At 39.8% G+C, this 72,089-nt stretch overlaps 1 protein-coding gene across 1 annotated transcript; it reads left to right on the forward strand.

Moving 5' to 3' along the window:
- The first annotated feature begins 8,938 nt into the window (after positions 1-8,938).
- Positions 8,939-56,173, forward strand: LOC132820150 (actin-binding protein WASF3-like). Its single transcript, XM_060832098.1, has 9 exons — positions 8,939-8,960; positions 11,939-12,094; positions 19,392-19,526; positions 27,584-27,737; positions 33,561-33,678; positions 48,650-48,825; positions 50,328-50,591; positions 54,439-54,821; positions 55,993-56,173. Exons 2-9 carry the CDS (start codon positions 11,962-11,964, stop codon positions 56,148-56,150), a joined length of 1,521 nt encoding a protein of 506 aa, XP_060688081.1. The 5' UTR covers positions 8,939-8,960; positions 11,939-11,961; the 3' UTR covers positions 56,151-56,173.
- The last annotated feature ends 15,916 nt before the right edge of the window (positions 56,174-72,089 follow it).

The raw sequence follows: 72,089 nt of genomic DNA on the forward strand, positions 1-72,089 counted from the left end.
AATATTCCAACAGTGGCCTAACCAATTCCTGTATAGCCGCAACATGACGTCCCAACTCCTGTACTCAGTACTCTGACCAGTAAAGGAAAGCATACCAAATGCCTTCTTCATTATCCTATCTACCTGTGATTCCACTTTCAAGGTGCTATGAACTTGCACTCCAAGGTCTCTTTGTTCAGCAACACTCCCTAGGACCTTACCATTAAGTGTATGAGTCCTGCTATGATTTGCTTTCCCAAAATGCAGCACCTCACATTTATCTGAATTAAACTCCATCTGCCACTTCTCGGCCCATTGGCCCATATGGTCAAGATCCTGTTGTAACCTAAGGTAACCTTCTTCGCTGTTCACTACACCTCCAATTTTGGTGTCATCTGCAAACTTACTTACTGTACCTCTTATTCTTACATCCAAATCATTTGTATAAATGACAAGAAGTAGAGGACCCAGCGTCGATCGTTGTGGCAATCCATTGGTCACAGGCCTCCAGTCTGAAAAACAACCCTCGACCACCACCCTCTGTCTAACAATTGGAAAATATATTGGCAAAAGTGATGTGATTTACAATGATGTAGCATCCATGCCACCCATGTACCCTTGGTATGTTTTCTTCTCCTTCCCCCTCCCATTACGTCTAGTTACACTGCCTGGGTTCTGCAGCTGGGTAATTAGCCCTGTTGATTTGGAAGATTTGGCTGATGATATTGTGTTGCTTTATGACTGAAATGGTCCAGGCCTGTTGAGGATCTCTCCTCAAGATGCAGGGTTACCCTTCTCAGCTGGTGCTGCTGCATGCTTTGGAAACATAGGCAGGGACATGTTGGAGGAGCAGGGCACCTCCGGATTGCCCTAGAAGAGGCTTCTGGCACCATCTTGTCTTCCAGAGTTCAAGTTTTCTTTTCCCCTTTGCCTTGCCATTGATGCTGAACACCGGTGGCCAAGAACAGGGGTAGTCTCAATGGGGTGAATGGCCTGCTCCTGTTTCTCTGTTTCTATGCCTACCTTGCCAGCATGATTACCTTTTGCCCACATTGAGAATGATATCCTCCACACTCATACTTTTCTTGGAAACTTGGTTGTGGGAGAGAGAGAATGATGGAGTGTGATGGAAGTGGGTGCACGAGCAGTTCGCTATCATGCATGAGCAGGAGAGGTGATGAGCTGTCCCCAGTGAGTGAATAGGAAGCACAGAGGGCACAAGGGGCTAGTGGTTGTAGAGGTGATGAGGTGGGTGTGAGCGCTTGCATAGATATGATGTATGTATTGCTAAGGATTGTAGTCCATCACATTGGTAAAATGAGTGTGCAGTGGCAGGGAGAAGATGGTATAACTCTTTCTCTCGTGGAGCACAGGAGATTACTGAGTTCTGTTAGCACTGCTGAGTGATCCTTTTAACAGCAGAGACTGCATTGACCCCTAAGGCTGATCCTGGGCTGGATGTACCTGGTGATGTGGCCTCCTGTTGCAGTCAGTCAGGATGACCTCCTCTTCACTCACCGTCCTTCAGCACCTTAAAATCTTTCTCTACAAAGTGAGGAGCTCATTTATATTTTTTCTGTGCGATGTGTGCTCCACAGTGAGCACTTTAGAAGAGAGCACCGCAGTGTGAGAAAAGATTACTGGCCAGCAATATCTGATGTTGTGTCTAGCTGGGCTTTAAACATAGTAAAGGAACCTTAAAAGCTGGGAGGTCCTAGCAGTGGCGAGCACTTCCATCTCACTGACTACATGGTTTGCCAAGTAAATGTACCCAGCATCTTTCTTGCATAAATAATGAAATGGATGATTATGCAAAATAATTCACTTGCTTGCCGCCATTCTTTAGTTTTAAAAGGGAAAAATCTGCCTTTTCTATCTTCTGTTATTATCTATGTGATGTCTCCACTGTGAATGGTGCTCAACACACTCTTCCAGCTATTAACTCTTCCAAACCCATATATAACATTACCTTCCATTTTGATATTTGTTTTGCTAATTAATCTGTATCTGGTTTTCGTATCTTTGTTTAATTCAAACAAAGCTGTCCTTTATTCTGCTATCTCCTATATTCTTAGACTTAGTCTGGTCCTTTGCTTTGCTTCTTTACTCCAGCGATTACCCACTACCTTTTGGTCTGTGACTGTTCCTGGCCTTCCACTTTGTTCTGTGTTACCTTCCCCAGCTTTTCAACTTAATAAAACCCATCATGTTTTGACTTCTCTTCAGTTCTGAAGAAGAATCACATTGGACTCAAAATGTTACCGCCTCTCTGCAAAGATGCTGCCAGACTTGCTGAATTTCTGCTGCTCTTTGTTTTTATTTCTGAAGAAGACTCGCATTAGACTCAACACTAAACCTGCTTTTTTCTTCACAGATGCTGCCAAACATTGAGTTTTACCAACACTTTGTGGTTCTTTCTGAAATCCAGCAACTGATTTCCAGCATTTGTAATATTTTATTTTTATGTCTGGTATTGAATGTATTAAGATTTTCTGGGGTCATGGCTTCACCTTTCAGTATTGTAGCACCATTCTAATGAATTGGGATGGGCCCATTCGCCGCCGCTGATTAGCCACTGCCCTTTCATCGCCGAGGACTGTTCGCCACCGCCCATTGGTCGCTGAGGATGAATCGCCACCGCAAGTGTTTGTAACTCATTTTTATGAATAAACCAATAAAATCATATTTATTTCACCTTTTCTTTATCAATATGTAGTTGTATAAATAAAGGGGACTGAGAAGTATGAAAGAACAGGCTGGACGGAAAACAATCAGTACATATATGTATTTCCGACCCCAGTGGAGAAACGCTGGTGGCGAACCGGTAGTGGCTAATTGGCGGCGAATGTGCCGTGGTGAATCGTCACTAACCCTCTATGAATGCATGTCTTCTATTCTTCATTCCTATGTACAGTCATAGAGTCATAGTCATAGAGGTGTACAGCACAGAAACATTCCCTTCGGTCCAACTGTCCACGCCGATCAGATATCCCAACCCAATCTCGTCCCACCTGCCAGTACCTGGCCCACATCCCTCTAAACCCTTCCTATTCATCTACCCATCCAGATTCCTTTTAAATGTTGCAATTGTACCAGCCTCCACCACTTCCTCTGGCAGCTCATTCCATACATATACTACCATCTGCATGAAAACGTTGTCTCTTAGGTCTCTTTTATATCTTTCCTCCTCACCCTAAACCTATGACCTCTAGTTCTGGATTCCCCCACACCAGGAAAAAGACTTTGTCTGTTTACCTTGTCCACGCCCCTCATGATTTTACAAACCTCTATGAGGTCACTCCTCAGCCTCTGACACTCCAGGGGAAAACAGCCCCAGCCTGTTCAGCCTCTTCCTATAGCTCAAATCCTCCAACTCTTTGTAAATCTTTTCTGAACCCTTTCAAGTTTCACAAAATCATTCCTTTACACTTCAATTAAATTTTCTATGTCATTGATCTTCTTATTGATGTAGTTTATTAAATTGTTTTGTAATTGCTGGTTTGGTATCATCTGCAAACCTGATCACCGTGCATGGAGTTTCTGAATCCACGTTATGCGTATATTGCTGGTCCCACCAATGAACTGTGAAATGTGCCATTCAGTAATTACCCACTCTTCGTCTGTCAAACATTTTAACAAGGCTTCATTTCCAGTCATGTAGCAAGTTTATTATGCATTTAATCCCCATCATTTTGACCTTTCTAGTCTTGGTCATTTGGAAGCAATAATCATAGCATTCAGTTGATAAGTAAAGATTGCTTTCACGACTCAAGACACCACAAATTAGATTACTGCTAGATAATTATGAACAGACATCCATTACTTTGTAGCTCTTTTGCAAAAGTGAGTATTAATGCTACTGCATCAGTGACCGAGTTTGGAGACTGGGTGCAACTGATGACAAGATTTAAAATGAACATCTTGTTTTACAAAAAAGTCTTCATAATTAGCAGACAGTAAACAGAGCTTATTTAAACAGCACAAGATAGCTGACAATTGCCTTAACTAAAGGGAGTCTATTTTAATAGTCTATGATCTGCAACAAACTGAACCGTCATTTGAAATGGTATCAAAGTCTCCCAGTAAAAGAACAAAGGTATTTCTTGAGCATAATAGAATGAGTATAGGGCAGTTACTTTATACCAATTGTGTGCATGAAATCACATAATATAATAGCAATTGATGGGAGCAGAGTGGGAGTGTAAGGTTTCATGGTCAAATGTATTTTTGGTGGGACTGATGGGTCCTGACATTTGTGGGTTGGCGAAAAGAAAATGGGTGCATCTTTGCATGGTAGTAGAGATTGCAATGGCAGAATCTCAGTATCTTATTGAAAGAAAAATTAACATTTTTGTTTTTAAATTCAGAAATAGTTTTACTTAAATTCCAGAAGGTTCAAAAAGTTTAAATTTTTTTGTTTTATTTCAATGCAGAAATTGTTTTATTTTAACTCCAGAAAGTTCAAAAACATTTACATTTTTGTTTTCTTTTAAATTCAGAAATGGTTTTATTCAAACTTGTGAAGGTTCAATGACAATTACTTTAATTCTATTTCTCAGTTGGCAGTTGAGCAGATTCAGTGAGTGGGAAAGCCAGCTTTAGAAAGTTGCGATGGGGACCAACGGCAATTAGAAATGGGTGGGAGGAAGGGGTCAGCAGATTGGGGAGGTTGAAGCCTTGGTTATGAGGCACAGGGGGAAGGGGTTTCAGATTATCAGTTGGGAGGGAGGGAAGGAAGGAACGATTGCTTTGAAGGAGACCTTGACTTTCAGATCTGGGTTGAGTGAAGATGCCAGACCACAGGTCAGACAGTTGATTGTGGCAGAAGGTTCACTTGAGCATCCGGGGAAAACATTTCTTCTGCTCATGGCCCTAATGCGTGCTGGGAAGATTTATCTGTTTGATGTAGCTGTTGCCACTTTAAGTTATCTGTTTTTTTTTGAGCCCTAGAAACACAACCAATCAATGTTCAATTTAAATGGCTCATAAAGTCTGAGGAACTTAGACTTGTTACTATATCACACACCCACTTCTCTGAAATGGGTTACCGGGATGCTCCCAAACCTGCTTCAGTTAAGATCGATATAATGAATGTATAAATATGCTTATAGTGGGTTGGAATTTCATGTGTTTTTACAAATTAATACCCCCCTGACTCCTCCAATAACCAGTAACAACTGTCTCCTGTGAGGATGTGCTAGAATTGCTCCTGTGTTGTCACTTCAGTTTCTAAAGGTTGCACCTGACTAAAGAATGAGAAGTAAGGTCCACTGACTGCTTGTCCATTAGCTGTTAAGAGGCTGAACGTGGGATTTCTGCCCTTCTAGATCAGGTAGACATGCTTCAGAGACCTGCTAGCCATTCAAAGGCTGGAAGCTCCCCAGCACTTGGGGACAGTGCCATTGGATTAGGATTTGGATTGGTGTTTCAGGGTCTTGCCAAATGGGCAGGCCCTGGTGAGGGAGTTGGGGGTGTATTAGTGTTTGAGAGACCATTAGAAGAGGGGAGTATGTGACTGTGACACCTTGGTGGGGTTGCGCTCTGGGAAATTGGAACCTTTGGTATAAGCCTTTTCTGCTGAGAGGTAAATTCTGACAATGGTTCAACCGGCCCACTTGGCATTGCTTGTATAAGGGCCATGGGAAAGTGTAAAATCCAGTCTACAACATATTCTTTCACTTAAGGAGCAGGTCTTTACAGCCAATGTTGATGATAGAATTAATGTTAATAATAAAATAATATATTGATAGATGTTTTGGTTCCTTTACCCTTTTCCTCTTCCAAATATAAGGCAATTAGTTGTAAGTGAATATGCATTTGGGTCAATAATAAAACTGTGTGTGCTATCAGGATGCGTTGGTTTAAATAAGAAAATTAGAAGTACAAATGGGATGCCTTTAATTATTGATGAATTCTTGTAACTGTTTCTACAAAGTGTCATGTCTCATTAGCTGTATCATTAGTGTATCTTCCCTATGGAACTTTACTCAGCTTCCTGTATGTGTCGTATGAAACTGAAGGTACACCGTGTACTGACACTGTCCATTGACAAAGGGAGAAGATTAAACACTGTCTGTGATAAACAGCTGAGTCTGATTATGTCATCACCTCACGTCATGTCCAAGCAAAGCAAGCCTGCTTGACGTGATTAAGAGAAGGAACCTCTGATGATTTTCTCCTCCTTACTCTGGTGACAGTAAGGTGAGTTGTGATGACTTCACCATTGCCACAGCTTTGATCAGGTAACTCTGCATAGACTGGTTGACAACCCTATTGATTTCCTGATTTGAATACTGCAGCTGCTCACTAAACAAAGTATTTCAAACACTGAGGATTGTAAATCCATTTACCATTTGACTTAGCAATTTTAATGATAGGACTCTAATAAGACTCAACTATAGCAGAATTCCTACATTTTTATGTAGAAGCAACTCAAGACCTTTAAAACCTAATTGTTAATTTCTTATGATGTTTATGATGCATTGAAATGATAGAGCTGGTATTTTGTGTTTGCTGAAGGGAGTTGGTGACTGGCGCAGATGTATAGTAGCAGCTGTTCACCGCCCAAATTGTGCATGCTCCATTGGAGATGCAGAGCTTTGCAGCTCTCATGGATGCGGAATTGTGCACAACCACTGAAGTATGTGAAATCTGTGTACAGCCTGTACACATGGAGAATTGTTGCCTTCCCCCTACAGATCATTGGAGTATCTTCAATGTACATGGCACTCTGAGGAAAGATAAACATTTTAAAATTAAATTGTGATTGCAGAAGAGTTGAATCACCAACTCATTTAAACAGAAGGAGCTGTAATTAGATTTGAGGGATGAACATTCAAAAAGACTATATTTTTAAACAAAATAAATTATTATTAGTTTTAGTGGCTGCCATTTTGTCAGGCTGGAAATGTGGGCTACAGTTTTATATGGTAAGTAGATGTATGCAAACTTTCAAGTCCATGCAACTCATTTTAATGTTTCTTTGTGAAAACAGGGAGTATTCTCAGCATATTTACAAAAGAAATAACATAGTGCCCAACCTGTGATACCATACATGCTGTGTACTGACATCAGGAAGATGGTATTGCATATGCCAATGGGATGTCCAATCTGTGTGCAAAATGAAGTTGACTATGTTGGAAATGTTGTCAAATAACACGCTCCTTGTTGTGGTACAGCACATATCCTTTTCTTGGCACTTGCGCAGAATTACAGAGGTCAGGCTACAGATGGGTGGGGATATGCAGAGTCTTTTGCTTATCTACATTCAAAATGGATACATGTGCACATAAATAGTTAGCAGAATCTCTCCTGAGGTACTTGAAATTAAATCCAACTGGAAACACCAGAACTCTGTACACATACACATTTCAAAGCAACCGCTTGAATTGATCTTGTAGCATAATCAACTAAATCTATCTGCGTCTTGAAGCACACATCAATATCTGACTTAACAAAGACTCTTCATGTAAGCATCTGTACAAGTAAGTAAGGCTGCTGCCCACTGGTTAAAGCACATTGTTGAACAGAATGGATGACATTTTCCTATATTGCCGATACCTGATTTGAGAGGACTTGATGTTGGGGATGTGGAAATGTGACAGGAAAAACAGATTCTACTTTCCAACACTGGCATCCCACAATTTTTGGGTGTGAGAGATTACCTCTCTAGTATTAAGTTAGATGTGCTTGTGCGTAGGTATATAGGGAAGTGATTTATTGCAAGACAATATAGGCTGATGAAGCAGCTGCTATGGAGTCAACTTTCAAGCCTTATGTGATTTCACAAAAATGGTTTTGATGAAGAAAGTTTTTTGACTGTCCGCCAGCAATTTTTGTTCTGCCATCGACCTTTTATTTTTAACATCCAACTGTTCAGGACAGCCAAAGGCTTGAGGATAGAGGAAATACTATTAATTACTTCTTATTGTGGCAGCTTAAGGCAGTCAAAAGCAATGTGACACATCTTGCAAAGTTATTCCAGCAGATAAAAATACCATAATTTCCAACAAATGTGGTTCAAAGATTGTTTAGTTTCTTAACTAACTGCTCCACTTTCTTTGTTACTCTACTATAAAGGTTCATTGGCTTAAAATAAATGCTTGCTCTGTCAGCTGATAGAGTTGCATAACGTAAGAAAGCCATAAAAGAAAGAATAAATAATACTTTATATGTTTAAAACCATTGACAATAGAGGATTTGAGGAAGCAACTATCACTAGCTCTGTGCTTCTGGTAATATTGAGTCTCTGCAGAGTAGTGATTAATGGGATATATATAATCTCCAAATACTGTTCTCACTTTTCAGTGTACCAGTGTGTCACTGGGCATGTTGGAGGTGTAACAGAAAGAAAGTGATTGTTTCCTATGCCTCTGACCTCATCTTGCAGCCAAAGAAGATTTTGAGTGTTTAGATGAGGACTCCAGAACACAGAAGGTAGACTTAAAGGTCTCTTCATCCTACCTCGTTTATAATTCCTTTTATTGCTAGGTGTAGTGAGGATCATGAATACTTTTGGAGATTTTGTCAGATTTATATTTATAGCAAAATTTAAACAGTTTTTTTTCTAAGAGCACCCAACTCTTTGTCAGGGTGAGTTTTTCATTTCTACATGACCCATTATTCTTGCCTGTCTGTGGAAGATTGTTATCTTGTTTGGAAAACTGTAGGATTTGATAATGAAGTGTTTATGATACTGGACTCACCTAAGCGAACATAATCCCTTTTGACAATTGGAAACTTTAAATTCAGTTTAGAAAACCTACGGAAAAAAACTAACCATGACAGATTGTCATTAAATTGCCATTAAATCAATCATATTAAATGATATTTTTATTTGTTCATTTAGCAGAATGATGGTATTGCAAACAAGGCCAGAATTTACTGTCCCGGTTTTGAGAAGCTAACCAACCATTTTGGAGAGCAGTTAAAGAGGCAGACACACTGTAGTGGGTCTGGAGTTACATTATAGACCAGATCAGGTAAGGGCAGCAGATTTTCTTCCATCCATTGTCATGAAAGCCTATCTCGTTCACTAAAGTTGTATGAGGATGCTTGTGGTATATTCTTATTACTTAAGAACTTCAATTCAGAAATGGAGAAAAAAATGAATTTCACTTCTCAATTCTACAAAGGTGACATTTTATTAAAGATCCGAAAGTCATTTTGAATAGTGAACAGAAGAAAACAATTTTTAAAAAATGACTTAAAGTGCGTTAAATGATTCCATTGAATTTCTGAGGAGTTTTTTTACTGAATGTTTATAAAATTGAGTTTATGATACAGAAATTCAAGGTCAGAAGGCCTGGAATGCTGCAGCAAGTAATTCACCCCCTGACTCCTCTAAGCCTGCCCACCATCTACACAATACATGTTAGGTGTGTGATGGAATATTCCCCAATTGTCTGGATGAGTACAACTCCAGCAACACTCAAGAAAGTTAATACAATCCAATTCAAAGCCTACCTGATTGGCACCAGATCCACAAACATCCACTCACTTCAGCATCAACATTCAGTAGCAGCAGTGGGTACCATCTACAAGGTGCATTGCAGGAAATTCACCAAGTCTCCTTAGACAACATCTTCCAAACCCATGACCACTTGTCTTGAGAAGGGCAAGAGCAGCATATATATATACAATAGAACACCATCACCTGTGAGTTCCTCTCCTAGCCACACACCATCTGAATTAGAAATATAGGCAGTGGATTAAGAGAGAATTAAAGGAGAAATATTTTCACCCGTGGTGGGTATTTTCATCCGGTGGTGGGTATCTGGAACTCACTACTGGAAAGGGTGCAAGAGGTGTTGGCTATCACATTTAATAAGTATTTCGATGAACACTTGAAGCACATACAAGTGCTGGAAATGGGGTTTGAGTGGTGCTTGATGACTGGCACAGACATGATGGGCTAAAAGGCCTCTCTGTGCTGTAGTATTGTATGATTCTTTGATGCTTCATTGAAGTTGAGCACCTGTAGGACTTAAATGTATTTAGAAATAGCAAGGACTGCCTCACGATTTTGAAGAAGTAACAAAGAGGACTGATGAGGACAAAGCATTGGATATGATTTATATGGATGTCAGTAAGGCATTCAAAAGGTTCCACATGAGAGACTGGTTAGCAAAGTTAGAGTTGAGAGTGTGGTGCTGGAAAAGCACAGCAGGTCAGGCAGCATCTGGGGAGCAGGAGGATCGATGTTTCGGGCATAAGCCCTTCCTGATGGAGGGCTTTTGTCTGAAATGTTGATTACCTGCTCCTCTGATGCTGCCTGACCTGCTGTGCTTTTCTAGCAGCAGACTCTCAAGTCTAATCTCAAGCGTCTGCAATCGTCACTTTCGCCTGGTTAGAAAGGTAGATCACACGGAATAGAGGGAGAACTAGCTATTTGGATACAAAACTGGCTCAAAGGTAGAAGACAAAGGGTCATGGCAGAGAGTTGCTTTTCAGACTAGAGGCCTGTGACCTGAGGTGTGCCATAAAGTTTGGTTTTGGGCCCAATGCTTTTTGTCATATAAGTGATTTGGATGTGAACATGGGAGGTATGGTTAATAAGTTTGTAGATGACACCAAAATTGGAGGTGTTATGGACAGTGAAGAGGGTTACCTCAACATAGAGCAGGCTCTTAATCAGATGGGCCAATGGGCTGAGGGATGTCAGATGGAGTTTAATTTAGAAAAATGTGCGATGTTGCATTTTGGAAAAACAAATCAGGGCAAGACTTATACACGTAAAAGTGACGTCCTGGGTAGTGTTGGTTCATAGTTCCTTGAAAGTGGAATTGCAGGTAGACAGGATAGTGAAGAAGGCCTATAATAGGCTTGTCTTTATTGGTCAGTTGGGAGGTCATATTTCAGCTGTACAGGACATTATTTAAACCACTATTGGAATATTGCATGTAATTCTGATCTCCGTCCTATAGGAAGGATGTTGTGAAACTTATAAGGGTTCAGAAAAGACTTGTAAGAATGTTACCATGGTTGGAAGATTTGAGCTACAGGGAAAGGCTGATTAGACTGGGGCTGTTTTCGCTGGAGCACCAGAGGCTGAGGGGTGACCTTATAGAGGTTTATAAAACCATGAGGGGCTTGGATAGGGTAAATAGGCAAGGTCTTTTCCTTGGGATGGGGAGTCCAAAACTACTGGAGGGCATAGATTTAATGTGAGAGGGGAAAGATATAAAAGAGACCTAAGGGGTAACTTTTTCACACACAGTGTGGTGCATGTATGGAATGAGCTTCCAGAGAAAGTGGTGGAGGATAGTACAATTACAACATTTAAAAGATGGGTATATGAATAGGAAGGGTTTAGAGGGATATGGGTCAAATGCTGGCAAGTGGGACTAGTTTTATTTCAAATATCTGGTCAGCATGGACGAGTTGGACTGAAGAGTCTGTTTCCATGCTGTATATCACTGTGACTCTACAACTCCATAATTGTAAAGGAAATAGATGGGAAAATAGTTAAAGCTTTTTAAAAAAATGTTAATCTTATTATGTTTATATTAAGATCTTTCTGGATTGTCATAAATTGGTTTTGCTTTTTCCTTTTGTGTAATAAACATGTGTTCTTTTGTTAAAAGAATATTGGCAGTCATGAGTGAACCTGCTCAGTAACTGACCACCAGAGTAACCAAATTGCAAAAACAAATCTCAGTCTACCAAGCCAAGTTTTGCTCTGGAATCTGACTTATTCAGTATTACCATCAGCTTGAATAATAATAGGTTATCATATATTCTATTCCAAATTTATTCATAAATTACATGTAAAACTCTCTGCTGATATGGTGGGATTTGAATTTACTCTTGAGATCATCAGTTTTGGTTTAAGGACTTATAGTTCTGTAATATAATCACCAATCATTCGTTACTGTAAAAGATATTGGACATATTATTTCCAATAATTTGACATAATGTCGATCTGCCTGACTTGCTTACGTTGTATATTCTGTTTTAGAAGTTTGATGTTCTGAGCCAAAGATGCCGCTCATCAAGAGGATCATTGAACCTCGGCATCTGTGTCATGGGGCTTTACCAGAAGGTGTCACCAGTGAGTTGGAATGTGTGACAAACAGCACATTAGCTGCCATTATAAAGCAACTTGGCAGTCTCAGTACGTAACTATGATTTCATATTTACTCTATTTTCTGTTACTTTTCTTGCAAGTTTTATCATTTTTTTTGTAAAAAAAATGCATTTTTGGTTGAAGCGTGTGTTAGACTGGGTTTGCTCTCTCAATGTGATGGAAAGTGGCCATTACTTGATATCTTAAAGGACTTAGTTTACATGGGTTTGGTTAGCCTCTACCAACTTCCACCAGTAAGTGTGGGCTCAGAACACATAGTGTAGGCATTGGAAAACACCGCCGCATAAATGTTCTGGGTTGACCTTCCCTCCACCATAAGGTCAGAAGTGAGGATGATCACCAATGATTACACAATGATCAGCACTATTCATGACTCCTCAGATACTGAAGTAGTCCATGTTCAAATGCAACAAGATTTGGATAATATCTAAGCTAGAGCTGATAAGTGGCAAGTGACATTCGCACCACAAATGCCAGGCTCTGATCATCACAATAAGAGACAATCTAACCATTGCTTCTTAATATTCAATGGTGTTACCATTATTGAATTCCCCCCATTATCAACATCCTGATGGGGGGGAGGTAATCATTGACCAGAAATTCAACTGGACTTGCCACATAAACACAGTACCTACAAGAGCAAGTCAGAGCAAGCTAGGAAAACTGGCGAGTAACTCACAGCACACCTTGCCTTCATCTACAAGGTATAAGTTAGCAGTGTGATGGAATACTCTGAGTGCAGCTCCAACAACACTCAAAAAACTTGACACCATCCAGGAAAAGGCAGCTTAGTTGACTGGCATTACATCCACAAGTGTCCACTCCCTTCTCTACCGAAATTCAGTAGCAGCAGTTTGGGGTGGGGGTACATCTGGAAGTCCACCTTTAGAGTTGCCAGCCAATTGGAAGCCATCATTCTTCATAGTGGCAGTGCCAGTAGGACCACCACAAGCTGGTTCTGTAGGTGGACCCTGGAGGTACATCCGGGATGTGGTCACTGTGGGTTCTGTAGGTGGACCATGGAGGTACATCCGGGATGTGGTCACTGTGGGTTCTGCAGGTGGACCCTGGAGGTACATCCGGGATGTGGTCATGCCAGTTCTCTAGATGGCCCATGGAGTGCATCCGGAATGTGGTCACTGCCGGTTCTGCAAGTGGCCCATGGAGATGCATCCGGAATCTGCCAGTTTTGCAGGTGGCCCATGGAGGTGCATTCAGGATGTGGTCACTGCCACTTCTGCTGGCAGCTCATGGAGGTACATCTGGGATGTGTTTCCATGGCTCAGCTCCTCTTTTCTTGCAGTCTAGTCCTGTGCACTGCTTTGTCAGCCCTGGCCTGCTATTAATTCTGTATTCCTTCCAGTCTCTCTTTCCAACCTTTGCTCTGGACTGCTTTAAAAATACTATATTTGATTTTACACCCCACTCCCAGACGTCCTGTGTGTTGCTCCAGCTTCTGCTGTTTCTTCTGGCAGCTTAAGGATTGGGTCGAGCTTCTGACTAGCCTCCTTTCCAACCTCTGCACCATCCTGAAAACAATTGTGCAATTCGGTTTTATTTGTTTCAGACAGCCTTTGAACCAAGTAATTTCAGTAATGAAATAGGTGCTCCTGCAGGATGAATAGCAATGATTCAAGGTAATGAGCAGAAACTGTGATAGCTGCACAGAATACTGAATCACAATGGTCGTGACAGAATTCTCAACTTGCTGCTTTTATCATTTTGTATTGTTTCGTGAATGTTAAATTAAATGTCCTGAGACTTGACCCCTATGATCTCAAAAGGTAGAATATATTTAAAATAAGATCCTATAAAACAGTAAGTGTTTTTTGGAGTATAAGATGTTTGTCTAATTATTGTTTTTTTAAAAAGGAACATCTATGTTTGATTAATATACAACCAATTAGTTGTCAAAAGAATAGGGTACTTTTGCTAACTTGCATTCACATGTGAGAACAGTCTTATTTTCAATGAAGATCCACTGAGGTATGATCATGAGTACCAAAGCTTATTTGTTATTGGATGACCTCACAGCTAATTCAGAGCCAAACCTGATGTTGTCCAATGTCCACATGCAGAACATTTTCTGGACGATTAGGAGAAGTTGTTGAATCTGATTGTCTTCCTTGTTTCTAATTAAGGGTGAATGAGGTCAGTTATAGCATTTAACTGTTACCTCTGGTGGAGATTGGCTATCACAGCAAAGATTAAATTTGATTCAGAGACATTTTGGTCCATCAAAGTCTTGTCTTGTGTATTTTTGTTTGACAAATGTAGTTTTCCATCTACACGTATGGAATCTGATGTGCAGATGCAGACTATTTGGCCAATTGGTGTCTGCGTTGGTGTTTTTCCCCATGTGTGATCACCCACCTAATTTGTTCAACTTCTTTTTTTTTCTCCCTTGTGCATATCTTGTATCTCCTTATTTGTATCAATGCCATTTGCTCCAAGTGCTCCTTGTGCTAGTGAATTCCACAGCCCATCTTCCTCTGTGAAGAAGTAGATCCCTGTTCCTTATTGGAACGATTGGTGGCAATTTTATATTTGTAGTCCCTTTCTGTGACTTCCTGATAACTGAGAATTTTGTTACAACTATTTCTTTTAAATGCCTTTATGGTTTTAAAGACCTGTAGGTTTATTTTCCTTCCTAGAGAAAAGAATCCCAGTATGTTATGTCTATTCATATGGGGGATTTTCCATTGAAATTATTTAGAGTCATGGAGGTTTACAGCACAGTAAAAGGCCCTTCAGCCCATTGAATCGGTACCAGTCAAAAACAACTACCTATTCTAATCCCATTTTCAAGTACTTGGCATACAGCCTTCTATTCATTGGCATTGCAAGCCCATATCTAAAGGCATCTTATATGGAATGAGGATAAGGGTTTCTGCCTCTACCATCCTCACAGGCAGTGAGTACCAGAAACCCACCACATTGTGAGAGAAACACACAGTGAAAGGTTCACTCCTGTCCACCTTATCTATGCCCCTCATAATGATATACACCTCAAAACCCCCTCTATGTCCGTTATTCCAAGGAAATCAGCCCCAGCCTATCCAATCTCTACTCATAACTAAATCTCTCCAACCCAGGCAACATCTTGGTAAATTTTCCCTACACCCTCTCCAATGCACTCACATCCCTCCTACAATATGCATTTTAGAACTGCACACAATATTCCAGCTGTGGCCTAACCAACATTTTATACAGTTTCAGCATAACCACCCTGTTCTTAAACTCTATGCCTCAGCTAATAAAGACAAGTATCCCATATGCATTCTTAACCACCCCTTCATGTCTCCTTTTGACAATCATTTCTGGACCTCCCATTAGTATAGCAAAATTACTTGCATTGAAATGAATGAGGAAAATCGATTCTGTACTGCAATTGGTTAATAACATTCTTTAATTGCCTGGTTTGCAATTTACTGTGCAAAATTGTCATAATGAAACAAATTCTGACACAGTTTGTTGAATTTGGCCAAATGGACTCTTGAATAAGTCTTAGCACAGTCATGACATTCCTTGTAATACATGCATGTAATACTACACCCAGCTTCCCATTCCAAACTGTATGTAATTTCCTCATCCTGCTTCATCCTTCCAAACTCATTCTACAGATCAGCAAGATTTATTTCCACTAGCAAATTATCGACCTTATCCTCAATACTGCTGAAGCCGCCATCCCTGTCTTCACCTTTAGGTTCATCCTGTCCATAGTCATTGACCTCATGAAATGGCCTATTTCATATTCTGAGTCTGTGACGCCTAATTCTAGATCCCATGGCCAGCGCTGGGGAGAGAATGTCATTCCTGTATCCAGTCTGCTCAGCTTTGTCAGAATTTTATACTTTTCAATGAGATCCCCACTTGTTGTTATAAACTCCAGTGAACACAACCCCAGGCAGCAATCTCTCCTCAGAAGGAGACAAATATGCCCTCAGTCTAGTGAACATTCACTGTACTCTTTCTATGGCAAGTGCAATTTTTTTCTTGGGTAAGGAGGCCGAAACTGTACAGGAAACTCCAGTTGTGGTCTCACTGAGGCTCTGCTGCTGTACTCGAACCTCCTTGCAATGAAGGCCAACATACCAATTGCCTTCCTAATTGCTTGCTGCTGTTTCTGCACACTTATAGGAATCAGTATATTACAACATCCAGGTCTGTGTATATCTCAACATTTCGCAATCTATCACCATTTAAATAATACTCTGCTTTTCTTTCTATCAAAGTCGACAACTTCACACTAATCCATGATATACTGCATCTCGCATGTTTTTATCCATTGACTCAACTTGTCTCAATCAAGAAGCCTCTTTTCATCCTCTTCACCATTCACACTTCCACCTAAATTTGTATCATCAGCAAACTTTTGACTCCCTTATCTAAATTGTTGACATATATTGTGAATATCTGGGGCCCAAGCACTCATCATTGTAGTACATCATCTGTCACCTCCTTCCACTCCCAGAAAGAGACTTATCTCTGTTCTTTTGTTTCTTATCCATTAATCCATGCCAGTATGTTATCATCAATCCTACATGCTTTGATTTTGCACACCAACCTCTTGTATGGGACTTTATCAAAAGCTTTCTGAAAATCCAACTAACCAAATCCACTGCTTCTCTCTTATATGTTCCACAAATTATGTCCATAAAGACACTCAACATGTTTGTCAAATACTAGTTCTCTTTGTGTAATGCCTCTGGTGTTTTCTAAGTGTCCTTTTATCACATCCATTATGGTAGACTCCAGCATTTTTCTCTACTGTTGACATGAGGCTTCAATTCCCAGTTTTCTCCCTCCCTTCCTTTTTTAAATGGTAGAGTTACGTGTGCCATTGTCCAATCTGCTGGGAATTGGGGGGATGGAGATCTCTCCTGCATTGATGTAATAGCCCAGGGCAAAGAAAGATGTTTGTGGCCAATCATCTCCACCCTGGTCATCAGCAGGAGTTCCTCAGGATAATGTCCTAGTGCAAACATCTTCAGTTGTCTGATCACCTTTCCTGTCATAAAATTAGAAGTATGGATGTTTGCTGTTGATTGCACAGTACAAAGTTTGACTCCTGAAGCAGTCTTTATCCATATGCAGCAAGGCCTGGACAACAGTTAGACTTGGGTGATGAATAGCAAGAAAATCCCATGCCCCTCTAATGCAAAGCAACCATCTTCTTTAATGAGAGAGCATCTAACCATTCCCCCTTGATGTTAGTACCAAGTCAAAATCTAGACGTTTACTATTGAGCTAGATAAACACTGTGGTTAGAAGAGCAGTTAGAGACTAGGAATTTTGTGGCAATTAACTCACCTCCTGCTTTGCTATACATCTCCTGTCCACTGTCTACAAGGCACAAGACATGAATGTGATGGAGTACTATTCACTTTCCTGGATAATTGCAGCTCCAATGATGCACTGGAAGCTATAAACCATCTAAGGAAGTCTGTATGATTGACATCCTGTTCATCACTTTCAACATTCGTTCTTTTCAACACTTTGTACAGTGTAGTACTATGTACCATTTACAAGATGCATTGCAGAAAACAGCAAAGCATCATCAACAGTGGCTTCCAAATCAGTGTTATCCGCCACCTAAAAGGACAAGGGCAATAGCTTCAAGGCAACACCACCACCCGCAAGTTTACCTGCATTCCTATCATGGAACCATATCGCTGTTCCTTCACAGTTGCAGGGTCAGTATCCTGGAGTGTCCTAACAAGTGTATGGAAGTCCCTGAACCCCATGGACTGCAGCAGTTTGAGAATTTGGCTTGCCACTACCTTCTCAAAGGTATTTGAGGATGAGCAACAAAGGATGGCCTTGGCAACAATATACATATCCCCGAATTAGCTTTTAAAAAATAATTCTTCTTTGAATCTCTGTCTTGTGTCAGCCATAGGTCGAGCAGCTTCAGTGGAGCTTACAGAAATTAGTAAATATTTCCTGAGAAATGCCTGAGCTGGTGAGGAAGAAATTTACTGATTTGCAGTTGTCAAAGTATCTTTCACATATTGCTTGGCTTTTCAAGCTCTCCTTAGAGATTGTTAACAAAAAACCGAAGTGACAGTAAGTTGCATAATAAAATGTCCTTATGTGCTTCAGAAAGGCATTCTAAAGCAAACTACACTGCTAAACCATGTAATCAGTTACAAGGTCAGATAATTAAAAGCATAGTCAATGTTTTAGGGAGTAACAGAAAGAAAGTAAGGTAGAGAATTGGAGAAATTCAGGAAGGGGATTCAGAGGCTTGGTGTGTCGCTAATGATGTCATCACCAATGGTATAGAAATCTATGGATGCTCAAGCAGTTGGAATGAACAGAGCACAGATATTCTGGAGAATTATGGGACTGGTGAAGATTAGAGATTGGGTGGGGCCAGATTATTAAGAGATTTTGAAAGTGCTTTTTAACTGGGTGCCAATGTAGATTGAGTATGAGAGGATGGGTAAACAGCATAAGATATGTTGAAAAGAAAAGTTTTGAATGAGCTCAAGTTTGTGTAGGTTAAACAATGGAGGCTAGCAGGAGTATTTTAAATTAACCAAATGTGGAAGTAGTAAAGGTAGAATTAACAGCTTCAGCAGCTGAAGAAGTGAATTGGTTATAGATAAACAACGTTACAGTCATCCTCATGTCACGCGAGCAGTGAACAATTGGAAAAATGAAATGTGAAAGATTGAGGTCAGAAACTTCCATACTCTGTGCTATGTGTTTCTCTTCTTCTTTATCATCCTACAAATTTTGACATTATCCCCAGCAACTTAGCACACAAAATCTTGCCATGTACAGTAAACTGTACTTGTATCTCCTGGCAGCATCAAAACACAAACTGCAATTATCTGAAGGGACATGGTGCCATTCAAAGGTTGTGCACTCATATTTCAACAGAGTTGAGGCAGCATGGTGGCTTAGTGGTTAGCACAGTTGCCTCACAGTGTCACGGTTATGGGTTCAATTCTACCCTTGGGCAACTGTCTGTGTGGAGTTTACACATTCTGTCCATGTCTGTGTGAGTTTCCTTTGGATGCTCCAGTTTCCTTCTACAGCCCTTAAAAAGTGCAGGTTAGGTGGGTTAGCCGTGGGAAATGCAGGGTTACAGGGATGGGTCTGAGTGGATGCTGTTCAGAGATCAGTGTGAACCTGATAGGCCGAATGGCCTGCTTCCACACTGTAGAGATTTGGTTCTACCTTTGTTGCCTTCAGTTTCTTCTCTATATGCAGGTTGCATGTTAAGTTGTTTATTTCTCATTAAATTGACGGCATTCAAAATGGATGCCTTGACAGTGTTTCTAACTGGCATGCTTCATCTTCTCCCTCACAGGTAGACATGCTGAAGATATATTTGGCGAGCTCTTTAATGAAGCTAACAATTTCTGTATGCGAGTTAATTGTCTCCAAGAGAGAATTGATTGCCTGGCAATTAAAGTCACTCAACTGGACTCCACTGTGGAGGAAGGTGAGTGAAATGAGAAAGTGCGATGCAGACCAGTGCAAACTCAAACAGTTGCATTGAATTGCACTCGCAGGGTTTTATGCTGTGTGGTATGTTTGTGTATGTTGGCAGCGAGATTAGTTAGATTGAATGCACATGGCCAAAAAGCACAATGAGAAACAAAGAAGCTGTAAAAAAACTAATAAAAAGCACAACTGAGAATATAAGGAAAGAAAGCTTCTGTTCACATTGGGCTTGAAAAATGGTTCTTGCCAGATTATACAATTTCAGCCTTTTCAGGACTAAATTGCGAAGTATATTTGTAGACTGTTATTTTTACGTATGAAGGTGAATTTGGATGATGAGGCTTCCTTTCCCATTTGACCTCAATTTTACAAAATGTTAATCCTACTGACATTTCACTGACTAGTTTCATTTAAAAAGAGTGAATAAAGAATTGAAGAACACATACTAGGAACTTGTCACAAAATATTTTGTCAAAGACATCTGGATTTAATCCTGATTATACATTGACCAACTTTCCAAGTTCATAGATCAGGCTTGTTTCGTAAAATGTCTACTTGCTACATTCGCAGAAACTTAATTGTATCCTTTCTCTTAACACAGTCAGAACTTGTTCCTTACCCCTGCTGCACTGACTTTAGCGAACGATTATTGCTGTGACAAATTTCCAAAAGTATTCTTAACTTCTCTGTACTGATGATTGACAACAACTCTCTTGAAATCAACATGATCTCAAATCTTCTCTTACCTGAAAGACAATGTCTGCAAAAAAAATCAACTGATTTGTATAGCATTGCAGTGGTGTTTTTTTGGTTCTGGACTGCAATGGGTTCAAACTGCAACATGGCTAGCTGTCAAGCTGCACTTTAATTGATTTTTTTTTGTGTGCCAACACCAAAAGTAATGAAAATGTGTTTGCCACCTGCACGTGGTCTGACCTATCTTGTTGGCCGTTCATGCCCTCCAATGTACAAACAAGGCAAACCTTTACAGTTTCAGGAAGATAACCTTTAACCATTTTCCATTTCCGTGAAGATAATGGTCAGGTCAAAAATTTTGCACAGTGTTTGTCTGCTTGATGCTGAGTTAAATGAGTAATTATAGCTTGACTGAGAAACCATTAAGGATTAAGTTGATGGTTTGTTTATTTCTCAGAACAAGATCTGTCAAAATTGAGATTTCTAAATTAAATATTTCAAAATAACAGTTTCACTAATTCCTGCTGTTTAATCTGAATTTTAACACTAAAATGTCATTGCTGTGAAAGGCCTTTTTTCCTGCAGCACTCTAATATGACTGCTATATTTTGGGTCCTTTCAAGCCAATCTTCACAGTTTATTTCTGTTTTTACATCCTCAAGCTCTACAGTCCTCCTGGGTTAAATTGTAACTGTCCATGCTTTGGAGACTGTCAATGATTGTCATGACGTCTACATAAACATTTTGATAATACATTCAGGAAAATAAATGACAGCTTGAATTCACATAGCACCTTTGAACGTGGCAAGATGTTACTCAAAGACATAATTGTACAATATAAAAGCTTTGGTGTGTCTTTATTTTGTTCTAAGATACAAACTGCATTTTTACAGCACCTTATAGCTGAAGAAAACTCCATGGCACTTTAGAAACCGCAGAGATCTGTGATACCTGGGTGGGTGGTTGATAATGATGCTGCCTGTAAGAGTGAGAGCAGTTAAAATAGGAGAACAGCTATTAAAATTCAGACTGAGATTCAGCCTCAGAGTTTATGATCCCTCTTGGGCATCCTGACCTTCATTTTGGAAAGCTCTCATTGAGGACCTTCACAGCAAATGCCATGGCTACCAGTGTACGTGAAAGGAGTCTAGATGCTAAAGAACTTGGAGTTATGATGGCATTGTAAGTCTCAAGGTAGTAACAGACTAGGAAAGATGAAAGGCTTGACATGAAAATGAGAATTTTAATTTGGAGTCATTGGGCTACTCCGAGCCAACGGAGAGAACCAAGATTAAGTATGACAGGCCAAAGAGACTTGGTGCAGGATAGGATACATGGACAATGTTGTGATGCATGAAGAATTGGTGGTGTGTTTAAGAATATTGGAATAGTCAGGTTTAAGGATGACGAAGGTTTGAATTACTGTTCAATAGAAAATGGGCTGGTGCATGAGTAGAAGCAAATGGAGTTATGGAAGTGGAAGTAGATGTGATTTGTTGTCAGATGTTCAACAGCTGATTGAAAAAGATGAAGTTTGTTCATGCACTCCTTCACCTGAGTAGTTGAGGAGAAGGATGAAGCAGGACCAAGTGTATGGAGCTTGTGTCAGAGGCCGAAGGTGATGGCTTTGGGCTTCCTGGTTTTAACAGGAAAACAATTGTGTGTAATCCAAAAATAGTTATTGTAAAGGTGCCTGACAGTTCAGTGTCATTAGCATACGTGAATAAACTGACATACATGTCTGAGTGAAATCATAGCAAATGGTAGTGGAGATATTAAACTCATTCCTGAAAAGTCTGTGAGTGCTGGAATGATTGAAACTTTCAAAACTGAGGTTAATCGTTTTTTTTTGGTTTGGTATGGTACAAAGAGATGTGGATCAAAGAGTAGTAAATGGAATTGAGATACAGGTCAGCCATGATCAAACTGAGCATGGAACAGGCTTGAGGGGCACAATGCCCTACCTGTTCCTATGTTTCTACTTTCCCATGTGATACTGACTGTGAATGGTTAATGCAGATGGTGTTAGACCATTTTTAAAAGGTGCTAGTTGCAGCAGGTGTTTTGCAGACTTCTATCAAAAATCACATTTGAAAGTAATATCCTGCCTGGGAGCCACTCTGCGGTTTGCAGCATCATGATGCGTCACAGAGGGGAGATCCACAGATGTCCTGCACTGCGGGGCTTCGCTTTTGATCACGGTTTGCCAGTTCAAAAGCAAATATCTCCCATCTGTCCTTCATTTTGGACACAACATTCAGGTCCCCTCTGGTGACTGTGAAAGTGAATTTGCCCTCAACTATGCTTCCTCCCCATTCCCACCAAATATACAGTGGAAGTGTTGTAATACTGAGTAATGCCCTGTAGATCTTTCTGTCCGCATACTTCAGCTAACAGATGCATTTGTGCCCACATACTCCCCCACAGCTTGTTAACACAGGATGTTAATTCTGGTAGAAAGCATTTATCTTCAGCTAAAAAGAACAGTGTATAAAATTAACCCTGTCGGAGGATGTATGTAGGTGAATAATTTTCTTTCAATATCAACTAATATGTTAAACCTGCAGCCTTTGCTGGTTTACTATAAACGTAGTGTGCTTGGGGATTATCTGCATTTATATAATTATATATGTGTATTATTTAAATGTGGCCTGGTTCCATTTCTTGCTGCATTTGTCACTGGTTCCAGGCCTCCACCGCACCCTCCCTGCCCTCTTATTAATATCAAAACTGTGGTTTCAATGCTACTGCATTAAGGGAAGGTGGTCAGTTTAATGGATGGCTGCAGCTTTATCTTGGTCAGTGAAGTAGCAAAGATAACTAAAATTTCTATCTTGAGCCTAAGAGCTCACCAGGCCTTCTCACTTTTTGTTGGAGGGACAGAGAAGGCAGGTCAGTGCAACGTTTTGCACTACACCTGAAATCCCTTCATAAATGTTCACTTCTGTAATTGAAAACATTTTCCAATCTAAAACTCCTCCTGTAAACTGAAAAAAAATCTCTGTTGAGCAGAAGAAAATATTAAGGAAGGGGGCATAGAGAGAGAAAGTAAATAATCTACTCAGCATCTCATGGATAATGGAATGAATAACTTGTTAGATGGTTTAAATCTAATTCTGATGAGGTAATGAATGCCTATTGGAAGAACAGAAGAATGAGTAAAGATATTCAAAAAAGTGATAGATAAATGTTTAGATTGTAAAGGCATCAAGTGGTATGGGGAGAAAATAGGAATGTGGCATGTAGATAGATAACTAGCCATTGTCATGTTGAATAGTAGAGCAGGCTTCTGGATTAGTGGTGCTGGAAGAGCACAGCAGTTCAGGCAGCATCCAAAGTGCAGCGAAATCGACGTTTCAGGCAAAAGCCCTTCATCAGGAATAAAGGCAGTGAGCCTGAAGCGTGGAGAGATAAGCTAGAGGAGGGTGGGGTTGGGGAGAAAGTAGCATAGAGTACAATGGGTGAGTGGGGGAGGGGATGAAGGTGATAGGTCAGGGAGGAGAGGGTGGAGTGGATAGGTGGAAAAGGATCACATAACTGACACTGAAACAGAGAATGCCAGACAAACTCTGAGTCTGGCAGCATTTGTGAAGAAAGAAATAGAGTTAATATTTCAAATCTGATATGACTTTTAAACTTACCTTTTTTCTTGATGCACATATTTCTATAAACTCTGCCGCTTTTTCAGATGCTCAGCTTTCAAAGCTTTTCTTCTACAGTTAACCCCTTTGATTTATTGCCATTTCCATTTCCCTCCATTGGCAACGTGGAATAGATTTTGTTCAGCTCTTGGCTACGATTTTCATTTGTCTCCTTCATCCAGTCTTATCTCTTCTCGAGAATTTCAGATGATGGAATGCTTCTACCATTTCCTGTTTGTTAACTCCTGTTTTCTGTTTAATTTGTCTCCCAATTTTCTCCATTTTCCTTGTATGGGCCTTTCCAGTGTTTTTGTTCTAGGAGGGTTAAATTGGACAACCCCTCAAACTCTTACAGACTGAAATGCAGGGACCAAGCTCACTTTGTGTTGTCTGCTGATCAGATTAGCTGCCCATGTTTAACACGCTGTTTGTGAGCTGCATGCATCAGCAAGGGGTTTGAAACCATAACTTCCCAGCACGATTTAAAGTTAGAGAAGGTGCAGTGTGGCTGGAGCAGTTGCTGACAATCATGTAGGAGCTGAATATTTCTTGGGAAAGTCAGAAGAAGGGCATGGAGAAAGTAAGTTCTGAGTTTTTCCAACATTATGCTGTCGGTCTTGCTGGAGGATATGAAAATGAGAATAGATACCCTGTATCTTCAGGAAGCCCTTTTGACGAATAGCAAAGGGTTACAGAGGGCTCTAAGAACCCTTTTATTATCTCATCAGAATGAGATTTAAACCATTTAATAATTCTTTGTAAGTTATTCATTCCATTGTTCTCTACTTGCTGAGTAGATTATCTGTCTTCTGTCTCTCTATATCCCCTTCCTTGACATTTTCTTCTACCCTACACAGGGTTTTTCTGTCAATGTCAGGAATCTAATCCTGAGAACTGAGATGGAGTACCACAACAATTTCTGTGACTGCATCTGAGCTAGCTTGGCTTGCTGAACTGAGCAGCTTTCTGCTGTTCTGAAACCATTTGATATGTCTTCAAATGGCATAACCCAGCAGCTGCAACACCAATCAAATAACAGAATATTACAGATATTGGAAATCTGCAATAAAAAACAGAAAATGCTGAAAATACTAAGCAAGAGCGAGAAATGTATTAATGTTTCAGTTCAATGACTTTTCATCTGAACTGGGAAAAGTTGGAGATATGTTAGATTTGAGCAAAGTGTAGTTGGGACAAGGGCAAAAAGAAAATCCTTGATAGGGTGTCCACAAAACATCAGAGCAGAAGTAGGCCATTTAGCTCATCAAGTCTGTTCTGTCATTCAATGAGATCTGATAATCCTCAACTCTAATCCTCTGTCTTTTCCCAATAACACTTGATTCCCTTACTGATTAAAAATTTGTATATTTAATGACACAGCCTTCATAGTCGTCTCTGGTTAAGAATTTCCGATGAACTATTCTCTGAAAGAAGAAATTCTTTCTCATCTCTGTCGTTTATGGTGACCCCTTACTCTGAGAGTAATCTGTCTGATCCTAGATTCTTCCACAAGGGGAACCAGCCTTTTCACATTTCACCTGACATCTGCTAAGAATCTTTGTGTGTGCAAATATGGTCACCTCTCATTCTTCCAAACTCCAATGAGTTCAGGCCTAATCAATTCAGCCTCTTCTTTTAAGAGAATCCCTCCATGTCTGGGATCAGCCGAGTGAACCTTCACTGCAGCTTTCCAAATCCAGGGCCTTGTTACCCACAAAGTCAAAGATCTGAGTTGCGAGAGGTATTAAATGATTATTTCGTACCAGTTTTAAGTGGAGACGAAAGAGCTCAGGGGAATAAATATTGATGTTTTGAAAACAGTTCACATTACAAAAGAGGAAGTGTTAAAAAACACAAAGGCAGATAAATCTCGAAGAACTGATCGAGTGTATCCCAGGATGTGGTGGAAAGATAGGGAGGAAATTGCAGGGCCCTTGGCAGGAATATTTGTATCATCTATAAACATAAGTGAAGTACCAGAGGACCGAAGGGTGGCTTATGTTGTGCCATTGTTTAAGAGAGGCTGTAAGGAGAAGCCTGGAAACTGTAGACTGAGAGTCTGACATCAGTGATGGGCAAGTTGGAGGTGATTCTGAAAGATAGCATTTATTTGCATGTGGAGAGGTGAAGATTGATTGGGGTAGTCAGCATAGTTTTGTGCGAGGAAAATTGTGTCTCACAAACTTGATTGAGTTTTTTAATGGAAGTAACCAAAATGATTGATGGCAGAGCAGTAGATGTTGTTTACTTGGACTTTAGTAAAACCTTTGTCAAGGTTTCGCATGGTAGACTAATTAGTAAAGTTAGATCAGATGGGATTCAGGGTGAGCTTGTCAATTGGATCAAAATTGGCTTTACGATAGGAGACAGAAGGTGGTGGTAGTGGGTTATTTTTCAGACTGGAGACCTGTGACCAACTGTGTTTCACAGGGATGAGCACTGGATCCACTTTTATTTGTCATTTATGTAAATATTTTGGATGGGAATAGAGGAGGCATAGTGAGTAAGTTCACAGATGACACTAAAATTGGTGGTAAATAAGGTTATCTAACATTACAAATAAATCTTGATCAATTGGGTCAATGGGCTGAGGAGTGGCAGATGCAGTTTAATTTGGATAAATGTGAGGTATTGCATTTTGGTAATAGAACAAGGAGAGGACTTCTACAATTAATGGGAGGGCCGTGGATAGTGTGGTAGAACAGAGAAACCTAGGGGTTCAGGTAAATAATTCTTTGAAATTTGCATCACAGGTATACAGCATGGTTAAGATGGTATTTAGCACACTTGCCTTCGTTGCTCAGACATTTGAGTGTAGGCATTGGGACGTCACATTGAGGTCCTGTTCTGTACAACTCTGTGCAGTTCTGGTTGCCCTTTTATAGGAAGGGTATTAAGCTGGGGAGGGTTCTGAAAAGAATTACCAGGATGTTGCCTCCAGTGGAGGGTTTGAGTTACAAGGAGAGGCTGGATAGGCTGGACTTCTTTCACTGGAGTGTAGGAGGTTGTGGGGTGACCTTATGAGAGGTTAGTAAAGTCATGAGGGCCATTGATAAGGTGAAAGACAAGGGTCTTTTCCCTAGGATGGGGTGAGTTCAGAATGAGGGGGCATATCTTTACAGCAAGAGGAGAAAGATTTAAAAAGGACATGAGGGGCACCCATGCAATGGCTCATGTGTGAAATGAACTGCCAGAGAAAGTGGTAGATGCAAGTACAGTTACAACGTTCAAAAGACATTTGGATAAGTTCATAAATGAAAAAGATTTGGTAGGATATGGGCCAAGTGCGGGCAGGTGGGACTAATTTAGTTTGGGGACATGGTTAGCATGGACTGATGGACCAAAGGGTTTGTTTCCATGCTGTATGACTCTATGACTCTATGTATGCAAACAAGAAATGAGGGAGGAGAGAAATTGTTGGAAAGTGAGTGGAGGGGGAGAAACAATTGAATAGAATCTTTGGAGTTCTCATAAAGAGAACAGTGACTAATGCTGCTACTGAATCATCATAAAATCTAATTGTTTTTAACATTCAGTGATAATGAGAAGCTCAATGCGTGGAGTTAAAATTAGTGCAAAAAATTGTGAAATGTTTCAGAAGGACATTTGAATAGGGATAAATTGAGGCTGAAAAGTATGTTCTCTTTCCTTGTAAATTGTCAGTTGAATAAAGGTGGATTTAGTGTTTCAATAACCATATATTTGTTTTTGTTTGAAGTGTCACTTCAGGACATCAACATGAGGAAAGCATTTAAGAGTTCAACAACACAAGATCAGCAGGTGGTTTCACGGAATACCATTCCAAATCCAGTATTGGAAATGTTCCAACAATGTGACAAACCGCCACCACTCAACATCCTGACACCATACAGGTAAGATTTTATTTGATGCTTGAAAATACACTCAAGTCTCTGTAATATGTTAGAGGGGAAAATTGGTTTCCTTAACAATCACTTTTTATAAGCAAATTAAATTCTTTTCCAAAAGGTTTTGTGAATTTTTGTGCATGCATCAAGGTGACATTATCAGTATGTAGTGTGGTCGAGTCAAATATGACTCGGACATGATAAAAAGCAAAACTCTACTGAACAGTGGCCCTGTTATTTATAGAAAGAATGATGACCTATAGCAGCCATATGGTGATCATGGAGTTCAGGTGAAGTTTTCTGTTTCCCAGCTGGGAGAAAGTGAGGACTGCCATTACTGGAGATCAGAGTCAAAAAATGGGGTGCTTGAAAAGCCCAGCAGGTCAGACAGCATCCAAGGAGCAGGAGAATCGATGTTTTGTATACAAGTTCTTAATCAGGAATGTCATTCCTGATGAAGAGCTCATTCTCAAATCGTAGACTCTCCTGCTGCTCGGATGCTACCTGACCAGCGGTGCTTTTCCAGCACCACACTTTTTGACTCTGTTTCCCAGCTGGCCTGGTTGAGCATTTGGCTAGCTGTCCCACAAGCAAACCATTGGTAGTAGATGGCAGCACAGATTCAGAATGGAAGGTGGAAGTGTGAAAAGATTATGTGAGATTGGGAGGAGAGGGGTCTCCAGGAAAACTATTACAGATGGGTTGGGAATGCAGCGCATCATTGGTGTTAGATTGTGGTGTGTTGCATCATGGGGCAGTGATGGGGTCCAGGAAAGGGAATGCTGGGACATATTGAGGAGGGCTTTTGGATCGCAGCTAGGAGTGGGGGAGCAAATGTCAGGTTGCTGGGCAGAAGGTGGGGGGATCTGATTGTGGGATTGGATAATGTTGTTCTGTACAGCAGATTCAATTGCGTGGACGGTAGCAGATCGAAACGGGTTGGTGTTGGAGGGCCACAGGGAAGTACTGGTATTTCTCTTGACCCACAAGCAGTGCTGCAAAAGTGTTTACCTGTTTGATCTAACAGCAAAATACTGCAGATGCTGGAAATCTGAAATAAAAACACAAAATAATGGAGCAATTCAGCATGTCTGGCAGGATATGTGGAGAGAGAAACAGCATTGACTTTTCGAGTCCAGTCTGAATTAAATTCTGAAGAATAATTATACTTGGTACAAAGTTAACTCTACCTTTACACAGATGTTGTCCAACTTGCTGAGTTACTCTGGCAATCCCTGTTTTTATAATCTGTTAGATCTGCTAGTCCTGACCCTCCTTGAACAGCTTGACATCCTGGGTCTTGGGAAATGCAGCAAGTAGCGATTTCATACAAATGTTCATTAAAATCTAAAATACGGAGCCTTATTAAGATAATGCATGTCAGTATGGTAGCAAGCTTTCTGCAGAGTCAGAAGGTTGAGTTTGAGTCTCACTTCAAGATGAGGTTAATGGCATGGCGTGATCATTTAGACGAGACATTAAACTGATGCCCACCTGTCTTTGCAGATGGAAGTAAAAGACTTAATGGAGTTATTGTGAAGAAAAAGATAGTTATCTCCAGTGCCTTCCAACAGTATTTATCCCTCGATCAGCACCATAAAAACAGATTATCTGGTCATCCTCACATTGCTGTTTATTGCTGTGAACTGCTCTGCTTAAATTAGTTGCCATTTTCGTATATGCCAATAATGAGTACATTTTAAAAATACCTTGTTTGCAGTAAAATGCGTTGTGACTTCTGCTGCCCTTAAAGCGCTATATAAATGGAGGTCTTTCTTCTTACTGTAGTTAAATTATTGACAAATGAGTAGGTTACTCACTGTTCCAACCTAGGAAACTGGAAATAGGCACAGTCAGAACAGGATTGAAATTGACTGTAATGGTGGCCTTAAAGTTTCACCCAGTCTGTTTCTGACCTGGGGTAAAAGTAGCTGAATTAAAACAGTATGATACTTCTCTTTCCTACATTTATCATTACTGTAGCCTGAGTGACACTAAACTTAGTGTGAAATCAAGCAAATTTATGGCCTGTGCCTAAACCAACTGTACTGCTGACTGTTCTCACAATAGGTTTACTGCACAGAATGAGATCCTTAATTCAAGTTAGCTCTTAGAATCCTAAACTGCTTCCATTGCCATTCTACAACATTGTATTTTTCAGCGCTTCAAACAATGATCAGTTTTTTTTAAAAGAATATAACACTTCCTGATAATATGTTCCACACAATCTGAAGAAATGTTTTCTAATTTCTCTCCTCAAGTTTTTAATAGTTTTAAATTGATGGCTTTATCACCGATATCCCACCATCTGGCATGGTGGCACAGTGGCATAGTGGGCGGCACAGTGGCACAGTGGTTAGCATTGCTGCCTCACAGCGCCAGAGACCCGGGTTCAATTCCCGCCTCAGGTGACTGACTGTGTGGAGTTTAAACATTCTCCCCGTGTCTGCGTGGGTTTCCTCCGGGTGCTCCGGTTTCCTCCCACAGTCCAAAAATGTGTAGGTTAGGTGAATTGGCCATGCTAAATTGCACGTAGTGTTAGGTGCAGAGGTAAATGTAGGGGAATGGGTCTGGGTGGATTGCGGGTCGGTGTGGACTTGTTGGGCCGAAGGGCCTGTTTCCACACTGTAAGTAATCTAATCTAATCCCTTTCGGTTTTGAAATCTCTTTGTGCTAATGGAAAAGGCTGTCCCATTGCCAATTTGTCATATTTAAAATTTGCCACCTTGACATCATCTAGATTACATTTCTAATTCTCATGGTTTTAAGGTCCCTTCTATGATGGAGGTCCAAACTTGAAACAGAACTCTAGTCTTATCTCCTGCAGTATCTGCATAGTTAGAGAGACCAGTTTTATCTCAGCAAAATACACTGAATATAATCTAAAGGTGAATTGTCCCTATTATATCTCTTGATCCTCATGTATTATGTGCTCAATCTGGAATGTGAGCATAGCTCATTCTTGAGAAGGTGATGGTGAACTACCCTTTTGCACCACTGCAGTCCGTATGGTGTAGATACATAGTTCTGCAGCCCTGCTCCGTGAAGGAGATGTTAGATATTCCTCAGAGTAAGGTATTTTGATCGAATGTTTTGATGCCGATGGGACAGTTTACTCGTTCTCATCTATTTTGTTCACTGTTTCTGAATCTGTAAAGCAGCAAATTATTCTGTAGACTACTGTGCTCAATATTTCGAATAGTTTCTGTTTTTATTTGTTGTGGATCTATCGTTTAATTTTCTGTGCAGTACTTATCTATATTTAGAAATTTTTGTATGAAAGTGCTTTATTACTTGTACTAGTAAGCTTATACTAGTGGAAGAATGAAGTACTACGTAAGGAATAATTTATTCATTGACTAATTTGAAAAAGTCCTCTGTTTAAGGCAAAGGAACAAAATGGGATGTTAAATTAACCTCATATATTGCTAAACAAGCTGCAGGAGGACAGTAAACAATAGAATGGAATAAGTCAATTTTGTTAGATTTGGCGATATGATTTGTATTTAATCAAATATTGAATGGAGTTCAAGTCTACTTTGTACAACCAAATAGAATGAATCTCACAAGTTAGTATATTGTGATAGAAATTGGAAAATTAATAATAGGCACTTGGAGCAGATGAAATATCATGTAAAAAAAAAAGTGGGGTCCAGGTAGGAGGCCATGATCATTATATCACAAGGTTTAAGATGATGGAGAATGACTTTGGTCAATCCAGAGGAAGAAAATCAATCGTCAAGGACTGACTTAAATTGGATAAGGGTAGAGCTGGGCAGGATAAACTGGAGCAAGAGGTTGCTGGGAGAAACTGTAACTGAACAATGGCTGTGCCCATCCTTCTCTTGGATGGCTTGGGTACAGTCATGGAATATTCTCTCAAATGGGAAAGGTATGACAAACAAATCCAGAGCTCACTGAATCAAAGGGAATAGAAAATAAGATAAAGAAGAAACAATATGCTTGTGTCAGGTAGAAAGTATAGATGAGAACCAAGAGGAATGCAGATGGTTCAGAGAGGAAGTGGAAAAGCAAATAAGAGAAATGTTGAGGAATCATTAAAGAGAAAAAGATGTAGCCAACAGAAATGGCTGTCCCAAAATCTTCTGTACTCACATAAAAAATGAAACAGTGATAGGATGAAGAGTAGAGCTGATGAGAGCAAAAAGGGGATTTACACATGCAGGCAGGGCGAATGAATACTTTTCACCTATCCTTATTGAAGAAGGAGGTGCCATCTATACCATGTGACAGTGGGGAAACTGCCACTAGCAGAGTGTTCACAATTGATAAGGACAAAGTCTTGGGTTGTTGTACTTATGTTGACCAGGAGCCAAAGATGGATGAGATGCATCCAGAGATATTGAAGCAGGTGGTGCAAATTGCTGGGCACTGACCATAATCTTTCAATCTTCTGTATACTTGGGGGAAGTGCTACAAATTTGGGGAATTGCAAAGATTATGACCTTGTTGAAGACAGTTGTAAGGAAAAACCCAACAATTACAAACCTGTCAGTTTAACTTCAGTGGTGGGAAAACTTCTAGAAAGAATTATTTTGGATAAAATTTGTAGTCACATGAAAAAAAAGCTGTGTTGATTAGGAAGAGTCCTTGACTAACTTGCTGGGGTTTTTGAAGAGGTAATAGAAAGACTTGATGAGGTTAACACTGTTAATGTGATGTATGTGGACTTACAAAATAAACTTGATACAGTGCCAGAAAACAGATTTGTAAGGAAAATAGAATAAAATGACTGTAGCCATGAAATACAAAAGACAGAAGCAATGTGGATACAAAATTGCACTTAGAATATTGTGAGCAGCTTTGGGCCCCATTTCTAACGAAGGATGTCCTGGTTTTGGTGGGAGTCCAGAGGAGGTTCACAAGAATGATCCCAGTAAAGAAGGGCTGATATGAGGAGCAGTTGAGGACTATGTGATCTAATTGAAACTTACAGAATACTCAGAGACCTGGTAGCATAGATGTAGAGAAGCTGTTTCTGTTAGTAGGAAATACTTAAGACCTAGGGGCACACATCAGTGTGAAGGCCCAACTCTTTAGAATTGAGGTGAGGAGGAATTTCTTCAACCAGTGGGTGGTGAATCTGTGGAACTCATTGCCATGGAAGGCTATAGAGGCCAATTCATTGGGTACAATCAAAACAGAGATAGAAAAGTTCTTGATTAGTAAGGGGACAAAGGGTTACAGAAGAAAGGCAGGAGATTGGGGTTAAGAAACCTATCAGCCATGATTTGAATGGCAGAGCAAGCTGAATTTGTGATAGAGACAGATTCAATTGAGGCATTCAAGAGGACATTAGATGATTATCTGGATAGAAATAATGTGCAGGAGCATGAGGAACAAGCAGGAGATTGGCAGTAATGATGTTCATTTGAAGAGCTGGCTTAGACACAGTGGCCCAAATGGCCTCCTGTACTGTAACAGTTCTGTGGTTCTGTGACCTTAATTTTCCAAAGCTGAAGACATTTCATAAATTCAACTTTTATGAGAAACTGTTGGCATTATAAAATGGAATGAAAATTTAATAGAACTATTGGAGAGAGCAATGAAGTTGTCGGTTCTACCTGAAGACAGATAGCAAGAAATGTATTGCAACTTGTTCTGACTTCTGACTTGAAGGCTAGTTGTATAATTTTAAAAATATTTGCAGTGTCATTTCTGCAGGACATTCCTGTTTACATTTTATATTGTGAGCATAGTTATGCTCTTTGAAGGACTGGGTAAAATAATATCATGGGAGTGTGTTACTGGGTGTCCTGCCCTGTTCTGTAACAGATTTTTGCTTTGCTCTTTGCATTTATGATGTAGGGATGACAGAAAAGATGGGTTGAAATTCTACACCGATTCCTCGTATTTCTTCAATTTATGGAAGGAAAAGATGCTGCAGGCTACAGAGGATAAAAGGAAGGAGAAACGAAGACAAAAGGTATTACAAAGAGATTATGTTCTATGTAATTAATATCCCATGTATATTCCATTCACTCTGATTTGAAGTAGACATAGCAGGCAATACATAATGATGGGCAAAACATCAAATTCCAAACCAAGTCTGCAGAGTTTGACAGGGAATACACTACTTAGAACAAGCTGATAATATCAATCATAGCCAATTGATTTTGTTGTGCCAGTAGATTGTCCACCTTTTGCCACAATTGCACCTTGAAAACAGCCTCATCAATAAATGGTTTGAGAGGCTTTTCAAAGTCAGAGGCTATGTGCCCAGTAACAGGAATGTGGGCGAAAACACTATATCTGTGTCTCAAACAAATCCTCTGGAAGGATGTCCTCTCTGCTTCGAGGGCCCTTACTACTTTTGATCCTTGTCAGATTTTAAATATCTGAACATTTATGAGGATGACTCCATGTTGAGATACCCTTGTGGTCCCTGGTCTCACTTTCCCGTGAGGCTGCCAAAGCTCTTGTGCCCGCAGCATTGAGAGCCCATGTAAGAGTGATGCAGAGAAGCCTGATTAACAGAATCCTCCAACAATTTTACACTGTTAGGCAGCTGCAAGTCAGTGCTTACTCAGAATCACATTTGCTTTCACCTTTATGAGTCTCAAAGTCTGCATTAATATCTAACCCTTTTGGATCATATTATGGGAGTGGAGGATTGGAGTGGTAGTGATCTGTAATGCAAGGATTCCCAACCTTTTTGCTTCTCACTCAGCTCTCTTGTGTTACAGAAAATGTCATTGACTCTTTGTTTCAGTAAGCTATTAACCATATGTATTTGTTCATTTTGTTTCACTTACTCAACATGAATACTTTTGCTCATATTGAACTACTCTGTTGAGATGTCAAGGTACTTTTGGCATGCACCTATATATCATTGCCAAAGCTCATCCTGACAAAGAAGTCACATGTGCCATTGCTGAAAATCCAATTTCACCTCATTACTTTGAACTAAATACCACCAGTACTCTGTGCTCCTCAAGAGGCTGTGCTGTATTCATTGGAATATTTATTCCCAGAGCCTGCAATGTGATAATTTCCACTTGTGTTCATTCTCACTGCTGCCTTTTTCCCATAATGCCTCAGAGAATAGAGACAAATAATAGAATACTACAGCAGAGGAGACCATTTAGCCCATTGCAATAATGCTACCACCTTTTGAAGAACAATCGAGTTAGTCACTTTCCCTAGTTTTTTTTAACTGTGTTTCTAAACTTTTGTCTCTTTCAACAAGTTAACCAACTCAGTTTTCAAAATTCTATTCAATTTGTTCCTTTTGTCTCTGTCCATAATTTTGAAACTGTCACCTTTTTTAAGGTATACAAGATGCAGGCATCGCCATCTGAGCCAAAATTTATTGGCCATCCCTGGAGAAGGTAGTGATGAGCTGCTTTCTTGAACCTGTGCAGACCAGGTGGTGTAGAGACACCCAGAGCACAGTTTAGAAGGAACTTTTAGATGTTTGACAGTGAAGAAATGTCTTCACAGCTGCAAAACTGGCCCAACTGGGCCTTTTGCTGAGATATTTGTATCATCGATAGTCACAGGTGATGTGCCAGGAGACTGGAGGTTGGCTAACATGGTGCCACTGTTTAAGAAAGGTGGTAAGGACAAGCCAGGGGACTGTAGACCAGTCAGCCTGACCTCAGTGGTGGGCAAATTGTTGGAGGGAATCCTGAGGGACAGGATGTACATGTATTTGGAAAGGCAAGGACTAATTAGGGATAGTCAACATGGCTTTGTGCGGGGGAAATCATGTCTCACAAACTTGATTGGGTGTTTTGAAGAAGTAACAAAGAGGATTGATGAGGGCAGAGTGGTAGATGTGATATATATGGACTTCAGTAAGGCGTTCGACAAGGTTCCCCATGGGAGACTGATTAGTAAGGTTAGATTTCATGGAATTCGGGCAGAACTAGCCGTATGGATACATAACTGGCTCAAAGGGAGAAGACAGAGGGTAGTGGTGGAGTTTTTCAGACTGGAGGCCTGTGACCAGTGGAGTGCCACAAGGATCGGTGCTGGGTCCCCTACGTTTTGTAATTTACATAAATGATTTGGATGCGAACATAAAAGGTATAGTTAGTAAGTTTGCAGATGACACCAAAATTAGAGGTGTAGTGGACAGTGAAGAGGGTTACCTCAGATTACAACAGGATCTTGATCAGATGGGCCAATGGGCTGAGAAGTGGCAGATGGAGTTTAATTCAGATAATGCGAGGTGCTGCATTTTGGGAAAACAAACCTTAGCAGGACTTATGCACTTCATGGTAACGTCCTAGGGAGTGTTGCTGAACAAAGAGATCTTGGAGTGCAGATTCATAGCTCCTTGAAAGGTAGATAGGATAGTGAAGAAGGTGTTTGGTATGCTTTCTTTTATTGGTCACAGTATTGAGTACAGGAGTTGGGACGTCATGTTGCGGCTGTACCGGACATTGGTTAGGCCACTGTTAGAATATTGAGTGCAGTTGATCTCCTTCCTATCGGAAAGGTGTTGTGAAACTTGAAAGGTTTCTGAAAAGATTTACAAGGATGTTACCAGGGTTGGAGGATTTGAGCTATAGGGAGAGGCTGAACAGGCGAGGCTGTTGTCCCTGGAGCGCCAGAGGCTGAGGGGTGACCTTACAAAGGTTTATAAAATTATGAGAGGCATGGATAGGGTAAATAGGCAAATTCTTTTCCCTAGGGTTGGGGAGTCCAGAACTAGAGGGTATAGGTTTAGGTTGAGAGGGGAAAGATATAAAAGGGACCTATGGGGCTACTTTTTCACACTGAGGGTGGTACAACTGCAACATTTAAGAGGTATTTGGATGGGTATATGAATAGAAACGGTTTGGATGGATATGGGCTGGGTGCTGGCAGGTGGGACTAGATTAGGTTGGATATCTGGTCGGCATGGATGATTTCCATGCTGTACATCTCTATGAGTCAACAAATGATGATATTGATCACATTCAGGAAAGTGAACAGTTTGGTTAGAAACTTGAAGATAGTGACATTCCCATCCATCCACTGCCTTTTTTCTTCTTGGGGGTTTGGAATGAGGAGATTTGATGAGTTGCTACAATGTGTCTTTCAGTACTGCTATCACTTTGTGTCAGTAGTAGAAGTGGTGAATGTTTTAAAGTGATGGATGGGGTGTCAATTGAGTGAGTTGTTTAATCCTGGTTTGAGCTTCTTGCATGTTGTGGACTGCACTTACCCAGGCAAGTTTGGATTATTCCGTCACACCCTGACTTATGCCTTGTAGATGTTGGTAAACTTTGGGAAGGCATCAGACGAGTTACTTGCTGGAAAGTTTCAGTCTCTGACCTGCTCTTGTTGCCACAGTATTTATATGGCTGGTCCAGTTCAGTTTCTGGTCAGTGGTAATGCTCACTATATTGATAGGGGATTTAGTAATGGTGATGTAATTGAATACCAAGGGAATATGATTAGATTCTCACTTGAATGTTGCCATTGCCTGACACTTTACTCACCAATTATGACTTCAAATCTGCATGTTGTCCAGGTCTGAGTGCAGTTGGACAAAGACAGTTCCAGGATCTGAGGGATTGTGAGCTGTGCTGAACACTGAAATCATCAGCGAATATACCCACTTCTAATACTATGCATATAGATCAGATGAAGCAGCTGAAGATGTTTGAAGAACTGCTGCAATGATGTCCAGAGAAGATTGCCCTCTGACAACTAGAAATATCTTTGTGCTAAGTATGGCATCAATCAGTGGAGAGTTTCCCCTTTGATTCACATTAAATCTAGCTTTGCTAGGATTCCTCGATGCCACACATGGTCATATACTGTCTTGGTGTCAAGGACGGTCATTCTAACCTCATTTCTGGAATTTGGCTCATTTGTCCTTTTTCTGATGAGGTCAGGAACTGGGTGGCCCTAGTGGATCCAAACTAAGCCTCAGTGATTGAACTGGCTGAAAACTAGTATCTGTATTGCTATGGGACTTAGGTGAAGGCTGAGATGGGTCATCCATGGGGCCACCTGTGGCTGAAAATGGTTGCAAATGCCTTGTCTTTTGCACTGCTATGCTGCAATGGCCCATCATTGAGAATGCGATATTTGTAGAGCCTCCTCCTCTTGTTATTTGTTTACATGTCCACAACTGTCTGCAGAGTTGTTGTTCAATGGAATATCCCAAGCTGCAGATTCCCTTACCTATTAATAATAGCTTCACAACTCCAGCCATCACCATTATTCCTAACCTCCTTCCAACGAAATAGCAGATTTCGAATAACTACTCACCATTTTCCTCCTTTGCTTTGGTTTCAATAAATGATCCAGCATTTTCCTTCAGAAACTGATTCTGCATGCGATTTTGACCACATTTTTCAAATGTACCTCTCTGTTTATAGCAACTCCACTCACAAGCATATTCTGTGCAAAAGATTAATAGGGCTCATTCTCTCTTGTCCGCAGCTTCCAGTCACCATTTATTTTTCTGACCGTTTTTAGGTACAGCTTTGCTGTATTTCTCCTCAGAGGGATCAATTCTGGAAGATTGACCAATGACCTGCTCTTTTGTCTTCACGGCGACCTACTCTCATCCAAATGTTGCATTTGGCTACAAGCATTATTCAATAACTGGAGAAAGTTAAAAGTCTCACAACACCAGGTTATATATAGTCCAACAGGTTTGTTTGGAAGCATTAACTTTTGTCGTGATGCTCCTTCATCAGGTATCTGTGGAGCAGGACCATAAGATACAGAACTTATAGTGAAATATACAGCTTCCTTATGGATCTGCTCCACAGCTACTTGATGAAGGACCAGCACTTTAAAAGCTAGTGCTTTCAAATAAACCTGTTGTACCATAACCTGGTGTTGTGTGATTTTTAACTTTGTCCACTCCTGTTTAACACCAGCTCCTATGCATCACAGTATCTGGAGACAGTCTGTCAAAACGCCTAAGCTTGCATAATTAAAACAGATCAATTGTTTCATGCTGTTGAACAGCCTGGACATGCGAGATGTGGGGGTGGGGGTAGACAGGAGAAATGAGTGGATAGAGCAAGACAGAAATATAGCTGGAGATGTAATAAACCAAATATCACGTAGTCAGAAGATAACATTATATCATTTGTATCTAAATGGTGAAAAACATATTTAAAATATTGATGGAAATGTTGTTTCAACATTGAACTTTGCAAAGGAGTTGCTGATGTGTAAGGGAACATTGTTCGCCACGTTGCTGGTAGAATGCTGGTGATGGTTGCAGATCAGTCAGTAAAAGCTGAGCTAATCTGGAGGTGAGATTGGTGATGTTTGGAGAAGATGCAGAGTGACACCTTCAAATGATTTCACAGATCCCTGAGTTGGGTGCTATACTGAAGTAAGAGGCGATCCTGAATACTGAAATATCTCTGTCTTGCTTGATGAGACATTTTATACTTAGCCACAGCAATGAGATGGTTTAGATGATTTGTGGGTGGCACGGTGTCACAGTGGTTAGCACTGCTGCCTCACAGCGCCTGAGACCCGGGTTCAATTCCCGACTCAGGCGACTGACTGTGTGGAGTTTGCACGTTCTCCCCGTGTCTGCGTGGGTTTCCTCCGGGTGCTTCGGTTTCCTCCCACAGTCCAAAGATGTGCGGGTCAGGTGAATTGGCCATGCTAAATTGCCCGTAGTGTTAGGTATGGGGTAAATGTAGGGGTATGGGTGGGTTGCACTTCGGCGGGTCGGTGTGGACTTGTTGGGCCGAAGGGCCTGTTTCCACACTGTAAGTAATCTAATCTAAAGGTTTGACTTGAAACTTAAAAGTTAGGATCAAATAAATATTGTTATAGTTATAAGATGGTGAGTAGCTGTAATCACTGAGAGCACTTATTACTAACAAACTACAGCAGGTCCCATTTCTTAATGATGCTGTCTTGAGGGATTAAATAAACAGCTGCTAATAACAGGCAAAGCTCCAAGGCATAAATCAGCTCATTAAAGTGGTTTACACAAGACTCAAAAGGTGATGTCTCTAATATCCAAATTCTATCATTAGAATAAAAACATCAATACATCTATGCCAAACGATCTCATTCATTCATTGTATTGAACTCAAACATAGACATCATTGCAATCTAACTGAACAGTACAACTCAGTTAGCTTAATTATACTAGAAAGATACTGGATTCCTCTCCCTGCCCTTTCCAGGCCTTCGATGTTAGCAGGAGCCCACTCGAGGGAATACCAGCTGCCCTGCATCCACATTAATAGCCTGGAAAGAGGAGGTAAAATCTGGGCTTAAGTAAACCCATCTGTGCGTTTTCACTGTGTTCTGCATTGTGTGCCTCACGTGTATGGAAAGATGAAAATCCATAGCCAAGTTACACGTTGGTCAGATGTGCATCATAAAAACTACAATGGACTGTGTTAGGCGTTTGGGTGTGGAAGTTGTTTGGTCAGGCAGTCAGTCTCAGTTCTCCAACACAGCAGCCTAGCTTCCAAAATAGTTTAAGGGCCCCTTAGATCTCACTTTTCAATCCCTGCACCATCCCCATCAATGCTACCCATGCCACCTTGCATTCATCCATGCCCCCTCAGAATTCCCATGCCACCTAGATACATCCCAATTATCTTCTGTAATCATTCACCCAGTGTGCAATATGCACAGTGCCCAGGAACGGAGGAATGGGAATTATTTTAAAATGATTAGAGACATAGCAAACCTCTCATAATCTACAAAAAATCTCTGTATTTAAACGATTATTCAAATTGGAAGGGGAAGAAAATTGAAATCTTTTGAGTACTTATTAGATTTGTGAACAAACAAGAAGTGACATCAAAAAGAGATTTTGTTATTACAAGTTTGGAAAAGTTTGAATTGTTCTTCAAGTAATTATATCACTGAATTGAATCTTTCAAAACCCAGCCAAGCATTTATAACATTTATAGCAAATGTTTCCAGCTCCACTGACAGAACAGGTATCCATTTTAAAGCAGAGTGTCTCTCAACCAGTGGATGGGAGGTGTGTGCATTTTTCTGCCTTCGGAAGCAGGATTTTTTTAAACAACACCTTGTCCTCCCAGGCTGATTACATTAGAGCATAAAAACATGACAGCAGAGGACGTTTTCGATAGAAATTATGGTACATTCCCCAGCAATTACATAATGCTGGTCCAATGCCCTGTATATAACTAAAGCATAACCTCCCTATTTTGTATTCAATTCCCTTCATCCTAAAGAAGATCATTGTGTTAACTGTCCTCATTAATTTCTGTACCTACATACTAACCTTCTATGATTCATGCACTAGTACGTCCAGCTTCTTATGCATCTACAAACTCTAATCATTCACTATTTAGATAATGCTCGATCTCTATTCTTTTTGTTCTACTTTTCTGCCAAGATGGATAGTTTCATATTTTCCCCACACTCCCATTTACCAGGTCTTTTGCCATTCACTTGACCTATTTATGTTCCTTTTGTAGCCTCTTTTTATCCTCTTTACAACTTACTTTCTATGTTCTGTGAGCAAATTTAACAAATATACCTTTGGCTCCTTCATCCAAGTTATTTGTGCAAATTGGAAAACATTGAGCACTGACACTCTGTTCATTACATCTTGTCAACCAGAAAGTGACACAGTTATGCCTACTCTCTATTTGTACTTAGCTAGTTGATTTTGTATCCATGCAAATGTGTTATTCCCTACACAACAGTTGTGGTCTCCATATCTAAGGAAAGGAATACTGGCACTGGCAGCAGTCTAGAGAAGGTTCATCAGATTGATTCTAGGCATGAAGATCTTCTCATGAGAGACTTAGTTTAGGCCTGCACTCATTGAAATGTATATTTGTCTTAGGGGGTTTGATGGTTTATATGCAGAAAGGCTGTTTCTTCTTGTGAGAGGATCGAGGACTAGTGGGTATAATCTCAGAGCTAGGGGCCACTGATTTAAAACAAACATGAGAAGTATAGTGAATCTGTGTGATTCTTTAATGCAAAAGGCTATTGAAGCTGTGTTGTTTGATCTATTCAAGGCTGAGATAGATAGAGTTTTAATTAGTAAAGGAATCAAGGGTAATGGGGATAAAGCAGGAAAATGGAGTTGAGGATTATCAGAATAACCATGATCCCATTGAATGACATCGCTTACGTCTGCTTCTACATCTTATGGTCTTACAAACTACATTTTCTGCAATTACTTATGATGTAGCACCTACCAAATGCCTTGTTGAAATCCAAGTATAGTACTTCCACCAGTTCATCATTATTCACTGCACATTTTCCTTCCTCATGAACAAACTGGTAAAATATGATTTGCCTCCTCAGATACTGCCTGATTACCTTGAAGCATTGTAACCCGCCTTCGAGAGTGTCTTTAATAATAACTTCTGATGTCTTCCCTATTGGAGATGTTAAGCTAACTGGTCTATAGTTTCTTCCTTTCTGGCTGTCTCCCTTTTTGAAAGAGAAGTTACATTTGTTCCTTTTCAATCTAGTGAAACCTCCCCTACATTTAGGAAATTTTTGTAAAATTAAAATCAATGCACAATGATCTTTTTTAACCATTTCTTCTCCAACTGTGGGATGAATTCCACCAGGACCAAAGGATTTATTGACCAGCAGCTCCAACAATTTGCTCAGTACCACTTCCTTTCTGTAAGTCTCTTATATTCCTCTGCTGGAGGGAGATTTTAACGAAGAGTCTCAGTGCTGTGTTCAGGAGCACAATCCAAACTTCATTTGATGCCCCTGACAAAACAGCCTGAAAGAGGTTACCTGAGAAAACTCCAAGATAATTCCCCCACCTCTCCCCAGTAAAGTACAGGATATTATACATTCTGTATTACAATGATTATATACATGATTGATATCAGTGCTTGCCACCTCCCCTCTCACCATTATATCCCTCCCTGGACATTTGTCAGCTCCATTATACTGAATAGGTTCTGTTTGGTACCTTGTGAAACTGCGATTATTTATTTTCCCAGGATCCTACTGAAGTAATGTTTTGCATTTTCCCCCTCACAACCCTATCTGCTTTCTGGTGTCCTTTCACGAAGTTCAGTTCACATCCATCGTTGTACACCATTCAGTCCTTTGATGTTTATACCATTTGTCCTTTAATTCCCCTGCTGCTGACAGAAGGGTTTTTCCACAGCCGTTTGTCTCAATGCTTCAATGGTAATTTGTTAATTGCACTTATACTTCCAGTATACCTGTGTGGGATGCTACAATTTTGGAACAGATGTGACGTATTCAGAGAAACTGGGAGCTTGGAGTGGACTCCTTACAGGAAACAATCTGCAAGGAAGTATAGTCAAGGGAACTGGGAGTTGATTTGTCATGGATATTGGTGTACAGCTTATCCCACAAAATGGAAACACAGAATCAAGGAAGGGAAGGAAAGTGTCAGAGATAGATCAGCTGAAGGTGAGGGAAGGATCGAAATTGGAAGCAAAATTGACGATTTATTCTGGATGAGAATAGGCAGCAGCATTGACACACACATCGCTATATCAGATAATGAGTTGTGTGAGGGAGCCAAAGTGGTTGTGAAACAAGGATGATCCACATACTTCAGAAAGAGATAAGAGTAACTGGAACCCTTGCAGATACCTATTGTGATACAGTTTACTTGGGGAAAATGAATTAAAGGACAATTTGTTCAAATTTCTCCTTGAAAAAGGCTGGTGCAATTTCCCTTCCTTGTGTATGGAAGAAGATTCCCTTGAGGCATTGAATTGATTTTTTTTAATAGGTTCCACAGCTTGGATCATGCCTTCGCCTGCCTCTGGTTAGTTTTCATTACAACTGACAGCTGCAGTTGTGGTGCAATGAGCTGTAACAGGACTATATGCAATTAATGGACCAAACGGGAATACAGAGGGAAATGTGTGATAAGCTTTAAATAGAAAAAAAGTACAGGGGTATTGGGGTGAGTTAGAATTCTATATAGTGTTGCACTCTTAAACAAAGTTGATGCCTTCCCCTTCCTCATATTTATTCACTAGGACATAACACTTACAGTATTATTTCTTGGTAAAGAGACCATAAGAATTAGAAGCCATCATCATTCACACTTCATATATCTTTTTATCTGCACCTGAAGCCTGCTTTTTAGTTAGTCATTTTTTTACATTTAATTTTGTTCTTCCAAATAACATGTCTTTCCGACATTCTGAAATTTAATTGCACAGCATTTTAATTTTAACAAAATGTTCTGAAAGTCTTTATTGCAATTGACTGGCCTCTTAATTGTTCAGGCCCAGGGTAAGAGGTTACTTCAGGGCCTCTGACAATAGAGGTTCTGGTAACAGGGGTTTGATATCAGGTTGGGTGCCTGGGTCAGGAGCAGTACAGGGGTCTGCGATTTCCATTCTTGCCCCTGCTGCTAAGAACCACTACAGATGTCAGCCATGGCTGAGTTGCTAGCACTCTCAACTTTGAGATAAAAGCTTGTCGTTTCAGGTTCGATTCTCACTCTATTTGGTACTGAGGGAAAGCTGCACTACTGGAAATACCATCTTTCAATCAGCATTCATTGGAGGCCCTACATTCTTGCTCAGGTGGATGAATGTAAAAAAAACTGGATGGTGCTATTTTTAAGAAGGACAAGGGAGTTATCTTTGACATTTGAACAATATTTATTCCTCAATCAAGATCACTTGAAAAGAATGATCTGGTCATATTGATATTGCAGTTTGTAGGAACATTCTGTGTGTGAATTGGCCTCCGTCCTTTCCATGCTACAATAGTGGTTGCATTTGAAAAGAGCTTCATGGACTGGGAAGGCTTTGGAATGGCCTGAGTCCCTTTCAATAATAACATAACAACACCTCAATAAATCACAAAACAATCACTAACTTATTATTAAGCTGGGCTCCAAAATCTTATAGTCCCCATTCTACACCTTCACCAGCTTGCACAAACTGCATGATGTTACTGGTTTAGCTCTTTGCAAATGTCATGCTATATTTAGCAATCGCCAGCTGACTCATACATTTCGAAGGCTCCTTGCATAGAATCTGAAGTCAAAGCATGCACTGTTTTGATGAGCATGACATATCAAGATACTCTGAAACACCATGTGGCTGGTGTCCCTGTGAGCATTGAAGAGTTCTGTTTTATTAGCTTATTCCTTTCTGGCCTTTATGGAGCAGATTCACAGAATCACAGTTATTATGGTGCTGAAAAAGGCCATTCAGTCCATCATGTCTACATTGGTTTACCTGGAATTAATCCCAGTTCTTCCAACTCCTCCAAGGCTGGTGCCATGTGCATTCTGGTTAGTCACAATTCTACAGACTGCTCCTTCTTGGAATTCCCCATTATCAGAACAGATCTTTGTGAAAAGAATGATATGGAAATCCATTAATGTTGGGCTTTTAAAAAAAAGCTCTAAAATTAATCTGCCTGTGGTGTGGCCTGAAGTGTTGTGACTAGTGTTTTGGAGGCTGTGTTTGAAATGTATTCTTATCCTAAAATTGTAGAATGCCTACAGCACAGAAGGATGCCATTTGACCCATTTGTCCATGCACACTCTCAGCAAGAGCAACTCATTTGTCTCCACCCCCCCCTCGCCACACACACACACACACACACCTCAAACCTTGCTGTTCGCCATACTCCCCACATTTTGAAATAAATCTTCGGATAATTATCCAATTCTCGTTTGAAGGCCTTCATTATTTTTCGAAACAGAAGTTTACAAAGAATATCAGAAAATTAATTTTTAAATGCCTGATTTACAAAATACATTTTTGTGGGTAATAGGAGCAACCTCTGGGGTGATGTGTACATTTTCATGGATTGTTGAAGTACGTTTTTCTTACAGTGACCCACTTTCTCCCAATATCCCTGCTCTGGTGGGAGGAGCTGGAACATTGTGTCTGCGTTGCTGAAGCTAATTTTTTGGACATTGTACTGGCAACCTGAGTAAAGCCAGCTAACAAAGCAGAATCTGTGCTTGAACCTGAGAGTTCTTGGTGAGATTTGCCTTTCAAAAATAATATGATTCCCTGAAGGTTTTGTTCCACATGTTTGGTTCCACGTTCTTGTCTGATTCATTCTGATGTGAAATTGACTTGCCTACCCAGGCAGCAAAGCAACTAGACTTGTTAACAAAGGAGGTTGAATGGAGTAGCACAGCTGCAAGTCTTGAGTCACACATTCAATTACTGGAGGGTCTGTTTAGGTTGATGTGGGAAGCTCAATGTGGAGAAAAATGTGAGATTTTCACAAAAGTAGTGATTTGTAGCTGTTGCATTTGCAAGCTACTGTTATGCTCATAGCTGACACTATTAATCAGAAATCAGAAACTGTAAGACTGGTAATCATAACTTACTTAGTGGGAAAGATACTTATCACAAATGATTGGCATTCTAGACAGTCTTCATATGTATGGGGATAATCAGAAATGTTAGTGTAGCTTATTCTGGAGAAAGCTAGATACCAAAACCATTGATGTAAACATTCTTTTAAAAATTATTTTAACATTTCTTTAAAAATTCTTTAAGTTCATTGGAACAAATTTCGTTGTTAGTACAACTATAGTAAGAGTTTGATGGAACAGTCCATTTTCCGCAATTATGCTGGCACCATCCCCCACCTTTTCTTGCATTATATTGATGACTGTACAGGCGCTACCTCATGCTCCCACGAGGAGATTGAACATTTCATCAACTTCAATAACACCTTTTACCCCGACCTTAAGTTCACCTGGACCATCTTGGATACCTACCTTCCCTTCCTGGACCTCTCCAATCCATCTCCAGCAACTGACTCAACATGGACATCTACTTCAAACATACCAACTCCCACAGCTACCTGGACTACACCACCTCCCACCCACTCCTCCTGTAAAGATGCGATCACTTACTGCCAATTCCACCGCCTCCGCCATATCTGCTGGCAGGAGGAGCAATTCCACTCCAGGACATCCCAGATGGCCTACTATTTCAAGGACCATAATTTTCCCTCCCGCATGATCAACAATGCCCTCAACACAACTCCTCCATTTCCCACACCTCTGTCCTTGAACTCCGCACCTCCAATCACAACAAGGATCGAAACCCACTGGTCTTCACCTTCCACCCCACTAATCTCCAGATATAGCGCATTATTCTCTGCCATTTCTGCCATCCCTATCTGTGTTCCGCACAGACTATTCCCTCCATGATTCTCTTGTTAGGATCATTCACCCAAAAACCAACCATCCACACCGCCATCTTCCCTTGCCACTGCAAGAGGTGTAAAACCTGCACCCACACTTGCCCCCTCACCTGCAACCAAGGCCCAAAGGATCTTTTCACATCCAGCAGAGATTTTCCCGCACATCCATCCACCTCATCTACTGTGCCTGTTGCTCTCAATATGGTCTCCTCTACATTGAGGAGATAGGACGCCAACTTGTGAAGCATTTCAGGGAACATCTCTGGGGCGCATGCACCAAACAACCCCAGCACCCTATGGTCGAACACTTCAACTCCACTTCCCACTCCACCAAAGACATGCAAGTCCTGGGCCACTTCCACAGCCATGTCCAAGCCACCCTATGACTGGAGGAAGAATGCCTCATTGTCCGGCTTGGGACCCATCAACCATATGGCATCAACATTGACTTCATCAGTTTCCAAATCTGCCCTCCCCCAATCTCATCCCAGATCCAACTGTACAACTCAGCACTACCCTCCCAACCGAACTATCACAGTCACTCCCCATCACTGCTCCATGGCTGAACACCAACCAACCCCACCACCCTGTTGCTGAACACCAACCAATCTCACCACCCCGTGGCTGAACACCAACCAACCCCACTGCCCTGTGACTGAAAATTTCACCTCCCCCTCACACTCTGCCGAGGACATGCAGGTCCTAGGCCTCCTTCAATGCCATTCCCTCACCACCCGACGCTTGGAGGAAGAACGCCTCATGTTCTGCCTCGGGACCCTCCAAACTCATGGCATCAATGTGGACTTCACCAGTTTCCTCATTTCCCCTTCCCCCACCTTACCACAGTTCCAATCTTCCAGCTCAACACTGCCATCATGACCTGTCCCACCTGTCAATCTTCCTTCCCACCTATCCGCTCCACCCTCCTCTCTGACCTAGCACCTTTACCCCCACCTCCACCAACCTATTGCGCTCTCAGCTCCTTCTCCCCAGCCCCACCCCCTCCTCCCATTTATCTCTTCACCCCCAAGGTTTTGGCTTCATTCCCGATAAAGGGCTCTGGCCCGAAACGTCTATTTTCCTGCTCTTTGGATGCTGCCTGGCCTGCTGTGCTTTTCCAGCAATACACTCTCAACTCTCTTCTCCAGCATCTGCAGACCTCACTGGCCCCCACCTTGATCTGCCTATTCATCTTCCCAGCAACCTTCCCCCAGCCCCACCCTACTCTCTACTTATCTTTCAGCCCCAGTCCCTGATAAAAGGCTTATGCCCGAAACATCAACTCTCTCCTGTTCCTCGGATGCTGCCTGACCTGCTGAGCTTTTCCAGCACCACACTTTTCGACTAGTACTGCTATAGTGTCAACCTTAAAAAGCTGATGTTGGACCTTTGCATCATATGGCATCTTACATTTGCAGTAGAAGTATGGAGGGTGCCATGTTTTCTGTCTGCCACCTACTGACCAATATCGAACAAGCAATGAAAGTACACCCACAACATGAATGCAGTGCCTAATGTATCATACACCCACATGAGTGCAGCACCTAATGTATTATAAAACCGAGGTTCTATTATGAATAAATGGCCATTTTTAAAATTCCAAACAAAATAGAGAATTTCCCTAGGGCCTACAGATCACACTTGAATTCCCACTAAATTTAGTTATACCTTATGCATCCTTGCTTGCTGAGTGTTTACCCGAATAAAGTTTTACATTTGCTTCTTTTCTTTCTCCTTCCTACTTTATTCTTCATTGCTCAGCAGAGCTGAGGCTAGGTTGTTTGACAATTTCTGAACTTGCGCTCCTTTTCACTTAGGAGCAGAAACTGGTGGAAGACGCCACTCGTGAGGTGAAGAAGGTTCGTAAAGCTCGAACCCGACGACCAGAGTGGGATGTGATGGGACGCGATAAAGAGTTTCGAGCTGATCACAGGTTTTCTCCATCACCCTATCACGTAGCATCTTCTGAAGGTTCAGTGTCACCTGATACCAGGTACAACTCTTCCAACATAATAGCAGGAGCTCTCTGTTGCCTTTTTCGTTTGTTCATGGGGTGTGGAAGTCACTGGCTAGGTCACTGTTTATTGACCATCTTTAATTCCCTTTGAGTAGGTACTAGTGAGCTTTGTGAACCTTGGGGTGTAGGTGCACAATGCCTTTATGAAAGAACTTCCAAGAATTTGATCCAGCAACACTAAAGAAACAATGATAATAGTTCCAATCTGGATAGTGTGTGGCATGAAGGGGAAATGTCAAGTGGTGGTCTTCCTAAGCATCTGTGTGGTAGAGGTCATGCTTTGGTCAGTTACTGGACCATGGATTAGCTTGGATATCATTCTGCAGCAGATGGTATTCACCACCCCCTTCCCCCCCCCCCCAAAAAAAAAGGTTTATTCAAAGTATTACAGTATCTCAGCCTGATACTTAAGGAAGTGTTTGAGATCAGTTCACTACCCATGCGAGTTTGGTGCCGTCAGCAAATTTGATCATATATTATTAGACTTTTGAAGTCGGCCATTTATATAAATTAGATACATCAGTGGTCCCAGCAGTTGGTTTTGTGTATGCAGCCAGCCTTCAGAATTCTTTCCTCTATAACACTTCAGTGATGTTTCCTACTCTTCTGCCAGGCTTTTCTTCTTTGTCCTCCTTTGCCATGATCTCCAGCAACTTCTGAGTATAACTCACAGTCTCTGTTTGAAGTTCAAACATATTTTTGAAGTTGAGATACACCAAGTTGAGATTGCCACAGTCTGTTTGAGTTGTCAGTTCTTTGAAGATGTTGAGGAGTGGACTCTGCCCCACGATATCACCACTAAGCTGATGTAATATAAAAATTTGGAAAGTTTTCTAGTATCTGCACTAAGGTGTAGGAATTGGGTGAATATTCTTTTATTTGGAAAAGAAATGTGTCTACATCAGGACTATGGACTACAGCTATGTAGCACAGTTACTGCTGGCAGAACTGGATGTATCAGACAAAAATGAATTTTATTCCTTGACTCATTCAAGATAATTAATGCGATATCCTCAAAAGCCTTTTTAGGAGTAATGGAAAACATTTAATATTATCTAATAATTATTTAATATTATTTAATATTTTGAATTTAATAGCTTGAGGAATGCACATAGTGTACCCATCACTGAAAAGAAGAGCAAACTAAGGAAAATTATGGGCAGAATCTCTGTTGTATGCTCTTGATGATGTAGCCTGTCTTTAAGAGAAGCAAAATGCTGTACTGTGTGATTGACAAGCAACACTGCTAACCCTCCAAGCTGCCTGTGGCCTCTTCGCAGTGAATCAGAGATCAGTGTGTGAGCTGCTGGGTCTTTGCTATAACAATACGGATAAAAGTGACTGTGACAAAATCACATGGATTTCATTGCGACCAACAAGGATCAAGTCCTGCATCGATAAAACTCAGCAATTCAGTTGTTTTATTCCCCCACAATTCTCAAGAACATAGCATTTTCTTGTACTTGTATTCTCTACAGGTCTTATGTATCTGATGTTGGAGAGCTTTCGTATCCTGCTAGCCCCAATCATCCAGTTCAACAGTCAGCCACCTCCGTTTCCTATGTAGTACCTGATAACAAAGAGGTCTTGTCAGCTGTAACCCAGGCACAGGATCGTGCATACAGACTACCTGCCACAAATGTTCGGCAAGGCTCACTCACCAGACCACAGCAGCCCCATCTAACACAGCCTACTGAAGCTACACTGAATGGACCAAGACCCCAGCTCGTTAAAGACTACAGGTAAACAAGATTGTGCTGAATATTGAATATTGGATTATAGGGATTAATACAAGGGAAATGTGATTTACTAAGCACTAGAAAGGAAAGATTATACTTTTGACTGTCGCGTTTGCTTGATGTTTTATTAATGAGAATTTCACATTGAATGGGGATGATAGTTTATAGTATTTACCAAGCCAGAGGAGATACCGAGAAGAATTAACCTATAGTTTCCCAACTACAAGGTTCTGCTCCAGTCTAGTTAAACATGGACACATTCCATCGTAAATATATTTGGATCAATTAAAGATGGCCTATACTTGTAAAAATGTCTGCCAGTGCCTTTTGTGTTGTGCCTAGACTTAGGGCATCAAGTTGTAAATCTCAAACTGAACAATCTCTTTATTCTGCAATATTCAAGGCAGGAAGCACAGACTTGTTCAATTATAAGCCAGAATAGTGTTTCCTCTTGAATCTACATTTAAAAAAGTGGTCTACTGCACCCTCAGTCCTCCTCACCTTCCTATAAATACATTGATACATATTTTCTCTTGATGGACACAGATGCCCACCCGATAGACTTTGATTGCCCATTGGATTTTCCATACCAACTGCCACCACATTCACTATCTGATCACTAGTAGTACCATCCTTAGTACACTGATCACAGCTACTTGGTAACCTGAGTTGTTTGCTCTTCCCTGAGATTCTAGTACCTTAAATAATCATGGTTCACTACTGAGCTGCCTATTACTCTATGCATTGCTGGCTCCATGAAAATGAGACCAAAGACCAAAATTATGGTGCCTTGGAGCTTACTATTTAAACACAGGTTTTGATCTCTGCACTCTGCCAATCTCATAAATGGGTGTGCCTGAATTTCTACACCCAGATTTCTTCAGTTCATATTCGCATATATGTAGATTAATCCCAATAGTTGCTTTCGTATTATGTTCCTCAATTCTTTCTCTTATCAGAATTGTCCCCTGAACTGATTTATGTTTTCTGTTTCTGGATCCTTCTCTGCTAATATATTAATTTTTGAAAGTAAGGTCCTTGTAAATTACTAAGGGCACAATGTTGGCTTTTCTAAAAAAAAGTCTCTCTAAAAAATTTGAAGTCTTTTATCATTAATCTAACATTGTTTAGGCACCAGAGCCTAAAGCAAACGAAAATGGTCCCCAGAGCCTGTATAAATACAGCATCAAATCTAGTGGTGAGGAAGGGCAATTCCAGTTTCAGAATTTTATGTTTCCTTGTATTCCTATTTAATGATATAATATGAATATCAATCTCTGACTGTGTTGCTGCAAGTAACTTTATTGAGATCATGTCCTGTGCAGAAGTGATTACCTTTTAACTTTGAGCGCAACTGAAGATGTCATCATGTTTATATATTACTTTGTTCTTTAAGTGGAGACTTTATCATCCAAGAACCAGTTAAAAAAAAAACAGTCTCAGCTCTCAATTACTCACTTGCTTTGAATTTCTTAGCCCAGCAACTTATGATACCAGAGATGAATTTCCCTACAAATCTCTAAATGGCTTCCTGAACCCTCTTCTCCTTGGCAATGTGGAGCATAACAGACTTACCAGTCTGGGTAGAATTGTTAATTAGCTATCTTTAATCCTAGGTCTCTTTCATATTAGAAGTAAATGGACATAATCAGCAAACTGTTTACGATCTGATACCTGTAACATATTTCTCTGACTTTAGGAGATTTAGGGACGACTGGTTGTGTACTATTGCATTAATCTCCAGGTATAATATCATGCACATTCTTAGCAAAACAATCCAAGCTTTAAAACTCAAACTGTGCAGAGTTATTTGGCACATGCAGAGCAAGTCATATGATCCTTCCATTCACCTTAAATTTAAAGCTACAGTCTGAAAATAGGATAATTTTTATCAACTTCATAATTATAACTGGGTGCTTTTGTTTGAGTAAATCACATATTTGTAATAATTATTTAAAATGAATTGGACCATTTTGTTTGAAATATCAAAATTCAAAGTGTAATTTGCTTTGTTTCTGAGTCATGTTGAAGTAACAGTTACAAAAATTGAAATCTTGTTGGTAACTTCTTCATTTAGAGTCATTTGGCTAAATGTTCTTAATTTACTTATGGTTCCTCAACTGTGATCATAAGACCTGCAATTGTATTCCTCAATCATAGTAAATAAAACATAAGTTAAACTTCAGTTGACAAACAGTAAAATACCCTTTCCATTTAGAGTCATAGTCATAGAGATGTACAGCAAGGAAACAGACCCTTTGGTCCAACTCGTCCATGCTGACCAGATATCCCAACCCAATCTAGACCCACCTGCCAGCACCTGGCCCATATCCCTCCAAACCCTTCCTATTCATATACCCATCCAGATGCCTGTTAAATGCTGCAATTGTACCAGCCTCCACCACTTCCTCTGGCAGCTCATTCCATACATGTATCATCCTCTGAATGAAAAAGTTGCCCCTTAGGTCTCTTTTATATCTTTCCCCTCTCACCCTAAACCTATGCCCTCTAGCTCTGAACTCCTCCACCCTAGGGAAAAGACTTTGTCTATTTATCCTATCTGTGCCCCTCATGATTTTATAAACCTCTATAAGGTCACCCCTTAGCCTCCAACGGTCCAAGGAAAACAGCCTGAGCCTATTCAACCTCTGCCTGTAGCTCAAGTCCTCCAACTCTGGCAACATCCTTGTAAATCTTTTCTGAACCCTTTCAAGTTTCACAACATCTTTCCGATAGGAAGGAGACCAGAATTGCACGCAATATTTCAACAGTGGCCTAACCAATGTCCTGTTCAGCCACAACATGACCTCCCAACTCCTGTACTCAATACTCTGACCAATAAAGGAAAGCATACCAAATGCCGCCTTCACTGTTCTATCTACCTATGAGTCCACTTTCAAGAAGCTATGAACCTACACTCCAAGGTCTCTTTGTTCAGCAACACTCCCTGGGACCTTACCATTAAGTGTATAAACCCTGCTAAGATTTGCTTTCCCAAAATGCAGCACTTCACATTTATCTAAATTAAACTCCATCTGCCACTTGTCAGCCTATTGGCCAATCAGATCAAGATCCTGTTGTAATCTGAGGTAACCACCTTCGCTGTCCACTACACCTCCAATTTTGGTGTTATCTGCAAACTTACGAACTATACCTCTTATGCTCACATCCAAATCATTTCTATAAATGATGAAAAGTAGTGGATCCAGCATTGATCCTTGTGCCATTCTACTGGTCACAGGCCTCCAGTATGAAAAACAACCCTCCAACACCACTTTCTGTCTTCTGTCTTTGAGCCAGTTCTGTATCCAAATGACTAGTTCTCCCTGTATTCCATGAGACCTAACCTTGCTGATCAGTCTCCCATGGGGAACCTTGTTGAACGCCTTACTACTATTTTACCTCCATATAGATCACACCTACTACTCTGCCCTCATCAGTCCTCTTTATTACTTCTTCAAAACACTCAATCAAGTTTGTGAGACATGATTTCCCATGCATAAAGCATTTTGACTATCCCTAATCAGACCTTGCCTTTCCAAATACATGTACATCCTGTCCCTCAGGATTCCCTCCAACAACTTGCCCACCAGTGATGTCAAGCTCACTGGTCTATAGTTCCCTGGCTTGTCCTTACCACCCTTCTTAAACAGTAGCACCATGTTTGCAAACGTCCAGTATTATGGCACCTCACCTGTGACTATCGATGATCCAAATATCTCAGCAAGAGGCCCAGCAATCACTTCCCAGCTTTCACTTCATTGTAATTTTCTCAGTTTATTTCACTTTCTCTATGATATTTTGCTGTCAAGTAAGTGTTGACTAATACTTTTACTGTTTGGTTTTACAGTGCACAGCCAGTGCAGTTGGCAGAGTACTATACACCACCTGCTCCTGCTCCTCCTCCACCACCCCCTCCCCTCATCCCATCAGCACAAACAGCATTTGACAGTCCAATTTCTGCACCTCCACCTCTTGCAGTCAGTTCAGTGGCAGCCGTGGGCCGCACGTATACCCCTTCCCCTCCCCCGCCTGCACCTCCATTGTCTTATACACCACCCCCTCCTGGCCCACCTGCTGCACCCCCTCCTCCTCCACCTGGTCCACCCCTTCTAGCCCCATCTCCATTGCACTCTGCTTCACCACCCACTGCAATTGAAATAAAGAAAGCCCAAGCAACTCTAATGCCAATTAGTGATGCTCGAAGTGACTTGCTAGCTGCAATTCGAAGAGGTGAGTGGTATTTCATTTCAGATAAGTTAAGTTATGGTGGGCAAAGTTGATTATTGGTCAAAAATCGTGTATATATTTCTCTCACAGGTCATGGCTATTGTATAAGCCATACATCGTTTAGTATTTTAACACAGCTAGATAGTTATTTTTTAAAAAACACCGCTCAATGTAACTGTTAACTTTGACATTCTTGGCTTTGCTTTATTTCTGTTTCAATTTTAATGTTTTAGCTTAGGTTGTGAATTTGGGCTAAATTACCAAAGAAGGCACCGTGGCATTATTCAATCTAACAGTTCAGTCCTTCTATGTCAGCACAGATGTATGTCCTTCTTAACCTTGAGGGCCTGTGAGAAATTGATTTTATTTGAACTGTTGGACAGTTCACCTGGCCAATTTGACCAGTTGGGTTTGAAAGCACTTTGTCCACATCAGAAGCATATTTCTGGTTGGAGTTAAAGATGAACACCTTCAAACCAGTCTGCAACAGGAGAAAAAGATGCCTGGTTCATTTCATATGGAATAGATACTTATTGATCAAACCTTTGGTTTGCTTATATTGAATTTGACTCAGGCTGTCATCTGATTTGGAAGACCATGAATTCAGATATGTGGTCGTGTAATCTTGTTTTATTAACAGATTATAACAGTTTGTCAATTTTTAGGAACAGACTCAACAGGTTTGTTTCATTTTGTTTCATTTGACTGCTTTTCTTACTATATCAGTCAAGCTCTTTGTGTTGAAGGGCTTAGAAAAAGGCAACATTACGTTTGAGCTCATTTATATTATCTTATAAAGACCTTGTTAAGCATTTTATTTTGCAATTCTCTTGCAAATGTTATGTCAACAGTTTCCCCAATTTTTTTTCCTAATTTCTTTTTATTTTTAACTTCTTCTTTACTAATTGAACCCTTCACCTTAGTGAATAATCTGCCTGAATGAAAATCTCAAGGGGCACTTTGTTAGGGTTATTTTCCTAACAAAACAAACCTACCTTCTTTAACATTTCCTCATAATTCAAATTCAGTATCATTTTCACTCCTTTTTTATAATTAGCAATCGTTATTAAGTTTATACTTTTAAAAAAATTAATGTACTTCTTGTGCATTTAAATTTGCTGAATTTAAAATTGTGGACTGAAGCCTTGTAATCAGAACGAATTATGTGTTGCAGGAATTCAGCTTCGAAAAGTACAAGAACAACGAGAGCAAGAAGCAAAAAAGGAGCCCGTTGGGAATGATGTGGCAACCATTCTGTCCCGTCGGATTGCAGTGGAATACAGCGAATCTGATGATGACTCAGAACTGGATGAGAATGAGTGGTCTGATTAACAAGTTGATTCAGTAATATTCTATGGAATGACCCTGCCAACAAGTTTTACTTTGTTTGTTTCTGATGAAGTGGAATGGTTGGTAATTGCAGTTACATTTACATGTCTTCAGTTAATACATCAGGTTAACTACGCTCAAGCAAAGTGCACATAAAAATACGTAAAATAAATCATTGTTGTTCATCAGCTTGCCTCTGGTGTAAGATGGTACATGTTTTTTTATGAGCATGGCTTTGGTTCTTTTCCATGATTTAGACTAAGCTGTTGTGAACTGGTCATAAAATTATGTATTTCTAATGATGTACACATTCAATCATATTTGATATATTTGAAACAAATGTCTACATGTTGCTGAAAAGGGAAATTTATATTGCTGAAGCTTTTCCTCATGCCTCTCTGTTCAGCAATATACAAGTTCTGTATTACCAAGTGAAATGTCTATATCTAATAACTGGCTGATGTCAGGGTTCAGGAATTTTGGTTGACCTAAAATCTATGGAACATCAAAAACGTGAATTTGATCCTGCATTTCAGCCTTCAGTTGTCAATATTCTGTCTTTTCCTCAAAAAGTAAATTTATAACATAAATGTGAAAGGGATTTTTTTTGTACTTCATTATAAAGAATACTTGGTAAATGTTAGAGATTCTAATCTATATATCAGTATTCCTTGATCCTAATGGTATTATTTGATGTTCTACATTCTGAGAATGCTATTATTTGTGTTATAGATCAACAACATTACAGACACTGACAATCTACTGATAATTTTGTTTCACACTTTGCTGTGTGAATATGCGTACCTAATGCTGTTCACCTCATTTTAAGTAGTCCAGTCAGTGAGGTCAGATAATCAATACAAATTACTCGAGTTTTGCTCTAATTTGCTGCCTTGCAGTGGCAGGAAGATATTTACATGTGTTGCTGCATAATACCAGTTCTAGTAAATGTTTGAAGAGTACCAAAATGCATGCATTATAGGACCAAGATCCCAGATAATGATCTAAGAATCAACCACTAAATTTGACGCATTAATAATATTAGTATAAGAGAGTCCGATGGTCAGGCCTATCAAAATAGTATCTCTTTCATAGCTCAATGTTTGGGATTGTTAAACAACAGCCACTTTTTAAAATCTTTATACTGTTCACACCCAGCTACTTAGTTGGATTCACATGGCGTGTTTTAAAATAATGTTCTGGATATACATTTTTGGTATTGCTTAATATTGTGTGTACCTCTATTAGGTTGCGTACTTTTCATTTCTTTTCAAGGCCAAACAACTCAAAGTTTGTCATGCATTTATTTTGATAATTGTTTCAATCTAATGAGTTTACACTTTATATTTTGCTTATCTTTTGATGCCCAAAGCAGGTTGCAGGTCCGTAGCTGGATTCTGACCAGAATACAGTTTACTTTTAGTGACACCATTTGTTTATATTCTTGCTGGTCTATCATTATTCTGTTTGCTTTATTAATGGCCAACCCTCATTGACTGAGTATCTGAAATACACGGTAAGGAAATGGAGGAAGCAAATTGCTGGCAACATGCTGATAATGATAATAATGCTTTTTTTTGTAAATAACTGGGATTGATTCCAGGAATGAGAAAATGGATAAGGAGGACTGTATTGCATTTTAATGAAATGGGAATCATACGATCACTAAGGAAAGAAGTTGTTAAATAAGATTAAAGGAGGGCAGGGCTAGATTCCATTTTAAACCAATTCGAGTTCATTTCAGTAAAAGGCAAATTGGAAATGAATAATCCAAAGAATAATAACTTTTCAGAAACAGCCAGTTCAATAGGAAAACCAAAAAGGCAGAATTTCTCATTAAGGCATAGGCACATGAATGCTAAAAATATGTGTAATACGTTGATGAACCAGAAAAGATTGTAGCAATGGAGAACATCAGTATAACAAAGGCATAATTTATTCCAGAAGATGTAAACTGACATATATATTAAAAAAAAGTGTAGAACATTAGAGAAAATGGAATAGCTAGAAAGGAAAGGTGTATTCTATGAAATGCTAAGTTTTGGAAAGGCAGGGGAAATAAATTTTGTGGAAGGCGAAGCTATTCTAGCTGAACAGAGATTGATAAAACAGTTTTGGAGTAGGTTGAGGGAGAGTGGTGATGATTTACTATAGATCACCATCTCAATAAGCAGGGTTGATCATAGTGAACAAATAGACTCAGCCAAAACCTGGTGTTTTCTTCATGGGCAACTTTCAACCACAAGTTGAGTTGTGATAGTCCAAATTACTTCACATCAGAATTTGTAAATGTAGTAATCTGGACTCTCAGGTTAGTGGCAACAACAGCAGTGTTCAACATTTTCTTTGAAGAAAGCTGTTCTGACAGATCTAACATTCTGTATGATACAGACTTTCCCTTTCATGTCAACAGTTTAAAGCAGGTGCTAACTTAGGGGGATATCCAAGCCTGAGGCAGTGATTCTGCCAACAAATTAAGTAGTAGCAATTTCACTTTTGAATATTGTTTTTTCTTCATTCATTCATGGGATGAGGGCATCGCTGACTAGGCAGCATTTATTGCCCATCCCTAATCGCCCAGAGGGTGGTAAGAGTCAACCATATTGCTGTGGGTCTGGAGTCACATGTAGGCCAGATCAGGTAAGGAGGTAGTTTCCTTCCCTAAAGGGCATTAGTGAACCAGATGAGTTTTTCCAACCATTGGCACATGGTTATCAGTTAATTCTTAATTCCTAATATTTATTTAATTCAAATTCCAGTATTTGCCACAGTGGGATTTGAACCTGGGTCCCCATAACATCAGGGTCTTTGGATTAATAGTCTAGCAATAATACCACTAGGCCATCACCTCCCCTAATATATTGATACACACAGCAAATCAGGAAGTTAAAAGCACTGAATCTCTTTAAAGTAAAAATTTCAGATGGTGAAATGATTGAGTATGATTGGAATAATATGGAAGCCAAAATAAAGATAAACTTTCAAAAGTATATTATTTTAAAAATTTGTGGACTTTGTGGATCATAATGGAGAGGTTTTATATTCCATCAATGTTTCCATGTCAATGAGATTGCTTATTGGTGGTAATGAGCTAATATTCCATTTAAAAAACCCACTTTTAATAACATGCGCCTTTCCCAGAAATGTTTAGGTAAGATTAACAGTCTAATAGTGAAAGTTTCTGTCAATGCAAAAAAAATCCCATTGCTTGCAGTTTGAATACTCCAACATTATATCCTCTGGAAAGAAGATTAGATTAGATTCCCTACAGTGTGGGAACAGGCCCTTTGGCCCAACAAGTCCACACCAATCCTCTGAAGAGTAACCCACCCAGACCCATTTCCGTCTGGCTAATGCACCTAACACTATGGGCAATTTAGCATGGCCAATTCACCTGACCTGCACATCTTTGGACTGTGGGAGGAAATCGGAGCACCTGGAGGAAACCCACATAGACATGGGGAGAATGTGCAAACTCCATACAGATAGTCACCTGAAGCGGGAATCGAACCTGGGTTTCTGATGTTGTGAGGCAGCAGTGCTAACTGCTGAGTCACCACATTGGATCATTGACAGTAGTTGCTAAATTTCCATGATATTCTGTGTGAGTGTGGCTGCCTGATGCTTGGAATCTAGTTGTTCACAATATATATCAAGTGTGGAGCACTATGTGCAGCTCAGTCTCCTTACCTGAGGAAGGATACTATTGCCAGAGTGATTATGTGAAGCTTCACCAGACTCATTCCCAGGATGGAGAAAGTGAGGACTGCAGATGCTGGAGATCAGAGTCAAAACGTGTGGTGCAGGAAATGCACAGCCGGTCAGACAGCATCCGAGGACCAAGAGAGTTGACGTTCCGAGCATAAGCTGTTCCTGATGAAGAGCTGACGGTCAACGTTGATTCTCCTGCTCCTTGGATGCTGCCTGACCTGCTGTGCTTTTCCAGCAACACACGTTTTGACTTTGTTCCCTGCATGGCAGGACTGTCCAGTGATTGGTAAAACCTTCTCTCCAGTGTTTTGAAGATTGAGAGGTGGTCTCAATCTAAAAGATGTTTAAAGAGTGGATGCAGAATAGATACAATTTAAATGCTTCCCCTGGTTGGGAAGTCTCAAACAAGGTGACACAATTTCAAAATAATGGGAAAGCCGACTTAAGAAATCTTTTATTAGAGGGTCATGAATCTTTGGAATTCTCTTTCTTTGAGACTGTGGCAGCACCGTCACTGGGTGTGTTTATTGTAGAGATTTACCAGTGACACACAGGTGGCAAAAAGGGATTGAAGAGGATGATCACTGAATAACTGACTGAGTAACACCACATGTTGAATGGTTTATTTCTGCTCTCTCCTAACAGGAACAAAGAACAAAGAAAATTTACAGCCCATGAACAGGCCTTTCGATCCTCCAAGCCACTGCTGATCCAAATCCACTGTCTAAACCTATCATCCATTTCCTAAGGATCTGTGTCCCTCTGGTCCCCACCTACTCTTGCATGTGTCCAGATGCACCTTAAATGAATCCACCATGCCTGCCTCTACTACATCTGCTGGCAACACGTTCCAGGCACCTACCACCCTCTGTGTAAAGTACTTTCCACGTGTATCCCCTTTAGACTTTTCACCTCCCACCTTGAACGCGTGACCTCTCATTATGGAATCCCTCACCCTGGGAAAAAGCTTATCTCTATCCACCTTGTCCATTCCCTTCATGAATTTGTAGACCTCAATCAGGTCCCTCCTCAATCTCCTTTTTTCTAAAGAAAACAGTCCTAACCTACTCAACCTCTCTTCATAGCTAGCACCTTCCATACCAGACAACATCCTCGTAAGACTTCTCTGCACCCTCTCCAAAGTGTCCACATCCTTTTGGTAATGTGGTGACCAGAACTGTACACAATATTCTAAATGCAGCCAAACCAAAGTCTTATACAATTTTAACATGACCTGCCAGCTCTTATACTCAATACCCCTTCTGATGAAGGCAAGTATACCATATGCCTTCTTGACCACTCTATCCACCTGTGCAGCCACCTTCAGGGTACAATGGACCTGAACTCCCAATTTAATACAAATAGAATGACTTTGAACTTTTACCGGGAATATGTAAGGTAAACAAATACCTAACTCAAGCCAACCTTTCAGACCATTTTAAAATAGGGTGACAAGTCATTCCAAACTAAAAGAAGAAGAGAAATGGATCACCAAATTTACAGTGTGGAAGGGATTTGGGGTTATTCTGCTTGGGAAATTACCGAAACTTCTGAAGCATGACAAAAAATGACCAGAGGACAAAAGAGTGTGTGAAAGTTGTTCGTAGTTGCTGGCACTAGACGCAGCAATAAAATCTCTTCTTTTTCATTTTGATTCTTTCATGGGATGTGAGCATTGTGGTAAAGTTTTTTTTTATCATTCCCAACTGCTGTCAAAAAGATGGTGCTGAGCACTGTTTTGAACAGCTGCAATCCTTATAGTGTTGGTAATCCACTGTTTAGGAGGGGAGTTCTAAGTTTTTAATTCAGTGATAGTGAAGGCATGGCAGATTTAGTTCTAAGTCAGAATGGAATGTGACTAGGAAGGATTTTGCAGGTGGTGTTGTTCCATTCATTGACTGCTCTTTTCTGTCCAGGTGGTCAAGGTTGCAGGTTTACAAGATACTGCTGAAGGAGCCTTGGTGAGTTGATGCAGCTCATCTTGAAGATGGTAGATGCTGGTGCTGTGTTTTTGTGGTGGAAAAGGTTAGTTTATTAAGGAAAGATGCAGTGCCAATGAAGTGAGCTACGTCTAGGATACTGTCAAGCTTCTTGGGTGATTTTTAAACTGGACTCGCCAAGCAAGTTGACAGTATTCCACAATGCTACTGATTTGTGCCTTAACGATTGTACACAGACTATGGGGAAATATGAAAGATGTTAGTTGCCACAGAATTCCCAGCTCAAATCTGCTCCTGTAGTTGGTCCAATTTCTGGTGAATGGTAACTGCCTTAGATGTTAGTAGTAGGAGGTTCAGTGCTGGTAATGCCATTGAATATGAAAGGAAATTGTTGGATTCTATCTTTGGTCATGCTGCCTGGAGGAAGAGTTGAATCTTAATGAATGACAATGGAGATTAAAATGAAGATTTAATATACTCAAAGTATTTTCTTCAGATATTCCATTTGGAAGATTAAGATTTCAAGTTGAACAAAATGAAGCAGTAGATATGCTTAAATAAAGAATAACCAATAGTTTTCCAATATTGAAAAGCAGATGTTTTCAGACAAGACCAGTTAGAATTCAGACCATTTTAAGTTATAAATTGAGATTTGGAAGAGTGACACCTAGTGTCTGTATTCAGAATGCAGTTGGACAAAGTCAAGAGAAAGTTTCCATCAGCATGGGGACAACATAACTGCACCCTCTGTATTTCATATACTGCTAGGTGTATGCACAGGTGTTTTCAGAGTGGTCTACTCTGCATTTTGTTCTAAAATATGTATATTTCTCGCTTATTTATAGATCCACAACAGCTTACTACTTCACTCTCTGAAAATGAATCCCATTAAATATCACTTACACCTCAGAGTTTCATCATTATTAACAGTTAGAACTCCTAATCAAAATCAGCAACAATTCACACTTTCAAAGCCACTATCACTATTTTAGCCATAATAAAATTTTCTGGTTCACTCATCCACCGTTACTGTTCTTTTCTGGATGTCACTGCTTACTTGGCATTATTGCCTGCTTATTCATCGGTTTTGTTGAAAGTGGCAATCCTGCTGCAGATTTGTTTGTTAATTTCAAAGCTACGTCTTGCAAGCTGATGGTTTGGTTTCCTTGAAATTTCTCATGTGGGCAAAGATGTTTCTGCATGCTGAATGCACTGTCAGTAAATAGCTACTTTACCTAGACGTGATACCACCATCATGTTGAAAGTCAAAGAAACCTGTTTGGGTAACATAGGAGCTGTATTTTGGCCTCTTCTCATTTAAGAGAAGCAACCACCTTGGATCCCTAACATCTGTTGAAACACTGAAGCTAGAGATAAGAATAACTACTGTTAGCAATAAAAGTGTCCTTCAATAGTGGAGAAGTCCAATTCATGTAATATTTGTCTAAAAGTGTGATAAATTTAATCTGTGCAATGTCACAGTCCATCAGCCTTTTATTGATAATTGACATAACAGTGGAATAATTTTCTATTGCTTTTTAGTCTGCATTTGGCAACAGTTTCAGCTATGTTCCTGGAGAACAAACACAGAAAGCTTTCTGTTCTTTATTTTTAGCAACATCATAATCCTATGCTTCCATAAAAGTGCACCCTTATCTTTTGAGCTCAAAATTTTCAGAACTCATTTTGGTTTACATCCTCGTACCATTTTACAAAAAAAAAGCATCATTCAAAGTAACTGTATTTACATGCAGATTTACATTAAAAATCTTTCTATATTATCCCTTAAAAGAGAATATAGCTACAGCTATTTGGATATATCCAAAATAATTATCAGCATTCCCTGCATCTGAAGGTATGCAGACTACATTTTAAAAATAACCAGCTTTGGGGACAGTTGATTAAATTTGAAGCATTTGAATTAAGGTTAGCATAGGGGAAGGTTTTGTCTGAAGCTGTCTTTTAAATTGCTTAACATATTATGACTGATTTAAAGGATCAGGCCAAAATTATGTCAACAAGACACTTAAAATTTAATCATATTGATTTCAGAAGTAGGATCACCTGTGTGATAATATTGTAAATAGCTGCCAATTCTGCTTCAGAGGGAAAGATATTGTCTGACCAATTTTTAATACAATTAATTCATGCTGGAAGATGCTAACAATGGTAAAAGCACCCTATAGCGGGTTTTGTCATTTAATTTCTGATTTGAGTTAGTTTACTTAAATAACAGCAGTCCTGTGGAAATATAACACAAGCTTCATACTTCATATGTGAGTCTATATAATGAGCATTTATGACATTCTTTGGCGACACAAAATGTTAATAGCCAAACCCAGTTTCTGTCACACTCCTACTTGCACTTTCCAGCAGAAATGGTTAGCACTGCTGTCTCACAGCACCAGGGTCCCAGGTTTGATTCCAGCCTTGGACAACTGTCTGTATGGAGTTTGCACATTCTCCCCATGTCTGTGTGGGTTTCCTCCCACAATCCAAAGATGTGCAGGTCAGTGAATTGGCCATGCTAAATTGCCTATAGTGTTAGGTGCATTAGTCAGAGGGGGATGGGTCTGGGTGGGTTGCTCTTCGGAGGATCGGAGTGGACTGGTTGGGCCGAAGGGCCTGTTTCCACAATGTAGGGAATCGAATCTAATCTACTCTAAATTACTGGGAACAGGAACACTTCAAAATTGATCTCTACTGATAGTTTAGGGGGCTGAAGACAGTAAGTCTATACAACTTAAAATTTCTTCAAATTACTTTTTGGCACATCCAAATGATTTTTTTAAAAAATAAAAATATGCTAGGATTTCATTTCTGTCTCAAGTTTTTGACTTCAGTCAAAAATAGAAACATGTAGATAGGAATGCAAGGCTAGTAGAAAGCTATGTTTTCAGTAAATGGATTTTTAATTATTGATTTATATTTTTATCATAAACACTTATTTCACAAATTTCAATACTGTAATTCAATTTTGAATGATGAGATGCACATCTTTTAAAAATAGAAAATGATGGCCTTGGAGGAACAAGAATTTGTTTGTGTCTACAATTGGTTTCCATGATGGGAATAACTTCATGTTCAACTCTTAACAACCCCAATAGATCTAGAATCAATACAGGTAATTAAGGAATATAGGGTTGGACTCAGTTGATTAATGTGTTATTTTTAAGGATGAAATTTATGATCCAAACATTTCTAGGTTAGGATAATTTACTAGTTTGCTAAAACTTTAACTTCTGGTTCTGATTTAAGTATTGTATCTCTTGATTTAGAAAATGTTTTATTCTTTATTTTATCTTAAACTGTGTTAGCTTGGCTTAGCTAATGGAATTCATCCCTAACTTGAAAGATATGGAGATAGATTTAACAGGCCACCACAGGTAAAATAGGATACCTTGCCATTAGTGACATACCCATCTCTAACTCAGAGACCCTTACTGTGATTTTCCACTTGTTGAATGAGGGAGCCAATTGGCTGTCAACTTGTGCCTGCTTGAGGCCCTTAGGTGGAATTAAGACCAACTTAAGGGTCTCATCGTACCATTGGTTAAATTGAATGGGCAACAGGAGATGATAGTTGGTTGAAACAGTGAGGCTTAGAGGAGGTGGCCTATCTCCCTACATTTATGCTGGGGTGCAGGGAGCCTGTCCCTGATATATAATCCAAGACATAGCTTTAAAACTTAAATTGTGATTTGAAATAGTAGAATTAGGTTATTAGCTAGTTCCCCTGATGCTGTAAAAGAGGATCTTCTGTGGTTAGTACAAATGTAAGTTGTAGGAATGCAGTTGTGAGCTATATTCTGTGCCTTAGTGTACTAGACCTGGGAATATTTGATGCAAATATAGATTTATTTGGTTAATAAGCACAAAAGCATGCATGATGGAAGTTGAGAAAACATCCTTTAACTACATAATGCAAAACAATAAACGTATTTTCTACCCATAAGAAGAAGAAAATGTAATAAACAAAATAAGGGTCATTGTTAATCAGTGTTTGAGTCCAATTTTAAATAAAGTGTTAGCTAAAATATGACATCAATAAGACACCAATGCATTACAGAATGTTGGATTATGTTCTCCCAACATTCTCTGTCACTGCTCAACTCTCAGTCAAAGCTGGACTTGTCTAGGATTCTGCTGAATGGAAGCTATCCTCACAGGATTGAGGGGGGAAATCCAGCAGCAAAGTTTCCTTGTGGATGTCTAGGATAAAAATGCTGATTCTGTTATCTGGGATATAACTTGCAACTAATATGCATATACCTGACCTGACAACACCATTCATTTCCACTTTCTACCCTGATCTCATTTGATTCAGATCCAGCAAAGAACTGTGCTGCTTGTGTTGATTTCTATGTTTAGAACTAGAAACAAAATAGTGATGCTCAAATCCTGCCATTGTATTCCTTACACATACCAGAATTAGAGATGCATTTCCATATGGTTGTATGCATTATGGTACCTTGTATCTTGTATGTGGTATAGGTCCAAAATTAAGACTTAGTTGAAATCAGCTTAAAAGGAGAAAGCACTGAGAAAAGTTCAGAAAAGCCGTGAATATTACAGTCTCCTGTTACTGTAGCAAATTCATTTGGTTCAGTCATGGAAATTACACTTCCAAACAAAAATAAAAATTGGTGGAAAAGCTCAATAGGTTCTCCATAGTTCTGAGGAAGGATCACTTGACCTGAACCATCAACTCTGATTTCGCTTCGCAGATGCTGAGCTTTTCCAGCAATTTCTGTGTTTGTTTTTGATTTACAGCATCCAGAGTTTTGGTTTTTATGGAAATTGCACTATTGTTTCCTTTTATAGTATGTAATAGCACAGAAGGGGGCCATTGAGCCTTCAAATTTATATGGCTTGTGCTCTTCATTCTCAGTTGTAGTTAATTTGGCCAGCAATTTAATTTTAGACTGGATCGCCTGATGCTTGAGTCAATTAGTGACATATTTCTCCTGATACCTTGATGCTCATCTTAGTGTACGTTTTCGATGGTGGGCTTGTAAGTTTTCAATGAACTTTCATCATCAACAAACCTCAGAACTCAATTCACCATACCTACCCAGTCACAACCTCAATTGCCTTTAGATATGGCAAAAGATAGGAACCTTAAGAATATGATTTAAGTTTGCATTCTATAATTCTCTTTTTAAGATTGTGTATTTTGGATACTGCAGAATGTATGTGCATAGTTTAGATATTTTCTATTTTATTGGTGTTTTGTGTTATCGACATGTATTTACAACCGTAGTATGGTGAGCCTAAATATCATAAGCAGTGAATGGTCACTATTCTTAAGTAAATTTCACCTTCATTAAGAAATCTTTTCATTCTTCTGCAGGACTAAAAGCATTTGGGACATAACATCAAAGAAGTAATTTGGCTTCTTTAATTTGATAATTTTAAATTTGAAACTTATCTGTTAGATGAATAACCACAACACATGGACTCACATATTTAAAGCATAATAATAAAAATATGCAAGACCGTTTGTAACACTTGCACAGCTGAGTACTAATGTAATTGGTGCTTCCTTTCCAAGGGGTCACCATTACCTTTTTGTCTTTGATAGTGATCTGTATAGATCACAGTATAATTTAACAGTCAGTAGATCACCTGTAGCTTGTTGCCATTTCAAAGGCAAAGTAAAACTATATTTAAAGCATAGGATTACCTTGTTTACATATTCATTTTTTATTGACTTATGCACCATAGTTGGCTAGTGCTATGTACACAAAAATGCATGTAGATTATTGATTAAGAGAATACACTTGCTTTCTCTGCAATTGGAGTCAATTTCACTACCTAGGTTACTAATTACCTTAATTCAAAACAGTGAATACATTTACTGAGGTATTTTGCATGTGCTCCAAATTCTTCTCACAATTAAATCATGTGATGTTTAATGTAGTTATTAACTTGCCACAGTTTCACAATTGTGGTATATGTAAAAATAACAGTTTGTAAATCTTATTGTTCATTAACTTAGAACATGATCAGTAGACATCTAAATAGAGCTTGAGAATTGTTATTGGAGGCAAATAGTAATATTTATGAGTAGTGTGGGATACTAGTAAGGTTGAAGAGAATATCAGAGAAGACAAAGTAAATTAAGATAAAGCAATTAAGTGATTTTAGGTAGAAAAAAGAGGCATTCCAGAGTCATTTTATTCAGATTATGAAATATATTACAAGCACTGCAATATCTACCATTATACTAAAAAAAGTAAAGGTGCCATAATCATAGAATCATACAGCATGGAACCAGACCCTTTGGTCCAACTCATCCATGCTGACCAAGTTTCCCAACTAAACTGGTCCCCTTTGCCTGCATTTGGCCCATGGTCCTTAAATCATTGCTATTTATGGACCTGACCAAATGTATTTTATATGTTGCAACTGTACCTGCATCTACCACTTCCTCTGACAGTTCATTCCACATATGAACCCACTCTCTGAATGTATAAGGTTTCCACTCTGGTCCCTTTTAGATCTTTCTCATTTCATCTTAAAATTATGCTGTCTATTTTTGAATTCCCCTACCCTACAGAAAGGATGTTTGCTACTTACCTTATCTATGCCCCTCATGATTTTATAAACCTTTTATGAAGGTTACCCCTCAACCTTCTACACACCAATGAAAAATGTCCCAGCCTGTCCAGCCTCTCCTTATAACTCAAATCCTCCATTCCTGGCAACATCCTTGTAAATCTTTCTTGCACCCTCTCCAATTTTAAAAATATCCTTCCTATAGCAGGATGACCAGAACGATACACAGTACTTCAAAAGAGGCCTCACCAATGTCCTGTGTAACTGCAATGTGATGTCCCAGCTTCTATATTCCATGGTAATGAAGGCAAGCATGCCAAAAACATTCTTTACTAATCTGTCTACCTGCAGACCATATGGCTGCCTTTGTATTAGAGAGACTCACACACAACTGGTGGTAGTTTAACCTGTGGGATACCACACCTCAGGTGAGGAAAGAAGAAAGACTTTGAGGAGGAGAGTCCTTCATGGTTACCTCATTTAGTGTGGGAATCAAACCCATGTTTTTAGTCTGCTACATAAAACCTGCCATCCAGCCAATTTAGCCAACCAACCTCCATTACCATGCTGTATGTAGCATTTTCATCTCATAAACAGTTTCTAATTTTGATGCATAAACATCATTGGAACTGAAGCTGAAACTAAGCAATTCTTTGGTTAGCTTAACGTTAGCTATCGGTTTTACATTTGAAATTTGTAATTGATGATATTGTAACTAAGTGGTGGTTAGCTTGCCAGCATTCCTCAACATTTATTGATTTCATGGAACTGATGGCCTAGTGGCATTATCACTGGACTATTAAGCAAGAGACCCCAAGTAATGTTCTGGGCATCCAATTTCAAATCTTGTCATGGCAGATGGTGGAATTTGAATTTGGTAAAAACATCTGGAAATCAGTGTCTAATGATGACCATGAATCCATTGTTGATTGTTGGAAAAACCCATCTACTTCACTAATGCTGTTTAGGGAAAGAAACTGGAATCTTTACTGGATCAGGCCAATGGCAGTCTGGTTGACTTTTAACTGTCCTCTGGGATGGACAATAAACACTGGCCCAGCCAGAGACGTCCCCATGTCATGAATAAAAGGAAAGTCAGTTTCTATTGCTAGCAATGACTGGACACAACCCAAAGCGCACATGTTATATCAGCACGCTGGTGATTTAAATAACACCATCTTTAACAGTACCTACAAACTAACAAGGTGACATTTTAGATTATTTAATAGCCTTAAAAAGCGTCAAGGTGAGAAAGCACCATCACCTCTAAATTTCAACTCTCCTCACTTTTCATGTGTTTGAAGATAATAATTACCAGGTGTCAAAGGATTGTCAATGTTGTATCCTGAGATAATTTGAGACTAGATTTGTTACTGTTCATGGTATTTATATATAACTTCCAGTATGTCATCCTGCTGTAATTCTGTATGCACAATTTCACCAACATAATGCAGCGCTGAAGTGGACATTTGTCATTTAAATCACATATCATTTACTACTTGAATGCGAGGCATTTTTGAGATGTTGAAATTATTTATAAAGCTCTATTTTTATAGCTTGTAATTTGCATAATGTTTTGGTGTAAATAATGGATCCCTGTGGCAAATAATTAATCTTTTGCCAAAGAGATCAAAATTAATGGCCTGATGCAATTGGACCATAGATATTAACTGTTATGTTGCAAATGTTTTTGAATGTGAGAGTGTTATTCAAGTAATTGATCAAACTATTCAGCAGCAGGCTAGCTTCTCTCTGTTGTTTGGCTTCTCTTCGCTTCTTCACTATAGCATGCACACATGTATGTAATTTCATCATACTGTAACAGTACTGTTTTTTGATCTAGTACAGTATTTTCTTTGAACCATATTAAGGAATCTGGGATTCTCCTGAGAATAGCATTAGATACAGTGAATACTCATGGAACATAGTGAAGACTGAGTTCAGTAGAGTATCATCAGCTGAACTGTGCCAACGAAATGTCAAAAGAGAAAAAAAACCTGCGTTTATGTAGCACCTTTCTTGACCTCAGGAAACCCAAAGTGCTTTACAGCCAATTAATGTGTTTTGAACTGTAGTCACTGATGCAGTTTAGGAAACATGGCAATGAATTTGTGCATAGCAAGGTCCCACGCAATGCAATTAAATAAGTGACCAGATAGTCTGTTTTGGAAAGTATTTGACAGAAGTGTTGCCTCGGCCAGAAGGAGAGCTCCCTTTCCCCGCTATTTTTCAAGTAGTGTTGTGAAATACTTACCAGCTTCCTGAGAGGATTAACTAGCCTCACTTTAACATCAGTTCTGAAAGATAGCACCTCCAACATTGGGATATTCCTTTGGCCTAGAGTAGATCTTTGTATTTGAACTTGATTCCAAATCCTTGAGACTCAAAGTGAGAGTGGCATCACTGACTCAAAACTGACATCTAGTAGCAACATCTAGTCAGAGTTTTATCATCATTGTGATTTGTGGAACACTTGAAGAAATGCAGTGCAGTACAGTACATTCTCACTTAAAGTTGTGGTTGGCTTCTTGAAAGTCATGACTTTACGTGAAACATTGTTCCCAATAGGAATGTAAGCCAGCATTAAAACTGTGATTAGGTTCTGTATGAATTGATCAAAAAAAATTAAAACACGTTATCTTCAATTAACGTATTTAAAATTGCAAAGTTCCTACCTTAGTAATTGAAATAACTTTTTAAAAACAAGTTTAAAAGTTTAGAAGATATAACCTATTTCCATTAACTTTGCGTTAATGATCCTGCTTCCCAAAATTCTACTTCCTAATCCTGAGCAGTGCAAACTCCTGCCGTTTCTCAACTCTGAGATGTGAACCAACCTAACCCCCACCCACCCCACACCCACTCCCTGACCTCTGAGTTGTGATCTGTGCAACTCTTCCGAACCATTCTCTCACTGCTTGCTTCTCCAGACTATTCCCATTCAACAACCAGTTTCAAGCTGGAGCTCTGATGTCATAGAAGCACAGGAAACAGTAATAGGAGTAGGCCATTTAGCCCTTCAAACCTGTCCTTCCATTCAATGTGAGCATAGCTGATCATCCAAATCAGTATCCTGATTTGTGAAATGTTGTGAAAGTGTGAGTCTGATGGTGCACTGCTTCCTTCTCCTGAACCTAGAGGCAGGAGCAGTTTTGAAAGTCACTGGGAAAAAAGATGTGGGCAAGGGACCACAACTCTTGAGTTTGGGGGGCCGGGGACAGTGTTTTCAAAAGTCTTGCAATGAATTACAGGCCCCATTCAATTACCAATGTTAGACTTTGAATGAGGACTTACTGACTAATAGCATTTTTTTCTTGTTAGTCAAGTTAACAGTCATTGCTGAGTGAAATTGTACCATCACAATTTGCCTGAAATAGGCCAAACCAGTGAAAAAGGTTGTGGAGTTTTAAGTGCAAATTACTCATGTGAAAATTAAGTTTTTGTGATATCTAATGTTGGAACATGGCCTACCCATAAAACTCGTCATAGCCCAATTGAAATTATTAGCATAATTAATTTGCACTTATTGCACCTATTTATAGCTGTTCAAGGAGGCGCCTGAAGTTAAGCTTGCTTTTATCGTTGCACAGAGACTAGAAGACATGTTTAATTCATGAAGAACTGACAAAGGTACATGAGTGAAGTGATTCAGTATAGTTTTTCAAAGTAATTTTATTTATTTAAATCTGGTTACTCACAACTGTTGAATTTTCAGTTATATTCATAAAAT

This window comes from Hemiscyllium ocellatum, chromosome 11, assembly GCF_020745735.1.
Source record: "Hemiscyllium ocellatum isolate sHemOce1 chromosome 11, sHemOce1.pat.X.cur, whole genome shotgun sequence".
In the NCBI taxonomy this organism is placed as follows: domain Eukaryota; kingdom Metazoa; phylum Chordata; class Chondrichthyes; order Orectolobiformes; family Hemiscylliidae; genus Hemiscyllium; species Hemiscyllium ocellatum.

What these genes read in the sequence shown, in the direction of transcription:
- LOC132820150 (XM_060832098.1), top strand. Translation starts at nt 11,962, where the DNA reads ATGCCGCTCATCAAGAGGATCATTGAACCTCGGCATCTGTGTCATGGG. An exon ending in AACATCCTGACACCATACAG is followed by an intron (nt 27,738 to 33,560) that starts GTAAGATTTTAT and finishes TTTATGATGTAG; the next exon opens with GGATGACAGAAAAGATGGGT. An exon ending in GCTAGCTGCAATTCGAAGAG is followed by an intron (nt 54,822 to 55,992) that starts GTGAGTGGTATT and finishes TATGTGTTGCAG; the next exon opens with GAATTCAGCTTCGAAAAGTA.